This window comes from Pistacia vera, unplaced genomic scaffold (assembly GCF_008641045.1).
Source record: "Pistacia vera cultivar Batoury unplaced genomic scaffold, PisVer_v2 Contig141, whole genome shotgun sequence".
Classification (NCBI taxonomy): Eukaryota; Viridiplantae; Streptophyta; class Magnoliopsida; order Sapindales; family Anacardiaceae; genus Pistacia; species Pistacia vera.
Genome location: NW_022195478.1, coordinates 70814 through 142902, shown reverse-complemented (window position 1 = coordinate 142902; position 72089 = coordinate 70814). Strand labels below are relative to the sequence as shown.

At 36.8% G+C, this 72089-nt stretch overlaps 1 protein-coding gene and 1 pseudogene across 1 annotated transcript; one reads left to right on the top strand and one right to left on the bottom strand.

Moving 5' to 3' along the window:
- Positions 1-45023: 45023 nt before the first annotated feature.
- Positions 45024-46313, bottom strand: LOC116123267 (UPF0481 protein At3g47200-like). The gene has a single exon (XM_031409059.1). It carries the CDS (start codon positions 46311-46313, stop codon positions 45024-45026), a length of 1290 nt encoding a protein of 429 aa, XP_031264919.1.
- Positions 46314-59061: 12748 nt separating this feature from the next.
- Positions 59062-60198, top strand: LOC116123266 (annotated as a pseudogene).
- The last annotated feature ends 11891 nt before the right edge of the window (positions 60199-72089 follow it).

Below are 72089 nucleotides of genomic sequence, written 5' to 3'. Positions count from 1 at the left end.
GTGAAGTATAAAGATAAAAATATCATCAGTCTTTGTAATGGAAAATCCTGACGAAAAGCATATCATGAAATTCTTAGACCTGCAAAAAGGTTCATCGTACTTCACTACTATAAAGCTTATAGTATTAAATCTTGGATAAACTAAACTTAATTTACTATCCTCATTTCAAAATAGGCTTGAAATCCTGACGCATTAAAAAAAAAGGCCTGATAATCGCCGATATAGCTATAATGCAAAATCATAGTTATCAAATTACATCCAAGATTTTTATAGCTGCAGTACCAAATGCTCAATTTTATTTGAGAGAGATACGTTGCTTGCAATCCTTAAAAGGAGATACTTTCCTTAGTCTTTGCTTTAAGCAATTAATTTTAGTTTTGTTCTTTTTTTTGAATGAGGGAAAAGAGAAGTCCATGAAAACAGCATAAACCCATCTTGTCACCCTTGATGTAGTTTTGCATAGTACTAGAGGTGGATTGTGTCTGGAAGGCATCGAGAAAAGCTGATCATCAATTTCTAGTGTAAGAATATCTATCTATCATCTTTTTCTTTTGTGTTTCAACACTGTTATTTAGTTTTGTTAAGCCATATGCATACACTGCATATTAAACATAAGATCTTAAAATTTTTATAACTACTAATCCCTTGAGTGAGTGATTTGATAAAGAGTGGGGGCTCTAACATCCTTTTTTGGCCTTGATGTTGATAGGATTTCACATAACTTTATCATTTATCACTTAGCAGTAGAAAATGAAAAAAAATTGTGATCTCTTATCAACTTTCACATCCAAAAGTTCACTCATTTTAGTCAGTGTGTACGTGAAACAGAATTCAAACCTATCAATCAACACTCACAAACACAATCACAAGACTTAAACTACCAAACACAATCAAGAACACAAGATTTTTACCGTGGTTCGCTTATTCCAATGGAATAAACTACGTCCACGTTGAGCTCCAAGCAAATTGGGACTCACTGCACTATAAGGATCAAAGTATTACAAGTACAACTCAATCACAACCCAAATCGCTCAACTCTTACACTGATACAACAGTCACTCAAACCTCCCTGTAATCACAATAAGCTAACTCGAAAATGGAAAGCCTATACTAGAAAAACCACTCTACAGTTTTTGCTATCAAGATTCACAAGAACCTAAACCTAATTACAATGTTCGAAAGAGTAAAAATAAGAAGACTAAAACTATTGTAAAACGCAAGAAAAAAGAAGATCAAGTTACTATGCGCATTCTCAGATCTGGCTGCCTTTTATACTTTGACTTAATGAGCTGATAATGGCCGTCAAATCTGAATGGAATCAATGGCTGAGGATTGTCACTTGAGCTAACACCAAAATGACAACGTTTCACTTCAGGTGCAAGACGACACCGTTAAAGATTCACTCAACAACCTCCACCTTGAAGCTTTAACACACCACCAAATCAAGAGAACCAAATATCCTTATTAGTGCAGTTTCATCACAAATTGCTTATCACAGCTCGATTGCTGCAGGTCATTTGACATGCAGTAAGTTCAAGCAGTGCTTGAACTTAACCGAAGTGACTACCTTTGTTCCCATGTCAGCAAGATTGTCTTTAGTTGGTACCTTTTTCAGGCTGATCACTCCTTTGTCAACTAGCTCCCTCACAAAGTGGTACTTAACATCAACATGTTTGGTCCGTTCATGGTACACCGGATTCTTGCACAAGTGGATGGTACTTTGGCTGTCCGAATAGATAGTAACTGTACCATCCAGCAACTTTACCTCTGATAGTAATCCTTGGAGCCAAAGGGCTTATTTGAATACGTCCGTGATAGCCACATATTATGCCTCGGTGGTGGACAGTGCAACAATTGGCTTTAGTTGGGACTTCCAGCTTACACAATTTCCCCCCAAGGTAAACAAGTATGCAGTAGTTGACTTTCTTGAGTCCTTGTCACCTGCAAAATCAGAGTCTACAAAACCTACAAGATCAAGTGAGTCAAATCTTTTTCCATATTCCAGACCAACATTTAATGTACTGTTAATATACCTAAGCAACCATTTGAGGGCAAGCCAATGCTCAAAACTAGGATTTGACATAAATCGGCTTAAAAGGGAAATTGCAAAAGAGAGGTCTGGTCTAGTGCTGATCATGGCATACATAACAGACCCAATTACATTAGCATAGGGAACATTTTCCATTTTAATTAAATCTGCATCTGTTTTGGGACATTGACTCTTACTTAACATGAAATGTCCAGCCAAAGGTACTGTTACTACTTGAGAACCTTTCATGCCAAATTTGGTCACCAGTTTTTGCAAATATGAAGTCTGATGCACCTTTAGTTCATTATGCTTTCTGTTTCTATCTATGACCATGCCTAAAATCCTTCTTGCATGTCCTAAATCTTTCATATCAAATTTAGAGTTTAATTTTTTCTTTAACTCTTCTATCCTAGATTTAGACTTGCAAATTAAAAGCATGTCATCAACATACAGTAGCAAATACAAAGGCATATCATCATATAAAGCATAATAGAAACAACTATCATATTTGCTTCTATTGAAGCCAATACTAAGAATAAAAGCATCAAAACGTTCATACCACTGCCTAGGGGACTGTTTCAGTCCATATAATGATTTGTGAAGTAAGCATACATGGTTGGGTAGGTTTCTATCTACAAAACCTATAGGCTGTCTCATGTAAATTTTTTCATCCAAATTCCCATGCAAAAAGGCAGTCTTAACATCCAACTGTTCTAATTCTAGGTCCTTATGGGCAACAATGGCTAACATGATCCTAATGGTTTTATATTTCACAACGGGGGAGAATATCTCGTTAAAGTCTATTTCCTCCTTCTGTTTGTAGCCTTTAGCTATCAACCTAGCCTTATATCTATGAGGGTCAGAAGAGGTTATACCTTCCTTTAGTTTGAATAGCCATCTGCACTCAACCAGTTTCTGGTCTTTGGGATTTGGAACCAAAGACCAGGTTCCATTTACCTTAAGGGACAACATCTCTTCCTCCATTGCAGCTTGCCATTGTGCTCTGTCTTTGGATCTGACTGCTTCTTCATAGCAGTCAGGTTCTGACCTCTAAACTTGAGCCCCTACCACCAGGGCTGTGTAAATCAAGTCTGCATAGGAGTATCTTGATGGTGGCCTGATTTCTCTCCTACTTCTATCCTTGGCTAGCTGGTATTGGGCTAAAGGATCAGGATGGGGTTCAATAGGTTCTGTTGCATTTTTCTCATCCAAGTTAGGGTCCAGATCTGGTTCATTTACTTCAGCTTCCTGATGTTCCAATTCAAGTTGAATTTCAGCAGACTCCACCTCAATTTGGACTCTCTTAGGCTGGTCCTGGTTCATAGGATTGCTGCTTGTTGATCCTGCATCAGGGTTAGCAACTTTACAAGGAAATATATTTTCATTGAAAATTACATCCCTACTAATTATTATTCTAACTCCTGGGGTACTTCTATCCCAAAGTCTATACCCTTTGGTTCCCTCTTGATAACCTAGGAAGACACACCTAAGTGACCTAGGATCTAATTTCCCTTCATTGTTATGGACGTATGCAGCACATCCAAAGGTCCTCAAGTGTCCTAAACTAGGTTTCCTATTACTCCATTTTTCCTCAGGACACTTAAAGCTGATGGCACTAGAGGGACTTCTGTTAATAAGATGGGCAGCTGTGTTAAGGGCTTCTCCCCAAAATGACTTAGGAAGGCAGGATGTAAAGAGAAGGCATCTCACCTTCTCTAAAGGGGTTCTGTTCATTCTTTCAGCAACCCCATTCTGCTGAAGGGTTCTCCTAACAGTTCTATGTCTTAGGATGCCATGTTCAGTGCAGAAAAAGTCAAATTCTTGGTTATAGAACTCTAAACCATTGTCTGTTCTAAGGGTTTTAATTCGTCTGCCAGTTTGGTTCTCTACAAGAACCTTCCAACTTTTAAACCTACCCAAAGCTTCATCCTTAGTCATAAGCAAGAAAATCCACACATTCCTACTGTAATCATTTACTATGGACAGAAAATAACTACTACCCCCGTGTGATTTGGCCATTTCAGGTCCCAACAAGTCAGCATGCAAGTATTCTAAGCAGTTGGTAGCCAGGTGAGTCCCCTTTTGGAAACTCAACCTGTGTTGTTTGTCCATAATGCAGGTCTCACAGAAATCAAGATGTTTAGTAGGGTCCTTACCAAATAGGCCCTGCTTATGGAGGATGTCTAGGCCATTTTGGCTCATATGGCCTAATCTTAAGTGCCATTTTTCAGTAACATTCAAGTTAGTAGAAACCAAAGTAGAATTTAAACAATCAGCATAATAGGATCCAGACAGAATATACAAGCCATTTCTTTTTATCCCTTCAAGCAAAACACAATTATTTTTGTAAACATAGAGGCAACCATTTTCAGCTTTATAACTACAACCAGATTCATCTAAGACACCTAATGAAATTAAGTTTCTTTTTAATTCTGGAATGTACCTCACTTTAGTCAACTTGACAGTATTACCACTGTTTAGTTTTAATGTGATGCTGCCTATCCCTTCAACCCTACAGGCATTATTATTCCCCATGTCGACAGTTTCTAACCTATTCTCCTCATAGTCTTGAAACCAATCTTTTTTGGGACTCATATGAAAAAAGCACCCAGAGTCCATTACCCAATCTTTATCTTTTCTGTTTTAGAAACAGTTAAAACTTCAGATTCTTCTAAACTGGACTTAGAGGTTGCTTCTGTTTCTTAAGCCAGACATAACAGTTCTTTTTCAAATGGCCAGCCTTGTTACAGAAGAAACACTTCGTGGTTTCTCCTTTGGCCTTACGATTTTGTTTTCCCTTTTTCTTATTCCTAGGCCCACTATCAGACTGGACATAATTACTAATCTGATTAAAATCACCCTTTCCTTTAACAAAAAGATTACTACCAGTTATTCTCTGCACTTTAATCTCTAATTCCCTAGCTTTTAATCCTAAAACTATTAAATCTACGCTTGGGACAGTACCAGTATATTGGAGGGCATTTTTTACAACTTGGTAATCTTTAGTTAAAGAATTCAAAAGAATTATAGCTAAACTAGAGTCTCCGAGTTCTTGATCTGTACCCTTCAACACTTGGGTCAGTTTCAAGAACTCATCAATATTCTCATCAATGGTCCTAGAGCTATCTATTTTATATGCAAATAAAACACCTTTTAAGTAAGCTAGATTAGGAGCATATTGTAATGCATAAAGAGATTCGAGTTTACCCCATACTGCTGTCGGAGTTTCAAAATCGTCTATCTTTCGTAGGACCGCATTGGAGAGATTCATGATTATCAGATTGTACGCCTCCTCCTCCAGCTCTGCCTTCTTTTTTAGTTTCTCCTCTGACAATTTGTTCACATCCTTTTCTAGTGTGATGGCTACCTTGTTATGAGATAACAACGCCTTCATTTTCTTTTTCCAACTATTGAAATCAATTTTCCCATCGAATTGGGTGATTTCGACTCTTGTAGTAGTCATAGTGACGGATTACTGTTTGGAGCACTAAACAACCTCCACCTTGAAGCTTTAACACACCACCAAATCAAGAGAACCAAATATCCTTATTAGTGCAGTTCACACAAATGCTTATCACAGCCGATTGCGCAGGTCATTTGACTGCAGTAAGTTCAAGCAGTGCTTGAAATTAACCGAAGTGACTACCTTTGTTCCCATGTCAGCAAGATTGTCTTTAGTTGGTACCTTTCAGGGGATCACTCCTTTGTCAACTAGCTCCCTCACAAAGTGGTACTTAACATCAACATGTTTGGTCGTTCATGGTACACCGGATTCTTGCACAAGTGGATGGTACTTTGGCTGTCCGAATAGATAGTAACTGTACCATCCAGAACTTTACCTCTGATAGTATCCTTGGAGCCAAAGGGCTATTTGAATACGTCCGTGATAGCCACAAATTATGCCTCGGTGGTGGACAGTGCAACAATTGGCTTTAGTTGGGACTTCAGCTTACACAATTTCCCCCCAAGGTAAACAAGTATGCAGTAGTTGACTTTCTTGAGTCCTTGTCACCTGCAAAATCAGAGTCTACAAAACCTACAAGATCAAGTGAGTCAAATCTTTTTCCATATTCCAGACCAACATTTAATGTACTGTTAATAACCTAAGCAACCATTTGAGGGCAAGCCAATGCTCAAAACTAGGATTTGACATAAATCGGCTTAAAAGGGAAATTGCAAAAGAGAGGTCTGGTTAGTGCTGATCATGGCATACATAACAGACCCAATTACATTAGATAGGGAACATTTTCCATTTTAATTAAATCTGCATCTGTTTGGGACATTGACTTTACTTAACATGAAATGTCCAGCCAAAGGTACTGTTACTACTTGAGAACCTTTCATGCAAATTTGGTCACCAGTTTTTGCAAATATGAAGTTGATGCACCTTTAGGTCATTATGCTTTTGTTTCTATCTATGACCATGCCTAAAATCCTCGCATGTCCTAAATCTTTCATATCAAATTTAGAGTTTAATTTTTTCTTTAACTCTTCTATCCTAGATTTAGACTTGCAAATTAAGCATGTCATCAACATACAGTAGCAAATACAAAGGCATATCACATATAAAGCATAATAGAAACAACTACTATTTGTTCTATTGAAGCCAATACTAAGAATAAAAGCTCAAAACGTTCATACCACTGCCTAGGGGACTGTTTCAGTCCATATAATGATTTGTGAAGTAAGCATACTGGTGGGTAGGTTTCTATCTACAAAACCTATAGGTGTCTCATGTAAATTTTTTCATCCAAATTCCCATGCAAAAAGGCAGTCTTAACATCCAACTGTTCTAATTCTAGGTCCTTATGGGCAACATGGCTAACAGACCTAATGGTTTTATATTTCACAACGGGGGGAATATTCTCGTTAAAGTCTATTGCTCCCGCTGTGCGTAGCCTTTAGCTATAACTAGCCTTATACTAAGAGGGTCAGAAGAGGTTATACCTTCCTTTAGTTTGAATAGCCATTGCACTCAACAGTTTTGGTCTTTGGGATTTGAACCAAAGACCAGGTTCCATTTACCTTAAGGGACAACATCTCTTCTCCATTGCAGGAGAAAAGCTGATCATCAATTTCTAGTGTAAGAATATCTATCTATCATCTTTTTCTTTTGTGTTTCAACACTGTTATTTAGTTTTGTTAAGCCATATGCATACACTGCATATTAAACATAAGATCTTAAAATTTTTATAACTACTAATCCCTTGAGTGAGTGATTTGATAAAGAGTGGGGGCTCTAACATCCTTTTTTGGCCTTGATGTTGATAGGATTTCACATAACTTTATCATTTATCACTTAGCAGTAGAAAATGAAAAAAAATTGTGATCTCTTATCAACTTTCACATCCAAAAGTTCACTCATTTTAGTCAGTGTGTACGTGAAACAGAATTCAAACCTATCAATCAACACTCACAAACACAATCACAAGACTTAAACTACCAAACACAATCAAGAACACAAGATTTTTACCGTGGTTCGCTTATTCCAATGGAATAAACTACGTCCACATTGAGCTCCAAGCAAATTGGGACTCACTGCACTATAAGGATCAAAGTATTACAAGTACAACTCAATCACAACCCAAATCGCTCAACTCTTACACTGATACAACAATCACTCAAACCTCCCTGTAATCACAATAAGCTAACCCGAAAACTGAAAGCCTAATTTAGAAAAACCACTCTGCAGTTTCTGCTATCAAGATTCACAAGAACCTAAACCTGATTACAATGTTCGAAAGAATATAAATAAGAAGACTAAAACTGTTGTAAAATGCAAGAAAGAAGAAGATCAAGTTACTATGCGCATTCTCAGATCTGGCTGCCTTTTATACTTTGACTTAATGAGCTGATAATGGCCGTCAGATCTGAATGGAATCAATGGATGAGGATTGTCACTTGGGCTAACACCAAAACGACAGCATTTCACTTCAGGCGCAAGACGACACCGTTAAAGATTCACACAACAGTGAGATTTTAAGTTCGAATTTTAAAAAGGTTTGAACTATTATATATACCCAGGTTTCCATAAATGATAATATTCCGTCGCAATATCTAAACTAACTATAATCACTTGATGTTAGTATTTATCCTTTTAACTTTAATTTGAGAATAATTTTTCATTAGGTTTAAAAAAAAGTACATATTACCCTGTCTTTTGAAGGCAAAAATTTCATCTTATCTTAAAAGGGTTTTTATGTATCATTCTCTCAAGAATTTATTTTATCTAGGCTTTATTATTCAATATTATGTTGAAGATCTTGCATTAAGAAACACAAGATTAATAACATGAACATAAATCACACAAACAAATACGATAGTCAATGTTGCTCGACATAACTCGTTTATCTTTATGGATGAGAGAGAAATTTATTATAGTAACACCAACTGGTATATAAAAGTACACACACTATAAATCTTTTATCTAACCTAATACCTCTATAATGTTTACCCGAACTTTTGCGTCTCACGCTTGTAGCTCATCATTTTCTTATAATCTTAAATTGATTCTCACCTATATAATTATAGATTATAAATGAGATATTATTTTTATATGAATGTATGTAATTTCTATTCCTAAAACGACTTTCGTTTATTCTATTTCTATTAGGTTTTATATTATTCTTTTTAATAATTATATTCCTCTTTAATTTAATTTTATTAAAGAGATACAATTTTACAAGGAAACAACTAGGAAAACAAGTTACAATATCTCAACATTTAATTTATGTTATATTTATGAAATTATAGGGTCCGTTTGTTTTGTTATTTTGGATAGGATTTTGGGAATAATATTGGGTAGTTGAACAGGGTGATATTACGAGGTAAAATTTAAAAATTCACAAAAAACCCCTTAGGTTTGCTAATTTAACTAAAGACCCCAATATATAAAAATTTTGTAAAATGAGAAAAACAACCCCACCCACCCACAGTGTCAGATTCCGGTGGTAGATTCCAGCCACCACCACCGGAATCTGATCGGAAAATGGTGTTACGACGCAGACCGGTCGGATCTGGCCGGTCGTGCGTCGATATGGCCTTTTCCGGCCAGATCCACCACTGATGGTTGCTGGAATCTGGCAACTATGGGTGGGTGGGGTGTTTTTGTTAATTTTTAAACTTTTTTTTTCTAAAAGGTGTTTATTTAAATTAATAAACTTAAGGGGTTTAAAAGTAATTAAAAAAATAAAAATAGTATTTCTCAAATAATAAAACAAATAAGTATTTTGGGAATAGGATTGAGAATATAGATAGGAATAGCAAAACAAACATAGCCATAGATATTACGTGTGGAAGGTGGTACTTACTAATAATATAATGTTTATTGTCATTGCTAATTACAACGCTAGTGATAATTCTTCAGTTACTAAGGTGATGAAGGCGGCTCCGATGGCAATAGAGCAGATTGAAAAAGCGACGATGCTTCAGCTGACATTGAAAACCCGGCAGCTCCGTTGAGAAGAAAATTAAAATTCTCCACCTGTTTCTGAGTATTTTATCTATAGAGTTCCAGATCGAGTGCGTCACTCAAATGAAATGTTTTCTACACCTCGAGTAGTCTCCATTGGCCCGCTTCATCATGGCGCAGATGAGTTGAAACCAATGGAAGATTACAGAAGAAATTGCTTAGCAGGTTTTCTTCAACGAACTAAGGTAAACTTGGAAGAATTTGTAGATATTATAAGGAGAAATGAAGTCAGATTGCGTAATTGTTTTGAAGAAATCAGTGGACTCAATAGTCATGATTTTGTGAAAATGGTTTTACTGGATTCTGCCTTCATTATTGAGGTATTATTGGAAGATCTTTTGTCTGATGAAGTCCCTGATTGTGAAAAGAGTTTATATTCGAAATGGTTGTTGGTTCTTGAGGTAAAGGTGGACATGATGTTGCTTGAAAATCAGCTTCCGTTCTGTGAGACTGAGAAAACAGAGATCGAAAGAGTTCTGTATATTCAGAACTTTTGTATCTTATTAATTGATTTTGATTGATTACAATACTGAAACAGTGATGGACTTTATATACAGAGAAGAAAGTCAGCTCAGCCTAGTGACAAAGAGTAAAGTGTGCTTCACAGACGACGCCGTTTACTTATTCCTTTACCTGTAGTTTTACAAAACTACCCTCTCTTACATTCTGGCTAATATTCCCCCGCAAACTGGACTACGGTGGCCGGATTTTGCTCAAGACTTTGGTTTGTTGTCTTCAGACATTTCCTTCATATGCAGATTGGCTGTGGCCTTTTTCTCTGCTTTGGCTTGTTGACTACATAAGCTGATACCTCACCATTATACTAAAAGAAAAAACTTAAAACCACTACATAATGTTTCTTGCAATGCTTCTGCACTTTCACCAAAAATGCCATACTTAAATCATACCGTATTCGAAGCAATCTCAGCAATGCTACCAACATTCTTATCAAAACCACCACATGATGTTTCTGCAATGCTTCTGCACTTTCATCAAAAATACCATACTGAAATCATACCATACTGGAAGCTATCTCAGCAATGCTACCAACATTCTTATCAAAACCACCACATAATGTTTCTGCAATGCTTCTGCACTTTCACCAAAATATGCCATACTGAAATCATACCATACTGGAAGCTATCTCAGCAATACTACCAACATTCTTACCAAAAACTTCAAATGCACCACATTGTACCTCAACATAGAACACTAAGAGCATATAATGAATATTCATATAACACCATAACACACCACCCTTTCATAGTTCATTAGCAGCACTAATGGCATATACTGAGCATTCATATAACACCATAACACAACATCCTTTCATAGTTCATTAGCAGCCAGATCTGTATGCCATATTGACATGTTTTTAACACAACACCTTACCATATCAGTTACCACATCAATTGCTGCTAGTTTTCTGCACACGGTTAGCAGATTGCTACTGCTGCTTCAGAGAGGAAGATGACTCTTGACTACTGTCAACTTTAGCATCTGAGTATGGTACCTCAACAACACAAAGTTTCTGTTTTAATTCCTAGAACTGACTAATTGAAAGGGCCTTTGTTAGAACATCAGCAATTTGAATCTTTGTAGGAACATATTGCACAATGACCTTTTTTGCAAGAACTTGGTCTCGGATATAGTGAGTATCGATCTCAATATGTTTTGTTCTTGCGTAAAAGACTGGATTTGATGCCAATGCTCCAGCACTCACGTTGTCACACTAGATGACAGGACAAGAGTTGATTGACACACCTATTTCTATGAACAAACTGTCCAACCAGGCCAATTTAGTTGCTGTTTGGGCTAGTGCTCTGTACTCAGGGGTAGACCCAGCCCCTTGGAGGGTAGGCCCAGGCCTATCCTCACATTTGAAAAAAAAATGTTTATATAGGCCAATAAAAAAATTCTATTAATATATATATCCAGGTCTACCTTGCAGATTTTTTTTTTAAAAAAAATGAGAAATATTATACATATATCCAAACTCATAAAAAACTTGTTATTAATATATATATTCCAGGCCTACATCATATTAAAAGTTTAAAATTCTCTTCACTTTTTTCTACGTCCACTTGTTTTTAATGATTTTATCCCTAAAATTCTTTATTCTCTCATTCACTTTCTCTATGTTATTCGTTCTTAAAACTTTTAAAGACTGAAATTGTTGAAGCTTTCACTAATCAAGGTACCACAATTAACTTCGTTTTCTATTTTATCAGTTTTAAGTATGTATATTGCTCATTTCATTTTAGTTCATTTTAGGGTTGAATCATGCTTATTTTTCGAAGGTTTTTTATTTTAATTTGATGGAAAAAGACATGAATCTTGTGAGTTTGTTTTGTGTTTTGTGTTTAAGAATATTCATGCTTTCCCAAATTAAACCTTAACTTTATTTTACTGAATGTTATTCTTCATCCTTCATCCATCACGTTCCTACATTTCAAATGTCACCGTTTGGCTGTTCAAAATTATTTAAAAAGTTTGAGTTATTATCTTTGTTTATACTAAGAAAATTTCCTCTTTTTTTATTAATTGATATTAAAAGTCAAGGCAACGTTGACTTAATTTAAGTTTTGATTGACTTTAACTTAGACTAAGCCTGATCAAAGTCATGAAAATTTATATTATAATCTTTGAGAGAAAAAAAAAAAAAAAAGAGGAGAAATAAGAAATTTGTGTAGAATATTTTTTGTGGATTGTGATTGTTGTAAACTCTTTTAATTATATTGGATTTAAGTGGATGATTAGATTCCCGTGGTCTTTTGCTCTCTTTAATTGAAGAGGTTTTTCCACGTAAATGTTTTTTTGTGTTTCCTCGTGAATTGGATGTTATTTTCAACATAATTTGCTCAAGGTTTTGCTTCTCATAGATTTATTCAAGTAGTAAAATATTATGTTATTGTATTATTTTCTTTCAGATTACTGATATTTTATTATTTCCTTTGCTTAAGGTTTGGTAATTTTTTTAAAGTTTTCACTAGTTGTTTGACAAACAATGACGGAACTGCAGAGACCCCCCTTGGGCAAAAATCCTGGGTCCGCCACTGTCTGTACTTAGCCTCTGTAGAGGACAAGGCAACCACTTTTTGCTTGCGGGAACTCCATTGATCTAGATTAGGACCTAGGTACACACAATATCTACTAGTAGACTGTCGGTCATCTAAATTACTTCCCCAATCTGCATCTGTATAACACTCAAAATTGAGAGAGTTCTGTATATTCAAAACTTTTGTATCTTATTAATTGATTTTGATTGATTACAATACTGAAACAGTGATGGACTTTATATACAGAGAAGAAAGTCTGCTCAGCTTAGTGACAAAGAGTAAAGTGTGCTTCACAAACGACACCGTTTACTTATTCCTTTACTTGCAGTTTTACAAAACTGCCCTCTCTTACATTCTGGCTAATATGTTCTCTATCCTTGAGGAATCGTTTATACTAGCGAATGTAACCATAAATGATCAGAGACCTCCCCTGCTTAAAATTACTCATGATTTCAGCCAAAATCATTAGGATGCTTTGCTGCACGTCGATAATTATGATGAAAGCCATTACTCTGGTGTGCTACATTTCGTTGATTTCATCAGAATTCATATTCTACCTTCCGATTAGTTTGTAAAAGAAGGCAGTTAAAGTATCCGCACCCAGTGTAACGCGGCTACATCAGCCTGGAGTAAAGTTTAAGGAGCGAAGTTTTAACAAATTTGAAACAAGCTTTTAAAATGGAATATTGGAGGTTCCTCGGCTCGTAATAAATCCTCCACTGGGCATTCTTTTAAGAAATCATATGGCCTTTGAACAATGTCATAGCCTTCTCGGTTTCATAAATGACTACAAAGTTTGCAAGAGAGAGAGAGAGTTCTAGTGTAAAATGGCCGAATCCCCTTAATGAAGGGGTCTTCCTCTTTTTATAATAAGATGAATGCATGTAATCATCATTAAATCCATGGGTTGGTGTGAATGTCAGGACATAATCCAGCTTTACGTCACATTGCCCACGTTCCAAGCTGATTTCACGTGATTTAGAGTAGGGAAATGGACACGTGGGAGCTCCACAGTGTTTGGCAGGCCTGACGTGCTCTTACCGTTCTGACGGGAGCAGGTCACACTTCATCACGTGACTTCCCACGTCAGCCCTTGATTTCCCAAGCATAACAGAAGTCCCCTAATTTTCAAGGTTTGAGGATCGAACCTTGGAAACTAAGTCATGCCACGATTGGGGGTTTTGGTAATTTCGACCTGAATGGAAGAAACTCGGGACAGGGCCTTTTGCGAACATGACCTCGCACAATCTTTGCCCAAACGACCTGACAATCATCATCCTAACGACCTGGATTCATCGGACGTTTCTTACCGTGCCTTAGGGTTGGAGATTCAATGAGCCCGTTTCCGCGCTGTCAGGCGCTCGCATGTGTTAAAGCGTCTAGCAGACGTATTAAATGCGTTGTGTGTTGACCTAGCGTTGTTTTGACATCATTAATTGCACGACACATCCGAAACGACGACCCTCATCATAACATTAAATGCGACGTGGGGCGCATTTAATGCGGGGAGAGAGAAGGCTGTCGTTTCGATTCCGAGGGTGGTAACCGTCAGTTCGTAGTCCATATAAAAGCCCAAATTTTTCAGATGATGCCACCCTTCTACCTCGAGCGAAAAATCTTTGCAAACCGGAAGCTCTTCTTTTCCGATTAGCATCTCTCCGGTATCCAAAACAAGATCCGTCCTCGGTCACGTGCCCCAGAAGGTAAGGTCCTTTTCCTTCTTCCTCTTTTTTTTTTTTTTTGGTTGGTGCGCAATGGCGTTGGGTCTCCTGGTGTTTCATCAGAGACACGACGCTGTCGTCGGATTTGAGATGTGCATGGCGGCTCGAGTTACTGTTAGGGTTTAAGGAATTTGTCCCATGCCGCCGTGCGGGACAACATGCGATGGCTAAAATGACATGTTTGTCGGTGTTGCAGACTTTGGAATGGAACTGTCAACGTCCAGACTCGAGGAAAGAGCCAGTTCGTCTTCGCGGGATGTTTCCGCGGACGCATCCCTTGATGTCTTCTCGGTTCTCACCCGAGAAGAGTTCGATAGGATAAAAAGATAGTTTGACGTTCGCGCAGAGGTGTTCCTCGACAACACCCGGTCATCGCGGCATCCTTCCGATGGCCTAGCTGCGATCTCCGAAGAGATCTTCAAGGGTGGAGGGATGATTCCTTTCCATCCTTTCATTAGGTCGGTCCTGGATCACTTCGGGATTCCACCGATGCAGTTGACGCCAAATGCATATGTCATCGCCATCGCGATGTACATCGCATGCCGCGAGAGTGGCTTGGGCGAGCTAACGGCTGTGGAGCTCGGCATCGCCTATTATCTTAAAAAGAGTAAGGACAAGGATTCCTATTACTTGTCCCGACGACCTACCATCGCCGAAGGGATACATAGCTATCCCAGCAACGCGGGGGCCTATGAGACAATGTTCTTCTTTTTTTGCTATGACGGCTACTGCCGCTTTCAGAAACCAAGCAGGTTCTTCTTCGCTAGGTTCATTGTCTGTTCGCTTGCTTTATTATAACGACCTGCCTTCTTTTGCAGTTAACAAGACGACCAGCCAAGACCTGCTCGCTGACTCGGATAGGCTTGTGTCTTTTGGAGTCCTGCCCGAGGAAAGTAGGGACGCGAGGAAGCTCGTGACGACCGCAAACTTGAGGAAGTACGGTTTCATTAGTAACAACGCGTCTTTGGAGCCCCCAGAAGGTAAGTTACACTGATTCCCTTCTGGTCACAGAATAACTTGTCTAGTTACTAATGTACTTGCATGCAGCGACCATGCCTCCGAAAGAGTGCGAGTAGCCCCGACGAGCACCGTTCATCTTCCCTCGATCGAGGAGAGAAAGGGCGGCCGAAGTTGCTCGCCCCATGACGGCACAACCGGTGCGAACAGCCGTGCCTTCCCAGCCCCGACCTGAGCAAGGGACGACCAGGATAGAACAGGTCGCCTAGCCACCGCCTGCTCGCCCGAGGCGGAAGGCTCTGGCCCAGAGGTCGAAGAAGAGGAAGCAGATTCAGGTCGACGAGTCAGAGACCGAATCTGAGGAAGAGCCCTTAAGGTCGCGACAGGACTCAAGAAGGATGTCGGGCAAGGAAGCCGCGGACGAGGCGATTGCTGCCGACAAGGCGAAGGACGCACCAGTGCTGGACTCGTTGGGGAGCCTGCCCAAATACCTACAGCCTATAGTCTATTCTCTGCTCAAGTGTAGGCTATCGGAGTCATATGATGAGTTCGTCGATACGGGCGATGACCTGATGATCACGTCGTTCCAGCATCTAAGCAAGGTAAACGAACTGTTCTTAAAGCTCGTCCGCCGTTTTCATTCTAATTCACTTCTTGCTCGCAGGCTTTGCTTGCGATGAGGATGTCCATGGAGAAGACTCGGCTGGGGGCCGTGAAGGGGGCAAGTGATCTAAAGGAGGAGGTCGCGAAGTTCAAACAGAGCCTGGAGACCGTCGAAGCAGAAAGAACGCAAGCATTCGAAATGGCGAACAGGTACCTGAACCGAAAGGATGCCACTTTGCGGACAGTGGACTTCCAAAAGGCGGAGCTTGAACGACGTGCGGAGGAAGTAAAGGAGCTTCAGAGGACAACTGCAAGGCTCTCTAAGGAGGTCGGCGAAAAGGACCAGGAGCTCCAGACTACTTCCATATGGGCTCAGCGAGCTGAACAAGAAAGGGAGGCCTCCGAAAAGGAAAGGCTAGTTCTCAAGGCCGAATTCCAGGAGAGTCGGGAAAAAAATGCTTCACTGACTGAAGAAATACGGATCCAGTCAGAGGAGATCGAGGATAAGGCCGCCGACTGGGCAATCGGGTCCATTTATACCCTGCGACCAAAGAACCCAGATCTGGATATTTCTGACCTCCCAGAGGGGTGGCAAAAGACCTTGCGGGTTTTGGCGGAGGAAGACGATCAAGCAGCAGCGGTCACCCGAAGATCCGACCAGGCAGAGGGTTCAGGTCTTGCTTCAAAGGATCCCCCCGACCAGCCATAGTGCAATGAGACCGACTCCATTGGAATAGGGTCTTAATTTTTGTTGTAAATAAATGAAAATATATTTTGCTTTCAATTGCTGTTTGCTTTATCATACATAAATGCAGTTTACAATTCAGTTTTACATAGGCAATATTACATGCGAATTGTTACAAGCGAACAGAATAAATGCGAACTATTTCCAGCGAACAAAATAATACTTTACATTAAAGAGGGAACTAACAAAATCAAAAACTAATTTGAGAGCTGAGTTCAGGATTACTGATAGTATGGCCGGAGGTGCTCGACATTCCAAGCTCGGGGTACTTTAGAACCGTTCAACCTTTTGAGATGGTAAGTCCCCGGTCTGATCACCTTGTCGACCCGGTACGGACCTTCCCAGTTAGGTCCTAGTACCCATGCACTTGGCTCCCTGGTTCCAAGGAGAACTTCTTTTAGCACAAGGTCTCCGACCTAGAAGTCTATTCGCTTGACCATTGAATCGAAGAACCTCTTCGTACGTTACTGGTAGGCTGCTACCCTTAGCAAAGCCTTGCTGCGGTGCTCTTCAACAAGATCCAGACTTGCCCTCATAAGTGCTTCGTTTTCAACCTCGTCGTATAAGTCTCTCCGAAGAGAACCAGTTCCCACCTCTGCAGGAATCATTGCTTCGCAGCCATAGGCTAGCGAAAAAGGGGTTTCTGAGGTGGAGGTTCTTGGAGTTGTCCTGTACGCCCATAAGACTTCGGGGAGATCTTCAGCCCAATTTCCTTTGGCTGCCCCAAGTTTGGCCTTTAGAGTGTGCTTGATGGTCTTGTTGACAGCTTCAACTTGGCCATTTGCTTGCGGTCTGGCGACTAATGCGAATTTTTTATGGATGCCCAGCTCGTCACAGAACTGCTTGAACTCCTCGTTATTGAATTGCTTTCCATTGTCCGAGATGAGGGTGTGAGGAATTCCGTAGCGGCACACTATGTTCTTAAAAACGAAGTCTTTCAGCTTTTTGGTCGTGATCGCGGCCAGCGGTTCGGCTTCCACCCATTTCGTAAAATAATCTACCGCGACCACGGCATACTTGACCCCTCCTTTTCCGACTGGCATGTGACCGATAAGGTCGATCCCCCACATGGAAAATGGCCAGGGGCTAGACATCGTTATTAGCTTGTGAGAGAGGGCTCGCGGAATGTTCGCGAACCACTGGTACTTGTCACATTTCTTGACAAAATTGTGCGTATCTTCTCGGATCCGGGGCCAATAATATCCCTGACGAACAACCTTGTTCGCAAGAGATCGAGCAGCTGTGTGATTGCCGCAAATCCCTTCGTGAATTTCCCTCATGATGTAGTCTGCTTCTTCACTGGTTACACATCAAAGGAGAGGGGCACTGAATCCTCTCCTATACAGTTGGTCCCCGATGAGTGTGTAACGAGCAGATCTTGCCCGCAGGACTCTTGCCTCGACTTTGTCGCTTGGCAAGGTCCCATCCTTGAGGTACTGGAAAATGGGAGTCATCCAGGAATCCGGTTGAGTCACATTTACGGCCTGTTCGGCTGAGCTGATAGTTGGAGCATCGACGAAACGAACAAGAATGTTATCTGGAGCCTCTGAATCCAACGATGAGGCTATCTTTGCTAGGGCGTCCGCTATAGAATTGTTATCTCTGGGAATCTGAGTGATTTCAAAGTGTTTGAACGACCCAAGAGCGGTCTTAGCTTCTTTCAGGTAGCGGACCATGTTTTCTTCGTTTGCTTGATATTCCCTTAAAATTTGGTTGGCGACCAGCATTGAGTCGCTGTAGACATTAATCGCGGTTGCGCCCATTTCTTTGGCAAGTCGCAACCCGGCGAGTAGGGCTTCATACTCAGCCTCATTGTTGGTCGCCTTAAACCCGAACCGGAGAATACCATGAATTTGAGCCCCCTCGGGGCTTACAAGGAGAAGACCCGCACCGGCTCTTTTCCTGTTTGATGACCCGTCGACGTAGAGGTTTCAGGTCGATAGGTTCTGAATACTTTCCTGCATGACTTCGCTAGGCTGTTGCTCGCTTGGGAGATAGGAAAATTCTGAGATGAAGTCAGCAACAGCTTGCCCCTTTATGGTCAACCTGGGCTTGTACTTCAGGTCGAATTGGCTTAATTCCATGGCCCATTTGAGTAGCTTACTCGAGGCTTCTGATTTCTGGAGGACCTGCCTGAGGGGGTAATTAGTCATTACGTGAATCGTGTGGGCGTGGAAGTAAGGTCGTAGCTTTCTGGATGCGATCAGTAGAGCAAAGGCTAGTCACTCCATTTCTGGATACCGCATCTCGGCATCCGACAGACGCTTGCTCGCATAGTACACTAGCCATTGCGCCTTTTCCTCTTCCCGTACTAGAGCTGCACTGACCGCGAACTGAGAGACAGACAAGTAGATGAGCAGGATTTCCTGTGGAAGAGGCTTAGAGAGGAGAGGTGGCTTCCCGAGGTGTTCTTTTATACTCTGGAACGCCTGTTCGCATTCGGGAGTCCATTCGAATTTCTTGTTGGCTTTCAGAACATTGAAAAACGGTAAGCAACGGTCAGTTAGCCTCGATATGAAGCGACTAAGTGCCGCTATTCGCCTATTTAGACTCATGACCTGCTTTTTGCTGGTCGGGCTCTCCATATCGAGCAGAGCTTAGATTTTCTCGGGGTTTATTTTTATCCCCCGCTGATTAACCATATACCCTAGGAACTTTCCTGACGATACCCCGAACGAACACTTGAGAGGGTTCAGCTTCATTCTGTACAGTCGGAGGATGTCAAACATCTTAGCGAGATGTGCAATGTGTTCTGAGGCGATCTGGGATTTGACCAGCATGTCATCCACATAGACCTCCATTGTCTTTCCGATCTGGTTGGAGAACATTCGGTTGACCAGCCGCTGGTAGGTTGCGCCGGCATTCTCGAGGCTAAAAGGCATAACTTTGTAACAGTACAGCCCCCAGTCCGTAATGAAGGATGTATGCTCCTTGTCTGGCCCATACATCGGGATTTGATTGTATCCCGAGTATGCATCCATGAAGCTTAGCAGCTCGTGCCATGAGGTGGCATCAACGAGCTGGTCGATTCTCGACAGAGGGAAGTTGTCTTTCGGGCAAGCCTTGTTGAGGTCGCTGAAGTCAACGCAGGTCTGCCACTTGCCGTTTGGCTTTTTTACCAGGACTGGGTTGGCAACCCAGGTCAGGTAGAGTGCCTCTCGGATGGACCCATTTCGGAGGAGGTTTTCCACTTCTGATTTTAGTGCAGCGTACCACTCCGGATCCATTGCTCTTCTTTTCTGGCGAACCGGTTTGGCCTCACTGTTGACGTTTAATGCATGGCAAATAATGTCTAGGCTGATCTCGACCATGTCTGCATGCGACCAGGTAAACACGTCAATGTTTTCCCTTAAGAAGCTTATCAGTTCAGAAGCGAGATGAGGGTTGAGACAGCTTCCAATCCTTAACACCCGGCTCGACTCTTTTGGATCAACCGAAATCTAGGACACATCTTCAATCAGGCTGCTGGGAGGGATTTCCTGGATTCACAGGTCTATGTTATCCTCCGCTGGACCAGGCTGTGGCTCGACCCGGCTGATTGCCATAGCCTGGCGAGGCACACATCGCGAAATGCCCTTGCCTGCCATCTGTACCGCTTTTACGTAGCATTTGCGAGATGCGCTCTGCGATCCGCTCACTTCCCCTATCCCCGTTGGAGTGGGAAACTTCATCTTGAGGTGATATATGGAAGTGATTGCCTTGAAGCTTCTCAACAAAGGTCGCCCCAAGATTCCATTGAAGGCCGACGGGCAATCCACGACCAAAAATTCGGTAACCCTAATCACCTCGTCGTAGTCACCGAGCGTGACTGGTAGCTGGATCATTCCTTTGGGGATCAGGTGGTCCCCTGTAAAGCCGTAAAGAGGTATCGAGGCGGGCTTCAGGTCGGCCTCGTCTAAGTTCATTCTTTCGAAAGCGGTCTTGAACAGGATGTTCACAGCGTTTCTGTTGTCCACAAGCATTCTGTAGACATTATGGCACCCTATCAGGGGCGTGATCACCAGGGCGTCCTCGTGAGGATGGTGCAAGCGAGCTGCTTCCTTTTCGCAGAAGGTGATCGGCTCCTCCTTTTGAGCCTTTTGCGGTCGCTGCGAAGTGTTCATTACCCTGATCGGGTCGTGATATGCTTTGCGAGCGTACCTTTCCTGCGCACCTCGCGTGTTTCCAACGAGGTGAGGGCCTCCGAAGATTATGTTAACACTGCTGTATCCGCTGCGATCACGACGCTTTTTCTTTTGCTCCCCTTGGTTCTCTTTCAGAGCAGAGTCATCAATATACTCCTTGAAGTGCCCTTTCTTGATGAGCTCTTCGATTGGCTGCTTTAGAGCTCGACATTCATTTGTATGATGCCCGTTATCCCGATGGAAACGGTAGTACTTTTTGCTGTTTCTAGCCGTAGCAGGGGTTTTCATGGGTTCCGGCTCACCGAGCAGGCTAGCCTCCTCGGATTTGTCAAGGATAGCAGATATGGACACGTTCAGCGGAGTGTATTGAGCTCTGTCCCGGTCGCGACAAGGAACAGGAGCATAAGACTTTTTGTGTTTGTAGCGGGGTTTCTTCCCTTTTCGCTGATCACCAATGTCTCCTTTCCGATCAACTTTCCTATTTTCTCCCCGACCAGACATACTACTTGAAGTGCCGTGATCGGGACGGCGGAGTGCTGCCAATGAATTCTCTATTCGGAGATATTTTTCTGCAAGATTGTAAAATCTAGTGAGGGAAACATCGTCCTCAGCCTGCAGTTCTTTCCACAGGTCGGTTTGCGGGCGAACTCCAGCTATTATAAGTGTTCAGATGGACTCTTCGGGGGCATGAGCCACCTTGTTGAGTTCCCTATGGAAACGGTCGATGTAAGATTGCAAGGATTCGTCTCTTTCTTGCCTTATATTGCTGAGGTAGCTCAAAGGCATCGAAAACTTCCGATTTGCCTGGAAATGTCGCAGGAACGTCATGCTCATCTGAGGCCACGAACTGATCGATCCCGCTGGGAGTGACCTTAACCACTGCTTTGCATGAGAAGTCAGCGTCACGGCCAAACAGCGGCATTTTGCAAGATCCGATACCTGGTGGAGCTCCATCAGGTCATTGAACTCATACAAATGATCCTGCGGGTCATGGTTCCCATCAAACGGTCACATGTCGGGCATTCTGAACCCTGGTGGGAGTGGAGCAGCTAGCACTTCGGGAGAGAAGGGGGATGCAGAGGCGACCTGGGCCTACTTGTTTTGCTGCTCTCTCAGCCTATCCAGAGCTCGCTGTAGCTCCTCAATCTGTGGTAACGGAGCCAGTTGGGGATTGCTTTGACCCATGCGAGTCCGGCCTTCGCGATTACGGTTCAGGAAAGTCCGGAGGTCAGACTCCTCTTCGCCTCAGCCAGCATTTCCGGCCGCTCTTGGCACACGCTGACTAGAGGCGTGTGAAGGCGATGGATGGTGCGGGGTACTTTCACGACCCTCGCGGTGGTATGAACCGCCCCGCAAGGTGTGGGGACCTCCCGCATGATAGCGATCAGGATCGCTCTGCAGGCGGTGATAAGAATCATCCCGCTCGACACTTTTGCTTGGGTTCACCTGCGACGTGGCATGGGACAGCTCGGGATTCACTTTTTCGTCGAGTCTCAGCTTTGCTGGCACCCTGCTTAGGGCACTGTTTGTGTTTGGTAGTCCTTGGGAGCCCGTAGGCTTACTTTTTGCCACTTGCTTACCCTTACGTCTACACGCTGCAGTGCTCACGGCACGGGCTATTTCCCTTTGTCGCGCTTTTGCGTGACCTGCAGGCGTTTTTGGCGGTTGCACCGCCTCAGTTGTGGTAGATGATATGCCTTGGTCCAGACGGTCCAGCCTCTGGTTGACCGTCTGGAGAGTATTGTCGAACCTCTCCAGGTAGCTTCTAATGGCGGGGTCAAGCTGCGAAGCTGCCGGGATATCCACCGTAGCATTTTGTGAAACTGGAAGTATCCTGGAAGGGGTATCCTTCTGGGTTAGGGGAACTCCCTCAACGCGCTGGTTGGCTTGCTCAGGTTCAGATTGGCGGGCCATTTGTTGCTGTAGGACCAGTAGGTTGAAGATTCTCCTGATGAAGGATGAGCGCTAAATCAGACCCTCCTTCTAGCGCCAAACTGTTGATGCGTGATTTTAACACCAACTAATCGACACGTGCGCAACGTTGATTGATCAAGGAACACACGTGATTATGGAGAGAATGTAGAATAAATGCAATGAGAGCTTTTTAAAGTGGTTCGGATGCTAAGGTAGCAAGTCCTACGTCCAGTGATTTGTATTAGTATAGTGGGTCAGGTCGCAACAGCGGACTGACTTACAAATGATTAGGAAAAGTAAATACAAAGTTTGCAAGAAAGAGAGAGAGTTCCAGTGTAAAATGGCCGAATCCCCTTAATGAAGGGGTCTTCCTCTTTTTATAATGAGATGAATGTATGTAATCATCATTAAATCCATGGATTGGTGTGAATGTCAAGACATAATCCGGCTTTATGTCACATTGCCCACGTCCCAAGCTGATTTCACGCGATTTGGAGCAGGGAAATAGACACTTGGGAGCTCCACAGCGTCTGGCAGGCCTGACGTGGGCTTACCGTTCTGATGGGAGCAGGTCATACTTTATCATGTGACTTCCTACGTCAGCCCTTGATTTTCCAGGCATAACATAATTGAAAAGACTAAAAAATATTCAATGATCATTATGACAATGAACGAGCTTTTGAGTGACGAGATTTTAATAGTTGAACGTCTGCTTATTAGTTCAAAGTTGAACGTCTACTTCTTAGTTAAATTTTTCAGGTTGGGAAGTTTGAATTTTCACATTTCAATTGAATAACAAAATAAATTCAAGTCTGACATAAAGGGGTTTATGAGATTATCAGTCTGTTTTATTGGACTTATTTACTGACTAAAAAAACTTATTTAAAAGTTATAAACACTTTTTTTTAACTTTTTAATTGTTTTTTAATGGGTTCCGTCTAAACAGAGTGACATCATATATATACAATCCAACAATCTTTTTTCTTAGAATAAATTTCACAATAATAGTACTCAAAGTTCAACTATTCCTTTAGTTTATATGAATAGATCGTCAATTAAATAAACAAAAATACAATTAGTCCAATCCGAAATGGGATCCTTCGATTATATTTAAAAACCAACTTACTAATTGGATTCAGCTAGCAGCAGAAGTTACAGTCATATGTATTATATTAGATAAACATAAGACAATTAATGCCGAAGTCTACTTAATTAATTCGATAATAAACTTTTATTATATATAAATACATATAATTAGTATATTAATTTAAGTAAAATATCCAAATTAGTCTAATTTATGTATACAATAATTTTAGGCCCTTATATTAATTTTGTGAGTACCGTGGTTAAATATTTTTGGATTCTTTCGTAAAACATCATTGGACTTAGTTGCGGATCCATCATTTTTTGTAAGCCGGGGCACCTTAATAAATTTAATATCCAAATATGGTTAAAAAAATCACAGTTTACCATCTAGAGTAAGATATTGTAGACGTAAAAATCTACCTGTACAGAAGGGGGGTCTGATCCCGTGAGGTTAAGGCCACTAGCAATCTGCTAGACCTGCACACGTAGAGAAACACACGCGTGAAGCGAACGGGAAACACCGGGGTGGTGTTTGCTGTAGGCACTCCGACGCTCAAGTCAGCAAGGCTGAGAGAGGCTAATATAGTAAGGGCTAGGGAGTAGAGGTTACCGGAAGTCTAGTCGGGGACTGTGACTATGGCGGTGATGTAGAGCTCTCAAGTCAGAGCTTTCAGTGTGAAGGTGTAATGTCCTCTCCCTTGTGAGAGGGCTGGCCTCTGTTTATATAGTGGTCGTCTGGTCTCCCAATCCTGGTAGAAGTAGGAGTCCTAGTATGACTCTAATGCAAACCCTAGAAGAATTAGGGCTGTGGTAAGCTGTCTTACCAGTGTCCGGATAGGAAGGTGATTCTGATTAGGAGAGTAACTCCGAGTAGGAAAGTGATCAGGAATAGGAAGGTCACCTTGAATGGGAGATTGATCAGGAGTAGGAAAGTATTCTGAGGGGGTTGTGGGCTTTGAATTCACCCATGGACCCAGGAAGTGGACTGGGATTAGGAGGCTCGTGCCCACGTGGTTTGGGCTGGCTATATCTTGTACCAAATGGGCCTAATCTGGTTGGGTCATATCAGGATTGGGCCTGGATTCTTCTTCAGTGTCGAGCCCGTTTTCCTATTCGGGCCAAGGACAATTTTTGGCCCTAACAGTATGCCCCCCACTCTCTGAGTTAAGAGTTTCTTAAGTCAGAGAGTAGGAAGTGATCAATGGGCACTCGGTCTCCCTTCTTGGACAGCCGATTGTCGGCGTAGCTGACCAGTTTGATGTAGGTGATTCGTAGTTAAGGGTCGCTCAGTATCAAAGTTGATCCGAAATGTGCAATCACCCCAATAGGGTGTGCTCGATCGGTGTGAAGGGTCGAAGGGACTGAGATAACGAGACTTCTGGGGCTCACGTGCTCGTTCGGTGTGTCCTGCCGACTAGAGAAGTGAACTAAAATCCCATGACAGGGGTATTCGCTCGGTATGTCGGGTCGAATGAGTTGGAGACGATGTTAAATTAAAGGTTCATTCGGTTGGGGTACTCGGGTGATCGAGTGGGATGGAATCGACTCGGCCGGCTTGTTGGACCGTAAGACTTGCGCTTGTGACTCCACGACGCTTTTTACTAGATGCCAAAGGGCAAAACAAAATGTGCAAACATTTGACCCATGGTTGACCACTCGTTCGCTATGGAAGACTGAATGGACGAGGCCCCTTGGCTTGATCACCTCGAGGGTGAACAAGTGTGAGACTGCTCCAAGCCAATCGCCCAGATTTGGAGAATCTCCTGGATGTGAAGCATGGGAGTGTAAGCTTCATTGCGGGAGCCGACCTGTTGCAGTGTGCTGGCTCGATTGGGTAGGAAGGGCGATTGAATCTTTTAGACAGGTTAAGTCTATGTGTTGATCGGTGGCGGGAGGCGGGGTGAGTTGTGATAGTCAAAGTTTGAAAAGACCGGGTCGGTCAGTCGGTCAGTGGCATAGGGAGAGTGGTGATCCAATACTTGGTTCCTGGGGAGGATGGAGTTGAGTCGGTCGGTCGATCGGGTGGAGTGGTGATCCAATACTTGGTTCTTGGGGAGGATGGTGGAGTTGAGTCGGTCGGTCGGGTAGAGTGAACATCCAATACTTGGTTCTTGGAGGGTGATGGTGGAGTTGAGTCCAGTCGGTCGGTCGGTCGGGTAGAGTGGACATCTAATACATGGTTCTTGGGGAGGATGGAGTTGAGTCGGTCGGTCGGTCNGGCGACAACCAAATTTAGACGCTAAAAATGGCTTAGCGTCTAAATGTGACTTTCTGCGTCTAATTTTGCTAGACGCAGAATGCCAGTTTTCTTGTAGTGCAGAAAGTTGTAAAGTGGATTGATAAAAAAATTTAAGAAAAGAAAGAAATTTTTGAGCTATATGCTAATCACTGTCTACAAATAATGAGGACCCCTATTATTTGCTACAAAATAACTAATTAAATTTACATAAGGTAAACATGAGTCAAACATTAAATAAGTACTATTCCATCTAACAAGCATGTCTAATGCAAAAGTTCTAAGAGATATATTTGATTTTATACAAGCATCTTGAAATTCAGCATTTCTTCTATTACTACTAGTAATCCAATTTAAAGAATCTCTAATTCTATCAATATTATTTCTAATTTTTTTAATACCACTTTTCATAATTAAATTAATAATGTGACATGCATAACGTTGATGAAAAAACTTCAAATTGTCATAAAAAGGAAAATTACTTAAAAAAAAAATCTATAGTTTTACTATTAGTACTTGCATTATCTAAAGTTAAACTTATCACTATGTGAACAACATCATAATCTTCTAAAACTTCAATAATTTTATTATAAATTTGTTGACCAATATGATCCACATCCATTAATCTAAATCCCAATAAAGATTTATTTAATTTACACTCGTTATCAAAATAATGACTAGTCACACAAATATAATCTTGTTTAACTGTACCACTCCAAATATTTGCAGTTAGAGCCACACTAACTTGACAATTATGTATTTTATTTCTTAATTCTAATTTCATTTTCCCAAACAATTTTATTAAATCAATTCTAGTTGCAGTTTTAGAATAACTTTTAAATCTTGGAAAAAATGAATTTTTAATAAATCTTTCAAAATATTTATCTTCAGTCATATTAATAGGTTGATCAGTGGTAGTAATATATAAAGTTAATTGTTTCCTATATATATATTAGAATTATAACGCTAAGTAGTATTCATATTAACTATTTGAGTTTGATTGGTTTCTCTATTTTTAAGTTGATTTATATGTTTATTAGCATGCCTTTTTAAAGTACTGGTACTATTACGTGCATCAGCTTTATAAATATTTCCACAATACTTGCATCTTGTTTTCTTCACTTGAACTTCATTTTTTGTCTCGTAAAACTTATCGAAATGTACCCAAACGTTTGATGTGTGTTTGTCATCGGTTTTGACTGCAGTTGATGAACCCGCTTCTGCTTGAGATAGAGTTGGACGAGGACGACTTCTAGAACCACCGGGAGCTGAAGCAGCATGGGGAGGAAGTGGGGAATATTATGAGGTGTATCGGATTCTGAGAATGAGAAAGTGAGACTATTTGAATCTACTACATTCACATTAGTAAATTCAGGGGGACTAGGATAATTTTCTTCATCATCGAAATTGATGGGATGAAAATATCTATCCATTCTAGTTAAAAAAAAAAAAAATTGATATAGAAGAAATAAAGAACTAAAGAAGGAGAATTTGAATTTGGAAATATGAATTGAAAATTGCAAAAACTAATAAAAATTAAAATAAGAGCAAATTGACAACAAAGAGATTGAGAGATTTCAATAGAGAGAATGAGAGAATTTGGGATGTGAGGAAATATGAGAGTTTAGACCCTATTTATAGAAAAATATAGGAAAAGAAAATGACTAAAAAGACCCCTCCAACTATTATAAAACGACTATATTTCAAGGGTAAATTGGGTTTTTGAGAAAAAAAATTAATTTAATTTTTTTTTCCAACCCACAAGGTTGAAAACCCCCAAACCGGTGGGTTGGACAAGTTTTTTTATTTAAAAAACATATATAACCCGTCGGGTCACCGGGTTGGCCTATGAAGGCCTAGCCCGCCCGATGGGGTATACGCGGGTCGGGTTGAACTCATGTTGATGCGGGTCAGGTTAGGGTTGACCCGTCTAACCCGGCCCATTTGTTTTACCTCTAAATGTAAAAAATTAAAAAATAATCTAAATATTTTCAAAAATGTTTTAAAAAAAATTTACCAAATACATTTTTAAATTCAAATCCTATTTTCGTAATCATAATCCAACTCTACTTTTTCAAAAATATTATTCTAAATACTTTACCAAACATAGCATAGGAAAACGAATTACAATATCTCTACGTATTAATTACTGTTATATTTATGAAATTATGGATGTTACGTGTGGAAGGTTTTACTTACTGATAATATAATGTTTATTGTCATTGCTAATTACAATGCTAGGGATAATTCTTCAGTTACTGAGGTGATGAAGGCTGCCCTAGAGCAGATTGATATAAGCGACGATGCTTCAGCTGACATTGAAAACCCAGCAGCTTCGTTGAGAAGAGAATTAGAATGCAAACATCCTTCACTTTTTCACGTGTCTTGTATCTATAGAGTTCCAGATCGACTGCGTCGCTCAAATGAATTTTTTTTTACACCTCGAGTAGTCTCGATTGGCCCGCTTCATCATGGCACAGATGAGTTGAAACCAATGGAAGATTACAAAAGAAATTTCCTAGCAGGTTTTCTTCAATGAACTAAGGTAGACTTGGAAGAATTTGTAGAAGTTATAAAGGGAAATGAAGTCAGATTTCGTAAGTGTTATGAAGAAATCAGTGGACTCAATAGTCATGATTTTGTGAAAATGGTTTTTCTGGATTCTGCCTTCATTATTGAGATATTATCGGGAAATTTTTCCGTTGATGAAATCCCTGATTGTGAAAAGAGTTTATATTTGAAAGGGTCGTCGCCTATTGACCTAAGGTTCGACATGTTGTTGCTTGAAAATTAGCTTCCGTTCTTCATTCTTGAGGAATTGTTTATACTAGCGAATATAACCATAGATGATAAGAGACCTCCCATGCTTACACTTACTCATGATTTCTGCAAAAAACATTGGGATGCTTTGCTGAAGGTCGATAATTTTGATGAGAGCCATTATTCTGGTGTGCTACATTTCGTTGATTTCCTTGGAATTCGTATTCGACCTTCAGATTTGTTGGAAAAGAAGCCAGTTTCAGTAGCCGCACCCAGTGTAACGCAGCTACATCAGGCTGGAGTGAAGTTTGAGAAGGGAAGCATTAACAAATTTGACATAAGTTTCAAAAATGGAATATTGTGGGTTCCTAAACTCGTAATACATCCTCAAACGTTGACTATTTTAAGAAATCTTATGGCATTTGAACAATGTCATGGTCTTCCCAGTTTCATAAATGACTACATTATCTACATGGATTGTCTTTCTTAGATCTGCCAATTCGAGTTTAACTATATAGCTATTATTTGTGCACTAGTTATAAAATATTTAAATTTTTCGCTTATTAAGGTATTTAGCTATACAATTTTTATTTTCATGGTAGTAACAATATTATTGTATCATTATTAGCTACTAGTTTAAATATATAGCTAGTATGTGTGTATTAGCTATAAATTATTTAAATTTGTAGCAAATAAAGAATGTGAAAATTAATTTGCTACAATCCTTATAGTATGCAACTATAGATATTCTAATTTATCCTATGAGTAATTATATTTTCATTACTTATGAATTAAATATTATAGTAAAACATAGTTTTAATCACACCGCTAAGGTCAATAGTAAATTGTAACCTTTAACCAATAGCTAACTTAAAAAAACTCTTCGCAATTTATCAAGCTTAGTTTCAATATAATTAAAATATCTTAAGCAAAATATCAGACTTTCTTTCATAATGTACCTTTCTGCAATAGAACCTTCTAGTCGACTTTTATTACGAACATAACGCTTCAATTTTCCTAGTAACCTATACAAATGTTTCTTCAACTAATTAATAACTTATTATAACCACACATTAATTAAAAAAAAAAAAAAGATCTATTAAATAATGAAAACAAAATATTGCTATCTGTTTGGCTATCCGTTTGAGTGTCTGATGTTCAACCCACTCTATGTACTCATCTGCTACGCATTCCACGTCAATAATCAATAAGTTGGAGATCAATTTGTAAGTTCATTCTATGAACAAGAAATAAAGAATTCATTATGGAGCTTAGAAACAGTAACAGTTAAGTGGCTCTTGTCTCCTTGTGATTTAATAAACTATTCTCAAGGTATCAATTGCGATTGATTCAAACCCACTCATGATTTAATTCACAATCTCTTTTTTGTATTGCTTATAATAAGAATATAAGTCTACTTATAAAAATTGAACTTAATGACTCATATGAGACTATAGTTAGCTTGTGAAACAATCTCACTATGTAAAGATTATTTATCTTATTCATCATTTATAATTCAAATTATTTATCTTAAATATGTAGAATTTAATTTTCTTCGTCATAATTTACGTAATTTATCTTTTAAATGTGAATAATTTATATACATTACTAATTATAAGATTAATTAATAAGATAATTTGTTTAACCTTAATTATGGTGGATCTTATTACTATTTAATTAGCTTAAGCACACGGACCTTATTATTATTTAATTAGGTCAAGTCCATTGTTGTTGTTTCAATTAAAAATCGTATTTATACTTCCAAAGGATAAAGATTATATTTTTCCCTAAAATATAAAAGTGGTGGTATTTTTGTATCCCTCCTTAGTTTTCATATTGAGCCTTTTTTTTTTAATGTTTTTTTTCTTCAAAGCTTTTACTTAAACATAAACATGAGAGAATAAAAAACAAGGAACAACAAACGACTAAAACCTTTGGGAGAATTCCCAGGCAAGATTCAGGCTTCAAAGGTCAGTTTTTCTATTTCCTTTCAATTAGGTTTTAATCCTTTGATCCAACTTATTTCCCTAGACTTCTGAGTATTTTGTGAACTTTCTGATTTTAATAGAAATTGTAATTGAACAAAGTCACATATGAATAAGAAACCTTGCTGTTTCTAAGTTTCCCTATATTTGAAATATTATTATTATGGTCATAGCTCAATAATGGTTTTTTCTTTTATTTCCTTTTTTTTTTTTTTTATAATAACTCTCTGATTTTTACTCCATCGAGCTTCTTGATACCCAAATTTGTAATTCAAATTACAAATGCACCACTTAAAATCAAATTAAATTTCTCTTTGTCGTCATAAACCTCACAGCCATCTTTTCGTTAAACCCTACACAAGTAGCTGCTTCCGCACCTTAGATTCACATTCGAATTCTCGCCCATCTCCATTTAAAGACAAGAAACTAAGAAAAGACCCAATTTCGTTGATTGTATAGGTATGCATTTCTTTCCAAATCTAAAAATTTCTTTTTTTCCTCTCTTTAGTTCTTTCTTAGTCACAAATTCTTCGTGGGTTTATGTTGACTTTGCTAGATATTTGGAAATTGGAAGCTGGGTGATTAAATTGCATTAAGTTTTGGAAGTTTGCAGAGAACTTGTTATGTGTTTGATGATATGCCTCTGAGAGAAGAGTTTTGATGGTTATGATTTAGAAGTTGTTAGTTTGAATCTTTAATACATTTTTTGGGTATTTATTTATCTTTTTAGTGTTAGAACGAACTCAAGAGAATGAAATTCCTTCGATAATTGAACCAGCAGATTATGGGATTTTGATAACTTTTAACAAGTCAAAGTTAATAATGAACTTTTGTTTTTTTGGCTGTGGAAATATATAGTTTTGGATAGAAAAGTAGGGGGCTGTAGAACTGGTTGAATGATATATTGACTGAAGGAGTATTGAATTTCTTAATGCTAGAACAAATTAGAGAGAGTTATTTTATATTTCTATGATTATTGTGTTTTCGAGCAGTTTTCGATTCTTTGGTTATAATTCTTGCTCTCGATGATTTGAGTAATTTTGTGATGAACAATTTGGTTCTTGAATTATATTAAAAGAATACGGAATTTTGTGTGATTACTGTTTTTCAAGAACACTGTATCCTATTGATTATAGAAAAATCTTTGAATTTCATGTAGAAGTGGGTTTTGTATAGGAGGGTTGCCCATATTAATTAACTCTTTCTTTGGTTTAAGGGAAAATTGAGAGAAAATAAAAATAAGTGAATAGTGAAGTTTTATGTCGTCTGCAATTTTACTTGTATAGAGAACAGGTTTTTATAGTGGATGAAATATGTTGCATGATATACTGAGCTAAATATTTTCCAAACAAAAAGAGCTATGTATTTTTTGGTATAAATTTTAGGTGAAATCATTACTGATAGACTAAATGTTCGAGAGTATCCGCTGTATAATTTTGTAAGATCAATTGCTTTAGAGTTCTTCATCGAAATACGTCTTGTGTTTATGTTGTTCTTTTATTCTCTTTCTTATTTGCAATTCTTTAAATGTAGTTGGTAGACAAAGATCCAAGCAGGGAAGTTTCAAATGTTCTAGGCTGCTATAAATACTAGGGACCGAGTTGATAGTGCTCTGAAAGGCATGGCAGTTGTGATGAAACAATTGAATCAATCGGATAAGGCAATTGAGGCGATCAAATCTTTTCGTCATCTCTACCCTTATGATTCTCATGAGTCTCTTGACAATGTTCTTATCAAACTTTACAAAGTAAACTATCATTCTCTTCCCCTAATTTCTTTACATTTTACTAGCACTTTTCTTTCGTTTTCTGATTTGAGTAGTTGCTACTGTAAGTATAAGACTACTAGTGGAGGTTGGGTAAATCTGAGTGCTTTTGAATTGAGGCATATGTGTGTCATGTTTGATAAGATTTTTTCCTTCCTTAATCTTCCATTTACATCAATTATTGTCTGTAATTTGTCGGAAGAGTATAATTCAGATTTAGGAGGAGGTTAAGGGATCTTCATAACACTTACCACTTTTTATCTGCTCCAAAGAGGATCTTAGTGAGACAGAAAAAAAGTTAACTGATGTGTTTTGTTACCTTTTATATCTGACCAAGATGATTTGAATCCATAAGCAAGTATTTATCATTCATGTTTTCACTATATTTCGTTACATTTATCTCACTTTGATCATCTAATAATGCAAAATACTGGGGAACTTCGCTTGGGCTTATTTGCAGCAAAATAACTACGAAATTGCTGAACAGCATTACAGGTATTCCTCCTGACTGAAATTTTGAGCTACATATATAATATTTTTCTGAAGAAAATAGGCATCTATATTGAGCTACATATACATTTCTTTGCAGAAAAGCACTGTCCCTAGAGGCAGACAAAAACAAGCAGTGCAATCTTGCAATCTGCTTGATGCACATGAACAGGATGATGGAAGCAAAATCTCTGTTTCAGGCTGTAAAAGCTTCAGCTGGAAATAAGCAAATGGATCATTCATATGCTAAATCTTTTGATCGTGCTTTTCAGATGCTGACTGAATTAGAGTCACCATCAGTGTTAGAACGAAGTGAGAAGCTGCATAAAAATGACAATGTGCAAAACCAAAGATACCTTTTGGATTGCCTACTGACAGAAACTCAAGTTTAGTTGCTGGCTTAACCTATGGAGGTCGAAATCATGTATGTACTATCAATATCTCCAGAAGCAGCGCAGATGGACGTGATGAAGAAACGATGCCCTTAAATGAACAAGATAGAAGAGCTTATTGTCAAAATCACCACGAGAATATGAACAGAGTCTTTGGATATGACGAAGGGAGTTTGAAATGTGTGTCATCTAGACCAGCAACAATTTCACAGTTTTCTCCATTTTCTATGTTCGACAATAATTGGAGGAAACATATGCATCTTGAAAACCAAAATGGAAGGTCTGGTTTTGCTGGTACGATGAAGGAACATTGGGCTAGTTCATGATGATATGTATCTTTGCTGGTTTTGCTAGTATGAAACAAGTACAAACAACTAGGAAGGAAGCAAATTAAAGGGTGAAGGAGGCAAAGAGGGAAGCAAATGAGAAATTAAAAGAAGAAAAAAGGCAAATGGAGGAGATGAATAGACGATGGGAAGAGAAGTTCATGACGATGCTTACAACTCAAGGTCAACAACCTTCAACAAATAATCAAATCCCTTTGGATGAAATTGTAAGTTATTTTGAAAACTGCATATATACTATGAAAGCCATTTTTCTTTTACATTAATCATAAAGTGATATGTAATGATTACATTAGTCTATATGATTAATCTTATGTTTTTTCTCAAATTTGATATTACAAGTTGGTGGAAATTCTTAAATGGTTAAGAAAGATTGCTAAGATATTAAAGCATTCATATTTTGTAAAACTAATTGTAAAAAAAATTAGTTGATAACATTTTAAATTACTAGGATGAAGGATTATATGAGTAGGCAATTAATTTGGTTGAAAATGACTTTATTAATGTTTTATTTTTTATATTAGAATTTTTCTTATGAAGTCATATTATCTATTTAATATAAAAATATTGCTATAAATTTGTAATTATTATTAAATTTGTTGAATATAGCAATACTTGTTACAAATCAAAAGTACTCATAGCAAGTAATTTTAATATTTAGTAGTTCACAGCAAATAATTATAATATTTAACTATAAATTAAAAGTATTTATAGCAAGTCATTTCAATATTTAGCTATTAACACATTATGTCTATAGCAATATCTTTTCATACATAGATACGACTTTTATATATCCATAGTAAATAATTTAATATTTAGCTACGAATTCACTATATATGTGACAAATAATCTTTTTATTTAGTTACGAATTTAGTGGTCACATAGCTAAAATATTAATATATTTGCCATGAATATTATTTTTTAGCAGACATTTTCAAGTTTTAGTTATAAATTTATATTTGTGTAGCTAAAATGGAAATATAGCTATACAGCCTATTCTTCATGGCTATAAAGGCAAAGGTTTTGCTACAAGCTTATTATTGTTATGGCAAAAACATTTAAGTTTTTAGTTACATATTAATCTCATCCATAAAAAAATACAGCTACGTAAGAAAAAAATTACATGGCGGCTAACTTTTAGCTACGCCACTTCTGGCTACGATAAGCTACAAAAAATTGCATTTGCAACTAAACCATTTAGTTACACAAATTCATATTCTTAGACACAATGAGAGCTCTGGCTAGAAATGCATAGGAACCTCACCTATACCCTATAAGGAATTCTAGAGAACAACACAAGGGATATTCAGGTTCAAATGTAAATGCAAGGATGAAGAAGATTATATAGAATGTTTGCTCAACAATCCACAGACAACCAGTAGACAAAGTCTTACACGTGTTCGACTATTTTAGGAAAGTTTTCAACAACTTGTTAGGACCATTTCTGAAAAGCAAAACAAATTTTCAGAATCACATCTGAAATATTTGACACATGTATTTGGACCACTCATGCATATTTCAGTCCTGGATAAAATCATAACAGCAAATAAAAACTTGACATCTGTACTAAGATTAGACTGGACGACTGTTTACACATCTGACTCTAATGTACCCACATATTTTGTGATAAAATCATACTAAGGAAATATGAAAACATCAATGCAGAATGTCATCACATGTGTAAACTATAGACACGATTGAGCTTAACCAAATGAATGTGCAAACATCATAAATGCATGTGCACACATGACTTTATAAGTTGACAAAAATACTTCCAATCTCCCCTTTTGTCAAACTTGTGAACAAAGCACAATCTTGATCAAATGATTAAGACAAACCTATCTTAAACAAAGATCAGCAACAAATTACAGAGACAAGGGAGAAACAACCATGCATAAACATATCTCACGAAAACATTATCATTATCAAGCATAGAGATAAGTTAGCAAAAAAATGAACTTAAAAACATACCAGTTCATCACCAACAAAAAATTCAACATAAAAAAAATAAACTCCCCCTCAGTAAGCACACTCCCTTGGGTATTTAAACCATTTCTCATTCAAACAAACATCAATTAAAAACACAAAACAACAAGGGTAGTTCAAATTTATCGGCAAAAATAGCAACAGTTTTTAACCAAATAAAAGTAACCTTTCTACTTATCAACTATCAATCTACTCCCCATAATCATCAACAATTAACCATATCTTCAACAAACTTACTCCCCCTCTTTGTTCATAAGGTTTGAACCAAACCTTCAATGTCTCCTTGACCTTCGGGTGAGAGTCTTTCCTTTGGGATTTTTACCTCCTATAGCTTTTGATTTGACTATTTTTCCTCCACGAGAATAGAGATGGCAATGGCTTGGTATTTTTAGCTACTCGACTTGGCCCGACCCAAAAAGGTCTGGTTTTACCCGATGTTAGCAAGCTTGGGCTTGGGCTAAGACTGATTTTAGGGCCTGCCCTCAGGTACAAGCCAAGCATGGGACAATCTTCAGTCCCAGCCTGGCCCGACAATTTTATTATTAATTTTACTAAATTATCCTTATAATATATATCTAATTACATAATTATCCTACATATATATACCTTCTAAATGGAAATTATATAAAAAGAAATGAGGGTGCATTGTTATTTATATATTTGGTAAGTATTCAAAAATAAATTAATATTTAAAAACTGTTTCTAAAATTAAAAATATAAAAAAGAATTGAAATTTATTTTATTTCACAATAATTATTAAGATTACTATTTAAAAATTGTTTCTAAAGTTAAAATTATAAAAATGGGTTAGGATTGGGATTACAGAAAGTCCATCAGGTCGGGCTTGGGCTTTACCCGTCATGCCCGTAATGGGCCCTGGCCTGTGCCATGGGGGTCAGGCTAGGCCCAGGCAAAGGGCCCCCCAGTCCCGACCCAACCCATTGCCGTCTCCACTTGAGAACTAGATGATGCTGAAACTTGTGGTAGAAGTGATTTAGCAGCATCTGAAGCAACATGTGTTGGAGAGGCTGGAACAATTGGAGGTTTTTCTTTATGAGCTGCTAGATGGATTGAAGCTTGTTGAGCAGTAGCTTGTTCTTGTTCTTGAGATGCTAGAGGGGAAACATGATCAGCTTTGTTCTTCTTCACTATCTCTTCAAGTTTGTCCACTCTTACATGCAAAAAGGTGTGAAGATCTGCAATCTGTTGAGATAAAAATTGGTACATATCACCAATTGTCTTTTCCAATGCCTGCACATCATTCAAAAGCTTGGATTGCCAAGAGTTAGTTTTGAAGGTGGCAGTCATGGAGAATGATGGAACATCTTTAGGAGGAGCAGAGGCAGAGCCTAACTTCTTAATATAGTTGTCAGTGATCATATTAGGCTTCAGGGAAGACTTATTGGCTTGCCTTTTATGCTTGTAAAGAGTGATGATCCTATGAATCAGGGATGGAAAAGGTAAGGCCAAAGTTGAGCTTTTGGTCTCAACAACTATTTTAATGCTAGAGTAAATCAAGTAACATACCTAGATCTATTCATTTTCCAATTCCAAATCCCATAAATAAGTTAAGCTTTTTTTATCCTAACCGATGAGTTGTGCAAGGAAGGTGGCCAATTGGTAAAAGAAATCTTGGACATAGCCTTGTAAAAGGATGTCAATACACTCGGTTGGAGTCAGCCACATTTTGGCCATTTAGAAACAGACCCACCAGTCAGGTCTTTAGCCATTTTGTCTAGATCTTTGAAAGTCAAACCTTCTAGTCCTCAACAACAGGCAAACTAAGGACAAACTGAATGACATCAACAGTAAAATCAACCCACAAACCTCAAACAAAAACTTGATTCCTATAAGGGTGAGGTTTATCATATCCTTCCTAACATTGGCATAGAACTCTTGAACAAAATTCTGTGAAGGGAACCTTTATTCATCATAATCAAACAAATTTTAAGGAAATCTTTCAATTGAACATGAGACTCACATGGAAAAGGCCTGGAGACAATGCGCTTATCAAAACGAGATTCAACACTATGTGAGATAAAGGTGAGGCGTTTACCAACATCTGATGTTTGAACAGCAACGTTGCCCTTCTTCTTCTCTTTTGGAGACTGAGAAGACTTCTTCAAAGCTTTGGATTTGATAAGTGAGCTCTTTACGCATTTCAACTTCTTAATCGATTGCTCGTCAGATAGAGGAGAACCATCATTATAAGATTTAGATGTTGTTTGGGTCTTTTCAAACAAAGACGAGGAGGACTTGGGTTCACCTTTTGGACGATTCTGATGAGCCCTCACTCTTTTCTTGGTAAGAATCGAGTGATGAATGTCCGCTAGGGAAGAGCTTTGGTGATCCATGAGACAAAAGTTAAAGTTTGATTAGATGAATAAAAGAGATTTCAACAAAAATCAGAGAGGAAAGAGTTTCAAGTGACACAAATAGGGTTTAGAATAAGAAAACACATTGTCGTGACAATATAAACTAAAACCCTAGAAAAATTAGGACTTTTATTACTGTACGAACAGTTAAAATGGATATGCGTACAAAGTGACACAATGTGAGCACACAAGAAACATAACTTAACAATGTCATGACATCCACATACATGTTGGCACATAGGACAAAAACAGAAAAAATGTAGAGACATTTTCTGGATATGTCAGCACATTCACAAGAGGTTTCAAAGAGAATGAACTCATTCATAAACATGTTGGTACACTAGCTCTAAATGTGGCAACATTTTCACAAAAGCAGCAGACTTTTATCACTTATTCAATTTTGAACAACAACAAAATAAGGCAAAACTCATGAGATCAAGCAAAAAATTCACAAGATTTAAATGAGGCAAATTATACAGATCTATGTAAATAACTATCAATCCAAATCTCAATCTTTAATAGTTAATACACAGGGAATCTCATCCCACATAATTCAACAATTAAAGCGTCATTTCCTTAAATCTTACAAGAGTAAGAAAGCTTAGATTCTTTATCATATGTGTGTGTTGTGTCCTATACAGGGGATTATGACACATTGGTCAAACAAACAAAGAGGTCTCCCTTTCCCTCATGCCCTTTTTTATTTTTGTATCTTTTCTTTCTTTTAACCATAAACTTAATTTTTTGAATTCTTTTTCATAGTAGAATAGATTAAATGGGCAATTTCTCTCAAGAAGTAACCAAGCGTAGCTTTTACACTTGCAAGAATGTAGCCCTCTTAATGGTAGATTTTCCAAAGAAATAAGGGTTTCTACATCTTAGAAAATTACTCAAAAATGACTTTCACACTTCTAGCAAGGTAACTCTTTCATAAGGTGACAAGATTTCAACAAAAAACACTCAAGATGAAAGGAATTCCTAATACTTCAAGTGATGAAAAACAGTGCAGATACATTTCTCTCAGTATACATTTCTCAAGAGAGAAATAATTTCCAATTCATCACACAAATCTAGCATACTTGCAACATTAAAGCAAAAGAAAATTTCTCATGAATTTATTCAATGAAAACAAAAATTTACTCAAGTTGAAGCAGTCCAATGGACTTCCTCAAGTTAGCAAATGATTGGAAATCTAAGGCTTTTGTAAACAAATCTGCCAGTTGAGAGTTTATGTTCACATGTGTAAGTGAAACGATTTTCTCCTCAACTAAATCTCTAATGAAATGGTGCCTCATATAAATGTGCTTAGTCCTAGAGTGTTGAACAAGGTTATTTGAAATGTTAATGGCACTAGTGTTATCACAAAACATATTCATGCTCTTGATCAAAACCATAGTTACTCAACATATGTTTAAGTCACAAAACCTAAGTATAAAAACTTCCTACAAGTTGATAGGGAAATTAAGTTTTGCTTCTTGCTATACCACATCACTAAGTTGTTACCAGGGTAGAAGCATCCTCCTGATGTTCTCTTTCTATCATCTAAGCTTCCAGCCTAGTCAGCATCACTATAACCAACAAGAGATGAATTAGTGTCATATGAAAACCATTGACCTAATTCACGTGTACCTGAAATGTACTTCATGATTCTCTTCACTACTGTCAAGTGAAGTTCTGAAGGGTTAGCCTGATATCTTGCACAAATTCCTACACTAAAGCATATATCAGGTCTACTAGTAGTAAGGTATAACAAACTTCCTATCATGCTTCTAAACAATTTGGTGTCTACCTTCTTTCCATGTTCATCTTTGGACAATTTAAGAGTAGAACTCGTTAGGGTTTTGGCTTGTTTTGTATTTTCAAGACCAAATCTCTTTAGCATGTTTTTGACATATTTAGTTTGTGATACAAACATTTCAATCTCAAATTGCTTGACTTGAAGTTCTAAAAACTACTAAGTTCACCTACCATGCTCATTTCAAACTCATTTTCATTTAGCATATAAACTCTTGAGACTGTGTGTGTGATGTTGAACCAAAAACAATGTCATCAACATATATTTGAGAACACAAAAGATCACCATTAATGTGCTTAGTAAAGAAGGTTTTATCAGCATTACCTCTCTTGTAGTTGCAATCAAGAAGAAATGAGGTAAGTCATTCATACCAACCTCGTATGGCCTGTTTTAACCCATAAAGAGCTTTCTTCAATTTGTAGCCATGATCAAGCTTGCGAGGATCTTGAAAACCAGCAGTTGTTCCACATAGACCTCCTCCATTAACATCTCATTCAAAAAAGCACTCTTCACATCCATCTAATAAAGTTTAATCTTCAAACAAAAAGCAATAGCGAACAACAATCTGGTTGATTCAAGTCTAGCTATTGGAGCAAAAGTCTCATCAAAGTCCACTTCTTCTACTTGTGAGTTTGGTCTTGTTCCTTGTAATGTTTCCAAACTCATCAGACTTGTTCTTAAAGATCCATTTTCTCCTATTGACATTGATACCTTCAAATCTAGGAACCAAAGTCCAAACATCATTCCCCTCGAACTATTTAAGCTCTTCATGCATGGCAACAATACAACAATCATTCTCCAGAGCTTGTTTGGCATTCTTGGGCTTTATAAGAGAAACATAGCACAAGTGGTTAATTTCAGTCATTTCCTTGTTGAAGTCTTTCTCTGGGTGATCTCATCAAATAGATCAACAATTAATTCTAGTCCTTCATTTTGAGAAACTTATCCTTGTCCTTGTTGAGCTTTTCCTTGTTGAGCTCCGGTTGTGTTCACATCGAACGGAGATGTCAGCACACTTGTATGAGCTTCATGAGGATAAGATGTATTCATATCCTCTTGATTTGTGGTCACATCGTGAGAAGCTGTCATGTCACCAATTTCTTCTTCTTGATAAAATTCTGAGTAATTCTTTCCACAATTCATAAGGAGTTTGTAGAATACCTTTTTCTCAAAAACACCCTATTGGAAATATGGCATGAAGTGTTGATTACTTCAACTTACAATCTCTTAGGTAGTTTTTTGGCTTTTAACATCACTCTGACCATCTCTTGAAGGACTCGATTCTTTCTTTCCATTACACCATTGTGTTGAGGTGTTTTAAGGGTAGAGAACTCATGCCTAATGCCCTATATATCGCAAAAATTAGCAAAATGAGCATTCTCAAACTCCTTCCCATGGTCACTTCTAATTCTCACTACTTTCTTCACCACACAATTTTGTTCAACTAGCAACTTATTAACCAAGACTTGAAAAGCATCAAAAGCATCAGATATTTCTCTTAAAAATCAACCCAAGTAAACCTTGAAAAGTCATCAACATGCACATAAATATACCTCTTTCCACCACTACTTTTAGTTTGCATTAGACTCAAAAGATCTATGTGAAGTAATTCCAAAACATGAGAGGTGTTTAAGTGTGACAAAGGTTGTGAAAACTCTTGGTTTGCTTACCTTGTTGACAAGGGTCATAGACTTTACCTTTTGGGAATTCAAGTTTAGGTAGACCTTTCATAGCAACTTTTTTGGAAAGTCTCACGAGGTCTTTGTAGTTCATGTGCCAAAATCAACACAATCTGTCTTTATGCTAAAACAAGAAACTTGATAAGTCAACAAATATCAATTATCATTTGACCTCTTTCCTTCAAGTAAGGAAACACCTTCACTCTTTCAAGACTTGGCACTTAGATTTAGAAAATTGTACAACAAAGTTTTTATCACAAATCTAACTAATGCTAATCAAGTTTTCTTTTAATCCCTCAACATACAAGACATCATTTAACATAGGAAATCCAAGTATATCAATTGAACATTTATCAAGAATTTTACCTTTCTTCCCATCTCCATAGGTAACATAACCAATATCAAGACATTCAAGATTGGTCAAAATGGCTTTGTTACTTGTCATATGTCTAGAACACCCACTATTAAAGTACCATTGATCATTTTGAAATGCAAGTAAGGATGTATGAGCAACAAGACAACTTACATTAGACTTGGGTTTCCACACCCTTTGGGTCATAGGAACATCCTTTGGATGAGGTGACAAATGGACATATCATGATTCTCAAGACATTTTTTTCAAATAGGAAATGAGTCTAAAAAATTTTGGTATGATGTGACATTTCCTATTACAGAAATGACAAACAAGAATAAACCTTATTACCTTCACGGATTGATTCCCAGCAGCAGCAACAAAACAACAACAAGAGGTTCTGAAGCCTTGACAAATGTGCGCATATTAGACATGGATGTGCTCGCATTTGGAGTGAATCCCAAACCAAATCTATCTCCAAAAATCTTTCTTTGACCAAGCACTTCATCAAGCTTGTAAAAACCTACATTGAACTTTTCAACAATGGATTTAGCCTCAATTAGTTCTCTCAAAGCTTGATTTAACAAAAACTCTTTGTTGGTCAAATCAAAAGTAAAGGTTATCACTTTATTAGACAAAATTCTCTTTTCTTCCAACCAAGTTAATTTTTTTGCTTCAAGAGATTTCAACTTCTTGATTGCCTTTAACCACTGATCATACATCTTATCATAAGCTTTCTGTTACTCTTCCTAAACATCACTAGAATCATTTGAAGATACATTCTCATTATCCTCTTGATTAACTATAAAATCTAAGAAATTCTCACTTTCACCAGGTTCATCTTCGTCACTCTCATCCTTTTCCTAATCATTCTCACTCAGGGTAGCAACCATCGCTTTACCCTTTTTCTTCAGAGAGTTAGCACACTCACTTGGATGTGCCCATATCCCTCACACTAAAACACTTAATGTCTTTGTTCTTCTTTTCATTTTCTTTTGAAAACCTTGTCAAAAAAGCATCAAGACTAGAGTGGTCAAAAAAGTTTTTCACAAAAGGTTGTTTGCCTTTTCTAGCCCTATTTGGTTTTTTTATGTTCTTTTTCAAAAATTTGGCAAAGTTTTTCATGAGTAAAGAACATTTATCATCATTTAAGTCACTTACATCAACATTTTCAAGGGGATTAGAATTTACTTCATGCTTTAAAGCAAGACTTTTACCTAAATTCTTGTCCGATCTTTTCAGATTGAGCTTGAAGGTTTGCAAAGATTCAATCAACTCAACCAATTGCATGGCATCTAGATCTCAACATTCTTCAATGGAGATCACCTCTGACATAAATATCTTAGGCAGTAAGCATAAGACTTTCCTAACAAGTTCAGCATTAGTATATACTTTACCCAAAGCATAATACTCATTAGAAACATCACAGATTCTACCATGAAAGTCAGTGATTGTTTCATCTTCATGCATAGCCAAATTCTCATAGTCAAAAAACCAATCTCCTGAGCCTTGTTTTCTTAACAGTGTCTGTTCCATCATTTTTTTACTTGGATTTTATCCCATGCATCTTTAGCAATCTCACAGTCAATGGTTTTCATCTGATTTACATTAATAGCATTAAAGATGGCATGAATGGATTTTGAATTAAAATTAGCAAGATCTAATTTATCATCCTTGAAAGTTTAAGTTTAACCAAGTTCATTAAACTCTTGCGGAAAGTGTTGATTGTGTTCATTGACGCTTGTGGGTATGGTTATTCAATATGATCATCATATCAACCATGAGCATAAAATAAAGCACACAAGTATATTACATGGTTCGATTAATAGATTACATCCATGGGACCAAGTCTAGATGAAGTGAATCCATTATAGCAAATATTTAAAGTTCATTACAAATTTGAAGTTAAGCAAACAAATGTAAACAACTTCCTGTTTTCACAATACTCTAACTTCACACTCTGGTTGATCCAATGTCTTGCCACAGCTTGCTTGAATCCAAGAAACCTCTTGGATAGCTCGAGCTCCACTCAAGCTTCGATGCTAAAGACAATCTTCAACTCCACAGCTTGAACTCTCTTGAGCTTTCATCAACGGAACCATGTTCCAACAACCACTCAACAACAAAGATAAGTTAAGTATTTTGAGCATAAAAAAAATAAAAGGAACTTGACCAAAATGAATAAACTCTCTAAGGAATTTTAGAGAACAAACAGTAGAATATTTAGGCTCAATGAAAAGTGCAAGGATGAAGAAGATATTATATAATCCTTGCTCAACAAACCCTTAGATAGCCAGCCGACAAAGACTTACACATGTTTGGCTATTTTAGGAAAGTTTTCAACAACTTGTTAGAACCAATTTTAAAAAGCAAAACAAATTTTCAAGACCAAATCTGAAATATTTGACACCTGTATTTGGACCATTCACACATATTTCAATCCTGGATAAAATCCTACAGCCAATAAAAAGTCGACATTTGTACTAAGGTTTGACTAGACGACTGTTTACACATCTAACTCTAATGTACTCACAAATTTCACGATAGAATCAGATTAAGGAAATATGAACACATCAATGCAAAATGTCATAACATATGTAAACTACAGACACGGTTAAGCTTAACCAAATGAATGTGCAAACTTCAAAAATGCATGTGCACACATGACTTCACAAGTTAACAAAAATACTTACATATATGAGTACAATTGTTATATAATAATTTTTCAAAATACTATTATATCCCTGTCTAAAATAGAAGATAGGGGCTAAAGAGATAAAACCATGGGGGCTAAAAATCACTTTCCTTAAAATTTTCTTTGGCTAGACGATATAGATAAGAATGACCGCACAATTAATGGTGATGATACTAAATAAGAATTTGGACATTATTGTTTAATTACATTTTTAATGTTTCTCGAACAAAGCATGAAGCAAGTTAAATATGCAAACTATTAATTTGCTACAGCATTGTACTAGCTATCAATTAATTGCATTTCAATTGAAAACATAAAATGACGAAGATGATCAAATATGAAAGAAATAATCAACCAAACAGATACAAATGATCAATTCATATTTATTTATTTATTTGCACAACACTCTAGTAATACAAGTGAAATATAAGCAAAGCATCCATTATGAGTACAAGTAGAATCTACTTGTTGATGATGGAAAACACGGTTTGTATGACCGTAAGAATGAGGAGAACAACAGCTGCAATGACAGAGATGGAGGCCCATGGAGTGTTGAAGTAATTCTGTTTCAACGTTGCCTTCCAATTGTGCCATGGGGATTTGCAGTAGGCCTTTAGATCTTCAATAAGACCAGAGTAGTAAAAATTGTCAGAATCTATGTCGGCCTCTTTCTGAAGTTTTTGAAAAAGAGTTGAAACATGTTCACCATCAGGTAGCCCATTTTCAATAATTCCTTTATGCGCAAGTACTTCCACATCTTTTGGAGAGTTGACAAGATAATTCATAATTACAACATAATGAATTATATTTTTGCTTCTGCCATTCAATAACTCTAAGTCCTGCAAATTTGCTATCAAAACTTCTGTTTCGTCGACTATTGTACATTTTGGAATTTCCAGAATCCCATTTTTGAATCTTATGTCAAACAAATGATTGCTTGACCCCAACTTAAACTTAACTCCAGCCTGGTGAAGTTCCGTTATAGTTGGTACAGATAGAGTTTTGAGTTTACCATTTTGGTTGCCTAATTCTGATGGCTGAAGACAAAGTCTTATCAGATCAAGAAAATGTTCTGCTTCTGGAAAGTGTTCTTCAAACAACTTATCCTCTATCAAGAGAACTTCAGCCATTAATTCCCAGAGGTCAAAGGTAAGCTTGCTCATCGAAAGTCCCTCATAAAGCTGGTTACTATGCATTTCTCTTTTGGCTAGATCAAACAAATCTGCAAGAATGAACAGGGGAAGCTGATTTTCCAGGAGAAACATGTCATCCGCTAATGTCCTGGCCATCCATGGTTTTGTAAATATTCGATCAAAACCAATTTTCAATTTATCGCCGATGCTTTTCCTCAGTGAGAACTCAATGAGGAACACAGAATCCAATAAAATCATTTTTACAAACTCATCACTTCCAAACTTAATGGTTTCTGCATAACAGTTTCGCAATCTTGTTTCTCTATCCTCTATAAAAGTAAGAAACTCTTCCATGCTTACCTTGGTTCGTTGAAGAAAATCTTGTAGGTATCTTATTTTGAACTCTTCCATAGCTTTTAACTCTTCCCTACCATGGTGAAGCGGCCCAATGGAGACTACTTTTGGAGTGTAGAGTCCTTCATTTAACTGACGTCTTCTCTGAGGAGCCCTATAGATGCAACATTCATCCGATAAGGGATGCAATTTTTTGAACTCTTCTATCAAAGAAGTAGCTAACTTATTGATATCAATGGATTTGTGCTCTTCAATATTATCCATCTTCTCTCTGGCTGAAATACCAACATCATCAATTTGAAAACAATACTTAATAAATAAAGAGAAGTGAAGGAATTAAATTCTATTATTCAAATTCAATGAATATCAATTATCATCACACCATATTACATGTCCAAATTGGTTAACACTATGCACTTCTTATAGTTATTCTACAAGGATATCCTTGTATAAAAATTGATCTTATATGGAAATTATTAAATTATAGATAATGGAATTTAAAACATTACAATTACCAGAAGGGAGAGACAGAACATAGAAGAAAAAACATTCAATTACTTTAGGTATATAATTACATGTAACTTAATGTTAAAGTGGTGAAAAAGATCTATACTATAGAATTATTGCACATTTTGTCTATGTTAATTTATTTAAGAAAAATTATATTTCAAAGTTCATAATAAATTCCCATATCCTAACTCCTAGGTCATTAATTTTGTCTGAGTCTACTATTATACAAAATGTAATAATTTTAGATGGGAAGGTTGAAAAAAAAAAATATATATTCAACTCACTTATATTTATTAATTTTGCATTGAATCCTCTCAAATATGCCATCAAAGAGTTCTTAATTTCAATAACAGCTAGAGTAACAGAACAGGCCACACACACACACATATATATATTGTAAAAAAGAATCCTACAGTACAAGAAATTGAGGTAATATTCTTACATGGTAAGATCAACTCCTCTATATCCATCCAAACACAATCTACGAGCTTATAAGTTGAGGAGGTTAGTTTATAACAGCAATTTTATAAGTTGAGGAGCTTATAAGGTGACATAAAAGAAGATCAATCAGGTAATTTTATAGATGAGAAGGTGGAAGGAATCCCCTTTTAGCGAATGTCATACGCAAAGGGTAAGGAATAATGAATCTAGTTTTAATTAATTAATTATCAATTAATCACTTAAAAAACTTATCGTTAATTAATATTGGTTTTACAGTTCTAAAGTTTAGATTACATAAATCAAATAGTTATTGTTTGAAGTTCACGTAAGTAATCTTCACACAAGTAACTCACAAAATGTTATGCTGACTTCTGAACCACTTATTCCATAGAACAATAGTACAAAGACTTGTATATTTGAAGATAGAAATTATTTATTCTTTGTGTGAGTTTATTTCACCCATTGTCGGTGTAAAAAATCAATACTTGAAACAAAAATCAACCATTCACTTTGTAGCTCCAGCTGGCAAGTCAAGTATCAACCCTATGTACACAATAACAAAACCGTAAAATTTAGTGCTTGTTTTGTCCTTCGAATTGCAAGATTTACTTGACGAGTGAGACCCGGCTTCGTTAATTTCTGATTAAAGTTTAAATTAAGTTGGATTAAGAACGAAGTTAAGAATAGTTGTTTTTTAATATCAACTCTGCAAGTGTTGGCACAATAAATTAAGTAAAAATTTAATGAGTAAACGACATGTTTTCACCCAAGGTTTCACGAATCTATAGCTCCCACCGCTGATTTAATAAATTTTAGATTTCCACCTTTAAATTAATTGAAAAATTTAATCGTTAAAAAGTAAAGTAATGTTGTATTTTAAATCTGAAATGAAAATAAAAATTTCAAAGTAACACCCCAAATCTCAAATTTCTCTCACAAACACACATCTCAAATTTCTTTCACTTTTTCTCTCTCTTCTGAACCTTTCTTTCTCGTCAACTCCTTCCTTTCTTTCTTGTCTTCTTACTTTTCTTCTTCCTTTCTCTTTTCTTCTCCTCTCCTTCCTTTCTTTCTTCTCTCCCACGATTTGGCCAAAATCCTTGGAATTGGAACCGTTCGCCTTGGACAAGATGTGCCTCTCAGTTTCATCTTCAAGAATTTAGATGATGATAATGGAGTTCCTTGACGTTTCAACTCTTCAGGAAAAGAACTAGACTCCATCTATTATTTAAGAAATATTGTAAAAACTCTACAACATATCACTTAAAAGAATTACAAAACTCTTTTTCATGGACGTCAACAACATCACTTAAAAGAGTTCCTTGTTGTTTGATTGTAGTAATTAATGTAGATTGAATAAAGGTTTTTTTTATTGGATTGTTTGTTTGCTGTATTTGTTAGGACTCTTTGCTGACCGCCCACTGCCGCTGGCAACCCATAAGATCTCCCCCAACTACACTGCCCTGTTCGATAAAACTCCCCAACCAAACCACCCACAACCTGTTCGCGCGACAGTCGCGATCGATCGTGAAAGGACTGGTGGAGTTGGCTTTTGCGGCGGCTGGGAGAGGTGTTTGCAGCTAGAGGGCGGTTGCCGCTTTTAGGCCAACCAGCCTGATTCCGGTGCCGTTAAACCCCGCCGCCACCACTATCATCTACCCGTAATTTATTTGGGGTGGGTTATTTTTCTAATTCTACAAATTTAGGGTTAAAAAAATTTATTAATTTATTTGTTAAGGACAATTTGATAATAGTTTTTTTTTTTTTTTTATTCTATTAAAATTGAGGGTGTTGATTTAAGTATGTAAATCTAGAATTTATAAAGTCAAGGATGGAAACTTATAGATTCGCCGACCTTGGGTGGAAACATGTCGCTTATTCAATAATTTATGATATTGTCAATTAATATACACAGTTTATTCTTCGTTATGTATGTTAGAAATTTTAAAATTCAAGCTTGAACCCTTGCTTGTAAAAGTTAAATTTTAAAATTCAAGCTTGAACCCTTGCTTGTAAAAGTTATTTCTTGCGTACAAGTGTTCACAAAATTGTATCTTCTATATAGCAGGAAAAAAAAAAGACCAAATTTTCACTATCCTTTTTCAACTCTTGCATACTAGAATTAATTATTGCTTGTAAGAGATTAAACCAGACTTTTAAGTCGCGTTATAAATTTAATTTCATATATATATATTAGTAAGAATGTCTTTAAATTTAGTTTCATGTATATATTTATATAGAACAGTAATACTTTAATAAGGATTTCCTTATATTCTTCCAATCAGTAGTGTACCCACTTTGAAGAAAAGGGGGGCTCGGGCCCCTCCTAAAATTTGAAACTTTCCTAGGTATTTTAGTTCTATCACATTTGTGCCCCCTTAAGAAATTAGTTGCCGTCATTTTTTTATTTTTTTTCTAGCTCCTTAAATTTTGTCATCTCTATATGCATTTAATTATCATGTGAGTTGATATTTGACAAAAAAATTACTACTAATCTTTAAATTTTTTAGCTCTCATACTTTTAATTTGACATAAATTATGAATAATTATACGGGCAAAAAATAGTCTTAGGCCTGACGAGGCCTAAAAACAAAATAAACATGTCACAGCTTAAGGTCTTCACCCAATTCCGATTGACTCTACACTTAAATTCACCTTGTGAACTGCCAACTCTATGAGTTAGGTCCTACAAGTTAAGCTAAAACTGGGTTCCAGCCTATTAGCCTACAACAGTCCATAAATAGGAAATCAAAATCTCATTTTATTTCCTCTTCTACTAAGATCTCAAATCTTACTGAAACTAGTAAACCTAATATGATAAGGACAAGAAATCATCTTTCTTTCCTAATAGGGATTATCTTTCAAAGTAGGACTCAGTGTCCTACTAGGATTCCAACCTCTTAATTCTTATTAAATCACCTCTTTCAACCTTGCTAACTTGAGCGCCGGAGTGCCTACGTAATCGTAGATTTTTTGCCTCTACAATTATGAACTTTAACTGTCTAACATAATAACATAGTCATAATTGTGATTCAATTCTCTCTCTCTCTCTCTCTCTCTCTCTCTCTCTCTCTCTCTCTCTCTCTCTCTCTCTCTCTCTTCTCTCTTCTCATAATATATATATTATTATATATATATAATATATATATATATATATATAGATATATATATATATATATATATATATATATATAATATATAAAAGAATCAATCAAACTCAACCAAACTGTTCCTCTATCAAACACAACCAGAAACACTCAAGAAATAACACAAACAATCAAGAATTGAAAACAAGAACACAACCAATTTTTACCGTGGTTTGATTCCAAAGGAATAAACTACATCCACGTTGAGCTCCAAGTAAAATGGGGGCTCACTGCACTATAAGGATCAATCCAATTACAGATTACAACTCAATCAAGAACAGCCACTCAAATCTCACAATCACCCGTAATCTCCTCACAAAGACAACTAATACAAGCGTCTCAACCAGAAGAACCTAATACTTCTTCTACCAACAATTTAACTGATAAATTGCAACAGATTACAAAACTGAAGATTAACCACACTAAGAACAAACCCTAGCAGAGATGAAAAAACACGATAGAGAGAGTGTATTCCATTGTTGTTGTTTCTGTGTAACTTTAACTTTAAATAGGTTAACCTCAAAACTTCATTTGCACCGTTGGATTAGACTGGAGCCGAAGGCTGAGATCTGTCACTTAATAAAGCTTCAAAACGACAACATATCGATTACTCCTGAAACCACTCTTTATTGGGACTCGTATGAAATGAGCACCCAAAATCCAACACCCAATCATTTATTTTTTCTGTTTTAGAAACAGTTAGAACTTCAAATTCTTCTAAAATTGACTTAGAGGTTGCTAGGTTGCTTTTAGTGTTCCCTTGTTTCTTAAGCCAGGCATAACAGTTCTTTTTCAAATGGCCAGCCTTATTACAGAAGAAACACTTCTAGGTGTCTCCTTTGGCCTTACGGTTTTGTTTTCCCTTTTTCTTATTCCTAGGGCCACTATTAGACTGAACAGTGTTGCCTAACTAGTTTAGTTCACTCTTTCCCTTAACAAACAGATTACTACCAGTTCTCCTTTGCACCTTTATCTCTAACTCTCTAGCTTTTAATCCTGAAACTATTAGGTCCACGTTTGGGACAATACCAGTGTATTGTAGGGCATTTTTTACGACTTGGTAATCTTCAGTTAATGAGTTCAACAGAATCATAGCTAAACTAGAGTCCCCGAGTTCTTGATCTGTACCCTTCAACACTTGGGTTAGTTTCAAGAACTCATCAAGATTTTCATCAATGGTCCTAGAGCTATCCATTTTATATGCAAATAAAACACTTTTTAAGTAAGCTAGATTTGGAGCAGACTGTAAAGCATAAAGGGATTCGAGTTTACCTCATACCGCTGTCGGAGTTTCAAAACCGTCTACCTTTCGCAGGACCCCATCAGAGAGGTTCATAATGATCAGGTTGTACGCCTCCTCCTTCAGCTCTGCTTTCTTTTTCAGTTTCTCCTTTGACCATTTGGTTACATCCTTTTCTAGTGCGATGGCCACCTTATTATGTGATAATAAGGCTTTCATTTTTTTCTTCCAACTGTTGAAATCAATTTTCCCATCGCATTGGGTGATTTCAACTCGTGTAGTAGTCATAGTGTTTGGATTTAGGGTTGGTGTTTGAATTTAGGGTTGACACAAAAGAAACCCTAATTTGTTTAAGATCGAATTAGAACTGATTTCAAGAAATTGACTGGATAATCTAAGGTTTTCCAAGCCTTAAGACACTAATTTGATTGATTATAAAGAAACCCTCAATTTGTATACCCTAGGTTTCAAGAATCACTCAAATCAGACCCAAAAACCCTAATCTCGCTCTGATACTACTATTAAGAATCAATCAAACTCAACCTAACTTGTTCCTCTATCAAACACAACCAGCAAATACTCAAGAAACAACACAAACAATAAAGAATTGAAAACAAGAACATAGCCAATTTTTACCATGGTTCGTTTATTCCAAAGGAATAAACTACATCTACGTTGAGCTCCAAGTAAAATGGGGGCTCACTGCACTATAAGGATCAATCCAATTACAGATTACAACTCAATCAAGAACAGCCACTCAAATCTCACAATCACCCAACCTTCAAATCACCCGTAATCTCTTCACAAAGACAACTAATACAAGCGTCTCAACCAGAAGAACCTAATACTTCTTCTACCAACAATTTAACTAATAAATTGCAACAGATTACAAAACTAAAGATTAACCACACTAAGAACAAACCCTAGCAGAGATGAAAAAACACGATAGAGAGAGTGTATTCCACTGTTGCTGCTTCTGTGTAACTTTAACTTTAAATAGGTTAACCTCAAAACTTCATTTGCACCGTTGGATTAGACTGGAACCGAAGGCTAAGATCTGTCACTTAACAAAGCTTCAAAATGACAGCGTATCGATTACTCCAATACGGCACCGTTTGAAGCTTCACTCAACATATATATATATAGTAGTAGTAGTTTCACTCTCCATAAAACTAATTATGTTAAATTCAACCCAAAAAATTATATATATAGTAGTAGTAGTAGTTTCACTCTCCATAAAACTAATTATGTTAAATTCAACCCAAAAAATGTAAACTAACAAGCAGACGTTCAACTTTGAACTAACAAGCAGACGTTCAACTTTAAACTAAGCAGAGGTTCAACTATTAAAATCTCGTCAATCAAAAACTGGTTCATTGTCAAAAGGATCATTGATCATTTTCAGTCTTTTCACTTAGAACTACATTCTGCCTTCACATGTCCCCATTTGTCATTGTCCCAATTGCAATTAATAGTGTGACAATATTCAATGGCATTTGGAATCCAAATCGAAACAAATCAATTTTGATGTTACATTGAAAAGGGCTAACTGAGTGAAAGTCAAGGCTTTAGTCAATAAAGTAGAAAATGAAAACCCAATCAATAATTCCTGAAATCGTACAGTACTAAGGTGAAATTAAAGGGAATAAGAGGTATTTTCATTCCATAATAATTAAACTCAGATTCGTGAAGCCCTTCCTAACTTGTTCTCAAAAAAAAATTCTTTTGAAAATCTAAACGTATACCATTTAAAGTGGAAGCAAGACCGGAGGACACGCAAAATTGCAATCAACTATAATGTTGTTTATTGTTGAAGTATAGAATGAGAACATGTGACATTATTCTCATTTCTATTGTAATTTAGATATTATTCACCTTCCTTTATTGCAAAGTTTACATCATTATTTTAATATTTTTGGTCCTTACATAGCTATCACATACAATTCAATACAAACAATTCAATTCAATTGAATACAACTACCCTCTCAAAAGATATCTCTCGTGCAGACTCTTGTTCTCTTCAATTGCCTCTCTTGCCCTCTCAGTTCTGACATGTTATCAAAACTTATCTCTCAATTCTAACATTTATTATAAGAAAAAGAAAAAGATTTGTATTTAAGCTTAGGGTCCGTTTGGTATGGCTTATACTAATAGAGTTTACAGAAGAAGAGTTAACTGAAGTAGAGCTTATGAAAACATAGTTTTTATGTTGTTAGTTGTTTTATTAAAAAAATATATAAAAGAACTTTCTACTATTCATTTCCTAAAATGAGTTTTGATATAAAAAAATAAATCAAGCCAAATATATAAAATATAATAAAAATATTTTTGAAATTGTAACACTTTAAATAAGCTCAAAAAGAACTCATGGGAAGAGCTTGGATTTTGATCTTCTCCCATAAGCCTTAAAATAATTTATTTTAAATTATATAAGCGATTTTGAAATACAACCAAACAACCTTAAAAAAAATTAAAAATGCTTAAAGCTTTAAATAAACCCTTCCCGCCACTAAATAAACACAACCAATCAGGTAAATTTAGAGATAGCAATGGCCCAGGCTAGGACCGAGGGGGCCTTTGCCTAGGCCCGACCCGACCCCCACGGACCCGGGCCCGTTACAGGCATGACGGGTAATGCCCGAGCCTGGCCCGATGGACTTTCTGTAGTCCCAATCCAAACCAATTTTTATAATTTTAATTTTAGAAACAGTTTTTAAATAGTAATCTTAATAATTATTGTGAAATCAAATAAATTTCAATTCTTTTTTATATTTTTAATTTTAGATCAGTTTTTAATTATTAATTTATTTTTGAATACTCACCAAATATATAAATAACAATCCACCCTCATTTCTTTTTATATAATTTCCATTTAGAAGGTATATATATTTAGAATAATTCTGTAATTAGATATATATTATAAGGATAATTTAGTAAAATTAATAATCAAGTTGTCGAACCGGGCCAGGACTGAAGATTGTCCCATGTTCGGCCCGTACCCGAGGGCTGACCCTAAAATTAGTCCCAAACCCAAGCCCAAACCCGCTAACACCAAGTAAAGCTCGGCCTTTTCAGGACGGGCCAAGCTAGGTACCTGAAAATACCAAACCCATTGCCATCTCTTGGTAAATTGGGAAAAGTAATTAATACATGTAGAAACAAACACAGAATGATAATAATCATCAAGAAGTAAACTGAATCGATCCTCCTGTTCTTTTATTAATCTTTGCATATTGAGATATACAAAGCAACTAAGCACAATAAAATGATTTGAACATGAATTGGAAGAACTAATTGTAGAAAGAACGCACGATTTGTATGAAAGTGAGGATGATGAACTGCAGCAGCTATAAAAGAAATGATTCTCCATGGAGTGTTGAAATAATCTTCCTTCAAAGTTGCCATCCATTTGTTGCAATAAGCTTTGCAGTAGCTGTTGAGATCTTTAGAAGGAGAAGAAAAGTAGTAGCCACCCTTGAAACCTGCAAGTTCGACAAGATTGTGAAAAAGGATTGATACCCCTTCACTATTCCTGCTCGAAAATTTCAAAATTTCACTTTCCGCAAGTACATCCACATCCTTGCAATAAGGGCAACTAATGTAGTATATGGGGGCTAAAAATTATTTCCTACTCTTATTTTGTTAATATTTTTGGGTTATAGGGTCTTTATTTATTTATTTTTTTTTTAACCACAATATTGATAATAGAGTGATTGTATAATTTGTATTGACCCAACTTATCATCTAATAAGATTCCATTTCTTTAAAAACTCCATTAAAAATTTAAACAATATAATGCTGATTATACCCCTATCAACTCCTATATTATCTTTCATTATTTTATTTTACATATTTGCAACATTGGCACATCGATTTATCTCATAATTCTTTTTCTCATCTCTCCAATTCTACCCTAAAACATGTCAATAAATTCTTTGATGAATTCCTTCACTGTTGAAGTATCATATAAGCTTATTGTTTGTTAATTTTCTCAATGTTTGGACAAATAATTGTATGTTGACTAACGTTAATCATAATTTGAGATTCTTTATTAAGTATTGTTGGCATACTTACTAAACATTGGAGTGTTTACATATATAACTGAAATATGTTAAACAAATTAGGTCTTGTCAAATATTAATCAAATGACTCCGACATAGTAAAATGAATTTTTTGGAAACAAAAATTAAACTCAATTGATTTTAGGTAAAATTCTGATCTAATATAAAAGAAATAGAGTGCAGAAAAGTTGTTTGTGTGTCCCTTTGGGTATTTTCGTATAAAGATAAAATCATAATATGAAATAAATTGCTAACTGGCATCTTATTAGGTATTAAATGTGAGGTCAATAGCATTAGTCATGATAATAATAGGTTGCAAACTTGGAGAGAGTATAATATATTCTTGATGGAAACAAAATTGTAGTTGTCAATTTGATGTATTTTAGTGACAATGGAAGATTGCATAGGTGTCACTGAATAAATATAATTTAGTATAAAAAATATTAGGTTAAATATATGTAATACATATATGATAGAGATTGTTGGGATTATTTTACAATTTGAAAAAGTCATTGTAACACCCACATCGAGGTACATAGCTTTATTTATGTCCAAATACTCTTAGTTGAATTTTGTTAAAGTTATCTTGAACAAATGTGAAGAAAATTCCTTAAAATTTCATTAGGGGTAAAATTGTCTTTTCACTCATAATTAGTTGAAAAAGTGGGGAGTGAAAAGAAGTAGAATAACATGGAGAACTTAATAAAAATGAGGGTAAGGGACATAGATGAAATTTTATAGAAAGTGCAAGGGTAAAATGGGAAGTTATAAGTAATATATTAAGAATTCAAGAATGAAACCCTAGCCATTCTTTCCCTTCCATTCATGCCACTTTCCACCCAAGTTCTCTCAAATATCTTCAATCACTTTTCAAGGAAATTCATAGATCTTGGTTCATTTTTAGTGGAATTTCAATCTCAAGCATTCTTAGGTAAGATCCTTGCATTAAGATGTGAGATTTAATTTTTAAAGTGTTGAATTCTTATGATTTGTATTCATAGGGTTTAAAAGAAAGAGAGTTGTATCAAGGAAGACTACTAAGGTGTTGGATTGCTCACATCTAAGGCAAGTAAATCCAACCCTAGTCATGATTGGAGCAATATTGTGTAGATAACTTCTTTTATGCATGTATGTGCTTATATATGAAAAATTGTTGATGGAATGGATGTTGAATGATGGTTAGAATTTATCCATGAGAAGTAGTGTTTGTGTACTTGATGTTTGATGAGAGTTTGGATGAATTATGGAAGAATTGGAGTAGAATTTATGAAGTGTAAATCCTAGCCAGGTTTGACATTAGTGTTTGTGTACTTGATGTTTGATGAGAGTTTGGATGAATTATGGAAGAATTGGAGTAGAATTATGAAGTGTAAATCCTGGCCAAGTTTGACGTTGATTTTAGTGAGTTTTGTTCCAAATTTTGGTGGCTTAGAAGAGATGTAGAAGTGTAGCCAATTTAGAGTTTGTGTGTGCATATAAATTGTTTGATGAAATGTCAAAGAGAAATGCATGCATGAGTGTGATTATTGTTATCTTGAGATGAGTTTGTAGATGGTAGAGAATGACATGTTCACATTCCATATTGCATTATTGCATCCAAACATGTGAATTTCAAAAGAATAATAAGCATGAGCCCATCTACATGCATACATACTCATAAGAGCATTAAAGAATAAATAGAAAGAAATGAGAAATATTAAAGAACACTTTTAAAGAAGAGAAGAGAAGGTTGTTGCGATGGGGACCCGTGAGTGACCTAGCCTCGCATGCACGCCACCTTTAGTGAGCGGCCTCAGAATCAAAAAGAAGAATTGTACAGTCCGTTAGAAGTGCATGTGGTTGAGGACTGTATCTAGAATTAGAGAATACACTCACATGGCCAGGGTTCCGAATCCATGCCTCAACTGAGTCTGATCGGCAAGAAAGAAAGAAAAGAAAAGAAAGAATAGAAAGAAAGAAAGAAGAGAAAAGAAGAGAAAATTGAAACAGAAAAATAGAAAAGAAAATGCACATCCTATGCATTTGTGCATTTGCATCATACCTATGCATGATACCATGCCTATTATCATGAGTAGTGAGAAATTAGAAATTGAGAAAGGACAAACAAAGAACCGAGAAGAGTAGAAAAGTTTGATGTAAGAAAAGAAATTCAGAATATAAGCAATGAAGAGAGAAAAGTAGCATAGTGGGTTTACTTACTGAGCAATTAGTGCTCACCTCGTTGTTTTCAATATTTTGCAGGTAGTAGATGAGATTGCAGTTGCTTGGAACGTCAAGAAGCGGAAGGGTTTGGCAACACTATCGAGTTGATGTTTTGTGACTTTATTACATTATGTAAAGATTTGTATATAAAGAAAAATTAGATATGAGCCCATTATTTCATACTCATATAATACTATTTATTTTCCGAGTATACTAGCTAGAGAGAGAAAGCATTACAGTCATGTTAGATGAAACGTGGCATCATATGATCTATTCTCTCAGGAAATAATATCAGATGACATGTTACTTGGAAAAACTAATCGATAAGTTAGAGTCTCCTTTTAGATTTTGTAAATTAATGTTCTTTTATTAAGAGATTGATGTATAATTAATCATCCTTTTGTCATATTAAAAAAAAAAAGACTTTGTACACACAAAGAAGTAAACATGCTACATGTCAAATTTTATTACCTTATGGGGCCGTTTGGATCGGGGGTATATAAGATAACGGGGGTAATCTTCATTTATTTTGCAAGATTCTAGTGTTTGGTTTGCAAATAATAAAATATTACGGTAATTTTTTATTGTAAATAGTGTTTACTACCGGTAATGTGGGGAGTAATCTTATTACCTTGCTAGGTGGTGTTATTTAAACATTACTGGGGTAATCTGATTTTTCTAACCATTTGCCCTTAATTAAAAACCATTTCGGACACAGTTGCCCTCAAATGTCTACTAAATAACAATTAACCAGCCCCCCTATATTTGAGAAATTAGCTGAAACACCACAGCCACAAAAAAATTTAAAAGTTAACAAAATACCCCCAGCCACTCAAGACCACAGTCGGTTATGACTCACCATCGTTGGCCACTGGCGTCAGTCATCGTAATGGTGCACGATCAGTGGGATCTGGCCAGTCGTGTATCAGTAAGGCCTTTTTTCGGCTAGATTTGGCGTTTCTATGGCCATTTCACGACCACATCTTTGGCCATGAAATGACCATAAATCTGGCTGTTTTTCAGATCCATGGCCATTTCCGACTTTGCCAGCCATATATGGCTAGTCGTGCACCATTCCATTGACTACTGGCTGCAGCCAACAGTGGTGGCTGGCTGCCGGCAGTGGCTTGGGGTGGATAGGGGTGATTTGCTATAAATTAAAGTTTTATAGGATTGGGGTGTTTTAGCAAAATTTCAAATGTAGGGGGTTAAAAGAATGATTCAAAAAATAATAATGAAAAATGCTATTATATTAATATTTAAAAAAGAGGGCAATTTAGTAATCTATATAACATATCCACCCATTTATCCTCTCAACCAAACATATTATTCACCAATTTATTCAAACCAACCAAACACATTTTCTAAACATTCCTAGTAATCTTCAAGATGATCTTTCGTTCTGTTAATATAATCCGAAACTAGTCTCCATTGGGCTGTTTCACCAGGGTAGGGAAGAGTTAAAATATATGGAAGAGTTCAAAATAAGATACCTACAAGATTTTCTTCAACGAACCAAGGTCAGCATGGAAGAGTTTCTAACATTTATAAAGGATATAGAAACAAGATTGAGAAACTGTTATGCAGAAACCATTAAGCTTGGAAGGGATGACTTTGTGAAAATGATTTTATTGGATTCTGTCTTCGTCTTGAGTTCTCACTGAGGGCTAGCATTTTTGATGAATGGAATATTAGTAAGAACAAAATATATACAAAACCATGGATGAAATATAGTTTAGTTGATGACATGTGGCTCCCAGAAAATCCGCTTCTGCTCTTTGTTCTTGAGGACTTGTTTGATCTAGCTAAAAGAGAAATGCATAGTAACCTTTATGAGGGAATTTCCATGAGCAAGCTTATCTGTGAGCTATGGGAAGCAGCGGGTCACAATCTCTTCATAGAGGATGATTTGTTAGAAGAGAAATTCCCTAAAGCAGAACATTTTGTTGATTTCATAAGACTTTGTCTTCAGCCATCAGAAATAGGAATACAAAATGGTGAAATCAAAACTCTAGTTGCACCAACTACAACAGAACTTCACCAGGCTGGAGTTAAGTTTAAGATGGGGTCAAGCAATCATTTATTTGACATAAGATTCAAAGATGGGATTCTGGAAATTCCAAAATTGAAAATAGATCGACGACAGCACAGAAGCTCTGATTGCAAATTTGCAGGAGTTTGAGGAATTGAATTGCAAAATCGACTATGTGATTGATTATGTTGTAATTATGAATTATCTTGTCAACTCTCCAAAAGATGTGGAAGTACTTGTGCAGAACGAAATTATTGAAAATTGGCTATCTGATAGTGAAGATGTTTCAACTCTTTTTCAAAACCTTCAAAAAGAGACCAACATAAATAAGGATAATTTCAACTATGTAGGTCTTATTGATGATCTGAAGGCCTACTACAAATCCCTATGGCACAAGTGGAAAGCAACGTTGAAACAAAATTACTTCAACAATCCATGGGCCTCTATCTCTGTCATTGTAGCTATTGTTCTCCTCATTCTTACCGTCACACAAACCGTGTTTTCCATAATCAAATAGTAAATTCTACATGTTTGTACTTTTAATATATATGCTTTGCTTTTATTTCACTTGTATTCCTATATTGTTGTGCAAAAACGAATAAAAAAATAAATATGAGAAATTGAGGTATATATACTATGGTTAATTGTTTCTTTTATATGTTATCATCTTTGTCGTTTTAGATTTTCAATTGAAAGGCAATTAACCGTAAGCCTATACAATGTTATAACAAATTATAGTGTGGATATTGAAAATTATTACTTCATTTGATGTTTCAGAGAAATATCAAAAGTAATATTTCTCGTCTCTCTTTGATATGAATTACATATGAGTTTCTTCTAGGCATTGTTTTAAAACCCGACCCGGCCCGGCTCGGCCGGTTTAATCGGTTCAACTGGGACTCGAAAGCTTCAACGGGCCAGGTTTATATTTTTCATATTCACTCAAAACCCTAGGATTTAGGAGGATGATCGGCGAACAATTGACGGCCGGGATGTTGGGGCTTTTGAAAAGAAAGTACTGGTGAATGCAATGGTGGTGACAGAGTTGATTTCCGGTGAGTAAATCGACCGAAAATCAAACAAAATTGGCAGCGGCAACAACCAGCTTTTGCTGGTGATTGGCAAGGCTAACGGGGGTGGGGTGACGTGGGTTTTGGTCAGGAGGAAGAGGGGAGTAATTTTTGGGTGATGGGGAGGGTTGGCGACTCTGATGTCGATGAGATCTAGCCAAAATCGAACCTATTTCGGCCAGATCTTAGGTATATTTTAAGGGGAATGGGCCCAAGGGATGATTGGGGTTGCATCTGGGGTGTTGCCGCCACCGACCAGTCGCCAGCCGATTTGTATTTGGTGTGTGTTTGCTAAATTTCAAACCTATAGGGACTTAACATAATTTTTAGGGGTGTATTTGCTGAATTTTAGAAGTTTTTGTCAACCGGTTTGACCAGCCTGCTGGTTAAACCGGTCAACCCAGGACTTGGCAACTTTGTTGGGTTTCACCCTGGGTTGGGTTTTAAAACATTGCTTCCAGGTATATGTCATGGGTAAGCTAAACTTTACGATCCTGATTTAAATTAAAAAAAAAAAAACACCTTGAAAGTTGTAAGCTGTTGAATTATTTCCTTTTCCTATTCTCGATTAATTGGCATTAACTTAATTATACCCACTATTAAGTCATGACGGAAGGATATAATTTTCCAGCTCTTTCTTCACATGACTGTAATTCATGGTGACTAATAACACTTTATCAATTCCTCCGTTTATTCCTTTGTTTATTCCTTTAAAACTGCAATTTCCTGGAAACTTCTCCACAAAAGAAGAGGAGAAAACAGAGGCATAACAAAATACTGCAGAGTGTAGACTTAATAAGCTTAATTACTAAGCTTATCTTTATCGCATTGCCAAACTATATATTTCTACAAGCTTGAGGCCACTAGTAAATATGAAAGCTTTGCAAAAAGATGGGCTGAATAACTTATTGTATTAGTTGTGCTCCACCCGCCAGAGGAATTAATTTCCCTTCCCATGCATTTAACTTAATTTGGAAGAATTTCATGTGCTAGCTGCAGGTTGGAGATTTTTACTCTTGGGTTTACCAGTAAAAATGGAAATACCAGAATTTAACTGTAGCAATTAGACCATTTTAAAAAGCCTTGCAGATTCAACTCATTAAGATTACATGTGTGATTATAAAGTATAAACAGTAGCATTCGGCTTAGGTTGCAGTTAAAGATCGGTTCCATGATAATGAATGATTTTGGTTCTGAAATCCAACGACAAAATCATAAACTAAAATTACTATCATTCCCAAAAATCCATATGCCATGTTTACAAATATATGAAGGTCATGTGACCCAAAATAATAAAATAAAATTACTACCATTCCCTATGATTTAGCATATTATAATTAAGCATAATTATAGAATAATAAATATGTCATAATTTATCCTAGTTTATGTTTTAGTATTTGAGTAAAAGTTTATTGATTGGTGTTGGGGATTGGTTAAAACACTTTGGTTTTGGATTACCCATTTTAAAGTGCAGCAAAATATTTACCAAGTAGATTAAGACATTCTTAGTTTTTAACCACATCAGACACAAGTGCAGAAAGTAAGGAACACAACTATATAAATGGTTAGGTTAAATCCACTTTTAGCCTACATCCATGGGATCTTGTCCAGATCAAAGCAATCCATTAAGTTAAAAACACATTACAAAATGAAGTTCAAAGTTGATTTAAGTTACAGTAAAAAGAACTCCATATTCAACTTTACACTTAGCATTGTTGGATATAAGGAAATGCTCAACGGTGTCGTTTCTCACTTAAGTTAGAGTAGATGCCTATATGGTGCCGTTTTGCTTATGTTAGTTGAGTGATTAAAAGTCAGTCCTCTATACTCACTGATTAAGTTGAAAAGTAAAAAATCCAGCAAAAGTTTCAGCTCGTTTCTTCTATGATTTTCTCTCTCAAAACCTAATCTCACATGGTATCAGAGCATCATTGACTAACGTCGAACATGGCATATGATACTGAAAACCTCTTGATCTAATAATCTTGAAGATGTCATCCATAATTCATGTAGCTCACCTTTCTCAACAATCTTAGCTATTTCTTCAAGTCTTCAGGTCATCAATCCAAAGCTCACCAAAGACAATTATAGATTCTGGCACTCACAAATCTTGTTTGATGTAAGAGCGCATGACCTTGAGGATCATCTAACAGGTCTTGTTCCTTGCCCATCTCCTCTATTTACATGTAAAATAGATAGCTCAAAAAGTAGAAATGTTGATCAAATTGATGATTGTTTGGTAACTGAAAGGATAAATCCAACTTATTCTTTGTGGAAAAGAACTAACAAGTTCTTAGTTAGCTGGTTACTTGCCTCAATTTTAGAAGGAATGTTTAGGTCTATTTCGAAATGTAAATTTGCTTCAGAAATCTAGTTTTCTCTTGAGAAAGAGTTTATTACTGACTCAAAGGCTAGGGCTTTGCATTTGAAAAACTTACTTCAGAACATAGCCAAAGAAAATCTTAGTATCTATGATTACGTTAGAAAAATGAAAGGAATTGCAGATAGTCTTTCGACAAGTGGCCAAATTATTTCTGAAGATGATTTGTTGCAACTTATCTTGGACGAATTAGGTCCAGAATATGATGCTGTAGTGGTTAATCTTACATCAAGAATTGAGTCACCAAATGATTTTGTGTCACTGCAAGAAGCACAATTTCTGCTCCAAAAATATGAAATTCGACTGGACAAGTTTAATTCTATGGATTTTCACAATAGTTCAACACACTCTATATCAATAGTTGACACTAAAGATTTAACAGCATCAAACAATGTTTCTCTGCCCTCTAACAGTACCTATAATGTGCTCAAGTTACAGGTCATTCTCTTGATGCAACTGGCCATCATAAGATGAGTGGTACCTATCCTGTTTTTGGTTCTCAATCAGGACAAGTTGCCTTTCCTAATAAATTTGGTGAATATGTTCCCTCACAACCTCCCTTCATTTAGCAATTTGGATACAATTTAGAAGCTAATAGACATGCTTCTTAAAATCCATTTGGAAGAGGTCATGGCAGAGGAAATGGTAGAGGAAAACCTGTGTGTCAAGTTTGCAACAAGACAGGCCACATTGCTATTTAGTGTGATCACCATTTTAGTTCTAACTACAATGGTGGTTTTTCAATACCTGGACAACAAAGTCAATATGGAGTTTTCAATGGCTCAGCTCAACAGCACTATGGTGGTTTTCATGGTCCAAGTTACTCGAGTTTTGGTCAAGGATCAAATAGCTTTCATATGCCTAGCTATCAAGGCTATCAAGAACCTAACTTGCCTCTTGCACCCAAGAATTATAGGGTGTAAAACCCCTCTCTAGCCAGGTATTTCCTATGTATCCCTTGGCCATTGAGAACCTAGAAAACGCACGCCTAGGAAAGAAGTTTATTTAATCCTATTTAAAGAATAAACTTGTAGTTTAAAAAAACACACACACACACACACATATATATTTGCTTAATAAGTTCATTGTATAAGTCAAAAAATATAGTTTCCTTTCTTTTAGTAAATTATGAAATCCATAGTAATACTTACTAGAACATACACACTTTTACAAAATTTACTAGCAATTTGATTTCCTTTATTAACACAACATATTTACTCCATTATAGAACATGGACATATTTATTGAATTATGAAATATGAACATAATTACTACACTAAATACTAGCAAAACCATTCAACAGTCATCATTAAAACATCCCTTTATGCTCATAACGTCCCTCAGAATCCTCTCCCAGCTTCATGCCTTAATCCTTACCTGCAAAACATTTTAAAACATTTCGTGGGATGAGCGCTAATCGCTGAATAAGGGAATATGACCATTTATAACCTATTAAGGTGCATTATACAACTATATTACTTAGGACCTTACCTACCTACAAAACATGACCTTCATTCTTTGACATAACAAGTTCATAAAACATATCATACACTTTGGACTTTTCTCATAAACATAAGTCATAACATAACCATACATACTATAACGTAGAGCATATATGACTTATGAAATATTCATGTACATGGCATGCTTATTTCTTTTGTCTTTATACTTGATGGTCTCATTAGTCTTTGTTATCCGATCGGATTCATTTGAACCATTACCTTGTTCTTGGTCGTCACCTTAAAGGACTCATGGTTTCCATAAGAATTCCATTCCTCTGATCTTGGTTTATACCTCAAGAGACTCATGGAATTCATTCTTTAACATTTTATAAATTTTTCATAAGACAACTAAATAAGCTATATGCATTACCATTATGAATGCAAACATATGGACTAACATCTCCCATGCTCACTCATACTATATTCTCCAGCTAAACTTCTTAACTTAATTCATTCAATACAAGGAATTTCAATAGTAAGATTATTCAGGGGTTTATTAGAATTAAAAACAAATGGGAATTTCCATTAAGAAGGTGGATGCCATATAGTTTGTCACTTTTCAAGCAATTTTTTCCTTATCTTCCAATTCGAATTTATTTTTGGCTAAAACATAAAAGTTTTAGGTCTATTTCTCCACTTTTTAACACTTCAATAATCAACTCAATCGGACTTCTATAACTTCAGTTATGACCGATTCAGTGAAGCATGTGCAGTATAAGTCTTAAAAAGCCAAATCCGAATTCTATTCATTTTAACCATGTTACCTTCATTTGTACATTCATATCATTCTTAGTATAAAAGGACATAAAAACCTCCCTTTTTACAGAACAAAAAAGTTCCAAAACATCGTCCAACTACAAATCTCTTAATTGGCATAATCATTTTCCATATGCACATATACACCAATTAACACACCCATTTAAACAATCCATAACCAAAACATAGCCTCACACTCATATTAACATAAATAAATGTAAGTTTCATAAACCCTAGGTGTTATCAATTGTAGTCATAAGGGAGATTTTTTTTTTCCCTTACCTTAGTATTCAAAGCACAAAGACACTCCTCCTTAGCTCCAAAGGTTCACCCTTTCTACCTTACACACATAACTACTTATGAATTTCTCTTTTAACTAAAAGATCAGAAAAACTAGGGTTTTGAAACTCACTTTAAACCCTGAAATTGAAGTTCCTTAAGTGTGGATGGTGATCTCCTTTGAAAATCAACTTGAAATCCTAAGAAAATTTGAGAATAAAATGCTTGGATTAGTGGCTTTTATGGTGGATTTGAGAGATGAAGGAGAAGATGATACATTTGGGGTGTACAAGGCCGACTACTCTCTCTTAAAACCTTGTAAATATTTATTCTATTGTTACTATAATGTGATTGGTCAATAAAAGTTAGATATAAGGGTCATTTGGCATAATTTTTTTCATATAAGGGCGTTTTGGTCATTTCTACCACAACATAATGATTAGCACTCATTTAATGCCATTTGACTTCTTTAAAACACTTAAAAATTAAGCAATCCTATTATGTAAATTACTAATTTACCCTTGGTGCACTTTTATGGATACTTAATTCATATGGATTTGTATGAAAAGACCATTTTACCCTTGGTTATCGTTTACGCCATTTAACCATATCAATCAACTTTATGACCATTCTACCCTCATTTCTTCAATGACATCACCCCTTACACTTTATAATGGCTACATCTCGAAATACATGTAAATTGACCATTTTACCCTTCCATTCAAAAAAAGAAAATTACTTGAAAATGTAAATTTCATACCTTAGGGCATCAGAATAATAACGCGGGGTTTACATAGGGACTTTAATTACTCAAATCAATCTTACAATTCTGGTTTTATGCCAGTACCACCATCTAAACAATCTCAGCAATTTCCTCAGCACTTGGTGACATTAATTAAGTTCATTGCTGCACAAGTTGTCCCACTTCCCAATCAGATACATAGTTCTAGTCCATGTGTGAACACCTCTTCTCTGACAACTTCATCACATTCATCAAATGCAAATCAGGGACCTAATAGGAGTATTGATACATTTACAAGTCCTAAAACACTTGTAAACATGAGTGGACAAGGAATTACAAGTCCTAAAACACTTGCTAATTCGGTTGAATCAAAGAATTTCATTCCAAGTCCTAAAACACTTGGATTATGGAGTGTAGAAAGCATTGGAGGAGATTCGGCCCAAGCAAGTTCCAAGGGGAGAGAGAGTCCAAGCACTTCGGTCCTTCCAAGTCCAAGCCCAACAAAGGAAGCTCAAGTCCACCAAGAGAGAAGCCCAAGTGTTGAAGTGAACCCATTTGGCCCAATTCTCATTCCAAAGGGGAAAGTCCAGTTAAATCCTTATTGGATCCAATTGCAAGATCTTCAAGGCCCAATCTCTTACACCCTTATTAGTAGACTTGATTAGGATCATTGATCAAGTTTTGGGCTAATAAAGTGAGTTTTTTCAACTAATGGGGTGGTTAAAGACATGAACCCTAGAATTAGGGAATCATGTCCCTTTTNGCAAAAGGGAAACATGGAAAACATTATGGATCCGGTCCATACTAGCTGGTAAGGCAAGTCTATAAGCTACTTTGCCCACTTTCTCTAAGACCTCATATGGACCGATATATCTAGGGGCAAACTTCCCTTTTCTTCCAAACCTCATCACCCTCTTATAAGGATATATTTTCACAAACACTTTGTCTCCTACTTGGAACTCTATATCCTTTCTTTTCGGGTCTGCATAGCTCTTCTGTCTGTCTTGGGCATGCTTCATTCTCTCTTGGATTAACTTTACATCTTCTATCATTTTTTGTGTCATGTCTGGACCAAAAGCTTCAGCTAATGCATTCTTTTCTCCTATTTCATCCCAATGTAATGGAGATCTACATTTTCTTCCATACAAAGCTTCATATGGTGCCATTTTAATGGTTGCTTGATAACTATTTTTATAAGCGAATTCAACTAGAGGGAGAATGTCACACCAATTCAACTTGTGATCAATACAGCATGCCCGTAACATATCCTCCAATACTTAATTTGTTCTTTCTGTCTGTCCATCCGTCTGATCCATACCTTAAGGCATTGGAATAATAACGTGGGGTTTACAATCTGGATCCAATTGATATCTACTACAAGTGCTCAAAGCACATGAGACATCAATCTGAGTACATAGCATTGCATACATGATGGATCCAATTGCTGATGCATATGGGATCCTCTTTATCCTATTTCTCTTATCTTGTGTTCTAGGACACAATTCCTTAGAGAGATAAACACCATGTGACATCGGAAAAAATCCCTTCTTGGATTCTTCCATACTGAATCTTTTTAGTACTTTGTCAATATATGCACTCTGACTTAGGCCAAGCAACCTATGCGATCTATCACGATAGATCTTTATTCCAAGGATGTAGGCTGCTTCCCCTAAGTCCTTCATGGAGAAGCACTTGGATAACCAAGTCTTTACCGACTGCAAGTTTGATATATCATTCCCGATTAGAAGTAGGTCATCGACATACAATACTAGGAATACCACTGCGCTTCTACTCACTTTCTTGTAAACACAGGGCTCATCTTCGTTTTTGATAAAATCGAATTCTTTTACGGCTTCATCAAAATGAATGTTCCAGCTCCTTGAAGCTTGCTTGAGTCCATAAATGGATCTCTGCAACTTGCATACCCTATTAGCTTGCCTATCAAGAACGAAACCATCGGGTTGTGTCATATACATATCCTTTTCAAGGTTTCCATTTAGGAAAGTTGTTTTAACATCCATTTGCCAAATCTCATAATCATGATATGCATAATCGTAAGCATAATATGAATGGATTTTATCATAGCAATCGACGAAAAGGTTTCTTCATAGTCAATACCATGAATTTGTTTGAAACCTTTGGCAACCAATCGTGCTTTATAAGTATGCACCTTGCCATATGTCAGTCTATGGGTTTTACCCCTTCAGGTGGTTCCACCAGAGACCATACTTGGGTTTTGGTACATGGAGTCCATCTCAGATTTCATGGCTTCAAGCCATTTAATGGAATCTGGATCCGATATAACGTCTTCGTAGGTTCTGGGTTCATCATCTTGGTAGACTAGTACATCAACATGTGGAGTCACAAGATAACCGTATCTCTCGAGCTCATGGCGTACTCCTCTAGATCTATATAGCTCCTGTGCTACTTGAGGTGGTTTACTTTGATCCACAAGTTATGGAGTAACCTCCTCATAATGTTCAACCACCTTATGTGGCACATCATCCCATCCTTCATCTAGTATAATTTGTTATTCTAGAACTTCATCAAGTTCTACTTTTTGATAATCCGTAAATTATACAGTTTTTATTTGATCTTTTTGTCGGATTTCAGGTACTTTCTAATGCATTTTTACCTGAATTGGTGCTTAATTCTTTACTTTTCGTGTTTCAGGTTAAAATGGACTTTTTGAGCGAATAAAGACAAAATCTTAGAGAAAGAAAGCTTGTTTCATGGAAGATTTGAGAGAAAATGGAAGAAATGTTGAAGAAAGGCTCTCTCCTTTGGCTTGAACGAAATTCATCTCATTTATAGGAAAATATTTCATTTATTTTCCAAAATTATGCAATTGGCCCAATTATTTTAATTGTATTACTCATAAGTCCTTAATTCTTCATATAAGGGCATTTTGGTCATTTCACACTAGACATAATTATTACTTAATTAATGCCATTAAATGCAATGAAGCCTACTCATCCTTGACTTTTTCAATGCTTATCCATAAGCAAAATAACCATTTTGCCCCTAAGCCTCTCTATGGATAATTGATTCATACCGTTCCAAATGAATTGACTATTTTGCCCTTAGTTAGATTTTATGCTTTTTAACATAAAATTAACATCTAAAGGACTATTTTGAGTTAGGAACATACCTTTGATATCTTGGGTATTACAACCTTTCCCTCCCACTTTTCATTTTTCTAAGATTCAAAAAGGTTATTGTTCACAGTAGCTAAAACTCACCCAATCTCATGGCAAATAAGGCCACTTCCTCCCCAACTTCACCCGTAACACTATGGGAGTGTGTCAACCTAAAAATTCAAGAGGAACTTGATGAAGTAAAGAAGAACATGTCCAACATGATGGAATTAATGGTTAACATGTCTAAAGACATTGTTAACCTATTCCAACCCAAATCCACCCTTGAAGAAACCCCACAACCACCCCAACGAGAAGGTCAACCACACTACCACCAAAGAACCATCATTAGGACACCACTATGTATGGAAGATTTAAGAGGTAATAGTGATTCATTTAGTGAATCTGAGACACCAAAGAGGAGAAGATTTGATGCTGATAGGGGTATTAAGATAGACTTACCTGAATTCAATGGAAGTCTTGACCCAAATGACTTCATTGATTTGTTGCATGAGATTGAACGGGTATTTGAGTTTAAGGACTACAATGATGAGAAGAGATGTAAAGTTGCCATATTGAAGTTCAAGGAGTATGCCTCCTTGTGGTGAGAAAATACAAGGAAGAAAAGAGAAAGAGAAGGGAAAACTAGAATTAGGTCATGGAAGAAGTTGAAGAGAGTGTTGAAGAAAATGTTATAGCCCGACAATCACAAGCAAGACCTTTACCTTAAGCTCCATAATTTGAAGCAAGGAGGTAGAAAAGTTGAAGAGTATATTCGGGAGTTTGAAGGGTTGATGTTGAGGAGTGATATTCCCAAAGAGAAAGAGCATACAATTGCAAGATTCATTGGCGATTTGAGTAAGGACATTGTATATAAGATTGTGTTGCAAACTTACCATTTCTTTGGGGATGTTTGCAAGTTGTCCACAAAGATTGAGAAGCAATTAAAGAGCATGAAGTCCTTGGCCCCCAAGAAGCTCTTTGAGGAGAATAACTACCAAAGAGGTTCACCTTCCTACAGCAAACCATATATGGCACCTACGGCTTATGATAAGAACAAAGTCAATAAAGCACCAAAGGAGAAAAAAGGTTTTGTGAATAATGATACTCCATGACTTGATTTGAAGAATAAGAAGTGTTTCAAGTGTCAAGGTTATGGACACTTCCAAGCTAATTGCCCAAACCGAAGGGTTATGACTCTTAAAGAGATAAATGAGATTGATGATGCATGTCAAAGGGATTCTAGTGAAGAAGAGGAAGTAGATGAGAGAAAGAGTGAGGTATTGAGGAAGCTGGTAGTGGAGAGATGTTTATGCTCAAGAAGTTACTGCATACTCAAGTAAACCCTTAAGAGAACCAAAGGGAGAATTTATTCTATACAAGGTGCACTATCAAGGGGAAAGTTTGCTCAATGATCATTGATAGTAGGAGTTGTACCAATGTTGTTTCCACCGAACTTGTGGAGAAATTAGGGCTGCCGATTGTGAATCATTCTTATCCATACAAGTTACAATGGTTGAGTAATGGAGACACCATCCAAGTGATCAAGCAAGTAGTAGTACAATTCTCCATTAGCAAGAACTATTCGGATGAGGTGTTTTGTGACATCATCCCCATGGATGCTTGCAATATTTTACTTGGAAGACCATGGCAATATGATCGAGAGGTGATCCATGATGACCGTAAGAACACCTACTCATTCAAGCTCAACAAGAAGACCATTACCTTTGCACCATTAGCCCTGACCCAAACCATTGTCCAAACTCCCTCACAAACAACTTCCCAAACACTTTCCCAAACACTTTCCCAAACACTATCTAAGGAACCAACTCGTAAAACACTTTTCCTAAATAGCACCCAATTAGAGAAAGCCTTCCTAAAACACAAACCTCTCATTGCATTCCTTATAGCCGTGACAAACCAAGAGAGAAAATAACCTGAATTTCACCATCTCTTGGATGAATTTGCAGATGTTTTTCCTAGTGAGTTACCAAGGGGTTTGCCACCACTTAAGAGGATAGAACACTACATTGATTTGGATCTCGATGCCCCTCTTCCCACTAGGCCAACATATAGGTGTAATCCCAAAGATCAAGAGAGCTTCAAAGACAAGTTGAGGAGTTGATTTCCATAGGATTTGTGAGGGAGAGCATGAGTCCTTGTTCAGTTCCAACCTTGCTTGTACCCTAGAAGGATGACACTTACCAGATGTGTATTGATAGTCGAGTCATCAACCGAATAACTATCAAATATAGGTATCCCATACCTTGGTTGGATGACATGTTAGATGAGTTTCATGGTGCAACCATCTTCTCAAAGATTGATCTAAGAAGTGGTTACCATCAGATTAGAATGAGAGAGGGAGATGAGTGGAAAATGACATTCAAGACTAATGGAGGATTGTATGAATTGATGGTGATGCTCTTCGACCTTTCCAATGCACCAAGCACCTTCATGAGGTTAATGAATAAGGTACTCAAGCCTTTCATTGGAAAATTTGTGATTGTATATTTTGATGATATACTGATATATAGTACATGTG

Coding starts and splice junctions, on each gene's coding strand:
- LOC116123267 (XM_031409059.1), bottom strand. CDS start 46,313: ATGGATAATATTGAAGAGCACAAATCCATTGATATCAATAAGTTAGCT.